Below are 72,089 nucleotides of genomic sequence, written 5' to 3' on the forward strand. Positions count from 1 at the left end.
CTTACCTTATGGTGGCCATTATGGTGGGCAAAGGACGGCGGCAAAAGTTCTCCAATCTGGGTTCTATTGGCCGACGTTATTCAAATATGCTTACTTGCATGCACAAAGTTGTGACAATTGTCAAAGAAGTGGTGGAGTGAACAAGAGGAATGAAATGCCATTGACAAATATGTTAGAAGTGGAAATGTTCGATTGTTGGGGCATAGACTTCGTAGGACCATTCCCTTCATCATTTGGTTGTGAGTATATTTTGGTTGCAGTTGATTATGTTTCTAAATGGGTGGAAGCAATGGCATGTCCAAAGGCGGATGGAAAAACCGTAATCAAGTTCTTGAAGAATAACATTTTCACAAGGTTTGGTACACCAAGGATCCTTATTAGTGATGGTGGCTCACATTTTTGCAACACTCAACTTGAGAAAGTATTGGAACAATATGGTGTGAATCACAAAGTAACAACAGCCTACCATCCACAAGCTAATGGTTAAGCCGAAGTGTCCAACCGAGAAATCAAAAGAATCTTGGAAAAAACTGTTTCTTCTTCATGGAAAGATTGGTCACAAAAGTTGGATGAGGCGTTATGGGCTTACCGTACGGCATTCAAGGCACCAATTGGTTTTACTCCGTTCCAAATGGTCTATGGGAAAAATTGTCACTTACCCGTGGAATTGGAGCATAAGGCATTTTGGGCGTTGAAATTACTTAACTTTGATCCTAAGGCAAGTGGTGAAAAGAGGAAGTTACAATTGCTTGAGATGGAAGAATTGCGTTTACAAGCTTATGAATCCAACAAGATCTACAAGGAAAAAGTGAAAGGATATCATGACAAAAATATTGTTGAGAAGGAATTCAAGGAGGGTCAAATGGTGCTTTTGTTCAATTCAAGATTGAAGTTGTTTCCGGGCAAGTTAAAATCAAAGTGGTCGGGTCTGTTCCGAATCAAGGAAGTAAAAGAATATGGAGCGGTTGTGCTTGAAAATCCGACAACAAATGAAAGTTGGATAGTGAATGGCCAAAGACTCAAATCGTACCTTGGTGGTGAAGTCGATCGAAGTTCGGAAGCCGTTCCGTTTTTTTATCCGTAAAGCCGCCTCGGACCATCGAGCTAACCGACGTTAAACAAAGCGCTAGTTGGGAGGCACCCCAACATTGTAAGTATCCTCTGTTCACTGTGTTTTTGATGGTTGGAAAGTCGATGGAGAAAAGTCGGAAGTGGCTGAACTGAAAAAAACCAGAAATTCTGTTGTTTTCTGTCATCCGCTTAGCGGACCCCCCCTCCGCTAAGCGGACCTGCGTAAAACCAAAAAAAAAATCATAAGGGCCCAATGTACCAAACCGGTCCAAAGGCCCAACTGAACCTTAAGTCTGTGGCTGAGCGGGGTAAAACCCTAATTCACCACAATTGCTAAGTCTTTGCCTCTCACTTTCTTCTCCACCATTTTCAATCACTCTCAAGCTCAAGAATTTGTTTCTTTTTGAATCTCTGCATTTCTATTCCTTCCATTTTCAAGAAAGGTATGCAGTTTGGTTTGTTACAATTTTGTGTTATTAGTATACTAGGGTATTCATATGTGTGTTTCTTTGTAGGATTTGAAGGTATGATTTAGTAGTAGATAGTGTTTAGGTACTGTTTTAGCAAGAACAATTGTATAGATTTTAGGGTTAGGTTAGATTAGGTTTTTGATTTTAGGGTTTTACTAAGTGTAGCCTTTATCTCCTTGCTTTGTGTCTGTTTTGGGTTGGTATGGAATGGGGTTTGAAACCCCATTGTGGCTCTGGTTGTGACCTGCGTTGTTGCAATTTTTCAATTTTTGCGCAGGTTCGCTGAGCGGACCTCCTCCGCTAAGCGGACCCTGCTGTGTGCTGTAACACCCCTCTAATAACCCGCGGCAAATAGACAATTATTAAATCAGAGTAACATGTAGAGAGGCATCATAATTTCATAAATAATAAAACACGCGTCAGTATAAGTCATGCATTCACTGAAAACACCTGAGATCATAACTCATTAATCAATTCATGTTTTACACAGCGGAAATACTTCATAAAGTCAACATTCATCAACAATGTATCAGACTTCAAACATCATAAATAAATAGAGTTATAAACAAAACTCTAAAACAAAACAAAGCGTTCCCAGTGTTACATCTACCAGAGCATGACACCGACACAATACTAAAACCGACTTATGAGCTAATCCTCACCAAGTCACGCCGCTATCCTCAATCTGAAAATGACAACAAGTAAGGGTGAGTCTCATCACAGTTAACCAATGTTATTGCATCATAAATAATAACATATCATAGTTATATCATTCACCCAATTGTTTCATACTCAGACAATTTAATCATTCATACATCCACAGATAAACAAACAGTCAACATGTAACATCTATCATCATGCTATAAACAAATCATGCACATGTATGAAACTGACACTATGCATGTGGTACCAATCATCACCAGTGGAAATCATCCACCGACCGATCTATCATCATCCAGATACGGCCCTGCCAGCACAAATTCCACACAATGGGAATTCTGCCCCTCGCTGAATCCTCTCATCATATAGGATTCAGCCCATGTTTATGAATGCATGCAACATATATATAACATACTTTCATCATCACCATTCTATGAGTAGCATCATCTATACTCATTTCATCATCATCATCATCATCAATACTAAGCATGTTCATATATACATTACATCATTCAATACAATCAATCATCAGTAAACCACAGAATCACATCACAAGGTTTACACACTCTAAAACAGCATACAAACAGGCCTACAAATCGAAAGTTACACATCATCGAACTTTCCAGAAAAATCACAAAACAGAAATTTCACATACAGGAAGCCATACGCGTATCATAGGGTCCATACGCGTCCATACGCGTATCCCCTTGCCTCATACGCATATCATACGCATCTAAACAGAACCAAATTTTGCCTACAATCAACCTCATACGCGTATCAGTATAGCCATACGCGTATCACCAGAATAATTTTCCTCTTTCCAAATTCCCATACGCGTATGAGCATCCTCATACGCTCTCATACGCAAAACACCAGTACATGGTGTTTGGGACAGGTCAACTGCGTATCATACGCGTATAGCCCATTGGGAGTGTCCCCCATACGCGTATGACCCCATCCCATACGCGTATGGCACTGTTTCATACGCGAAACACCAGAAAATGCCCAGAACCTGCAGAATTCATAACAGTCCAAAACCCATTCGTTTTTACTCATACCAGTCCACGATTTTGAGTCCAAAAACCAAAGAAAAACACATCTAAACAGCATACGAATTCATCCATAACCATAGTATATGATTCCCTACCAATTCTATTCATCATACCCTAAATCTATCAGTTATTAGGGATTAACAGTTCAATTTTAATGATGAACACAGATGAATATTCAGAATATAGAATCAATGGATCAAATCATACTCCTAATCCATACTATCACCTATAATACGATAAAAGAGATTAAACGGAGAGTCTCCCCTTACCTCAGATAGAATCTTGGTTCTTGGTCTCTCCCTCTACGGTTCTCCTTCACGTTCCTTGTTCCAACTTCTGTTCTCTCACGTTCTTTCTTTCCCAATTCTCCAATTCTAATTATTTTATGAAAAATAATATTAAATTAGTAAGGGCTTTACTGCACCACACCCCCCTCTTCTTACTAATCTCACACATGGCCCAAATGCCATTAACTATCATTTTCCCATTATTTTAATAAAATCCATAATAATAATAATTATTAATCTAATATTCAAATTAAATTAAAAAATTAAAATTATACGGGTGTTACATGTGCAGAATTTTGTTTTTGTTATCAATGGTGCAGTGCCGTGGTCGGTCGCCTTTTATGATGTTGCAAAGAGATATGATTATATACTTAAAGTGTGTAATGACGATGTTTGTTCTCTTTGGTGTTGATTTGTTTTTTTTCCAGATGTCGTCAAGAGCCGATCGTGGAAAGAGGGTCAGACACATTACCGGATCAAGCTCTGGTACTGCTCCACAACCACCACCCTTTGATTCCCACAAGTTTTTAGGCCCAATGCAGCAGGATAGATTTGTGAAGCTATGTGATAGGAAGATTTGGCCGGAGAAAGTTTTTGATATTCCACAAGCCGGTAACTTTCATGAATTTGTGGAGAACATTGAATCAAGGAATTGGGAAGCTCTACTTTCTCCGGAAACTCAGATCAATGTAGACATTGTGCGAGAGTTTCATGCCAATGCTCTACCAGTGGAAGGAATTAAGTACACGTACAGCTCTTATGTGCGAGGTAGGGCCGTTTCTTTTTCTAGGGATGCAATTAACGAATTTCTGGGTAGACCTTCACACCTTGCAGCAGGTGAGAAGTGTGCTTATGCGAGGAAGGTTGCTGCAAAGACTTGGAATATGCAGGAGGTTTCTGATTTTCTTTCTTTTGAGCACCGAGGGTTCACTCTTAACCAATCCGGCTACATTCAAAAGATGGATCGTTGCAACATAAATCAAATGTCACAGTTGTACTTGGTTTTCCTTCTGAACAACATTAAGCCAAGAAGCCACAACTCTGACCTAACCATTGATATGTCTTGCTTATTGTTTTGGATCATGACAGGTGGAGAAGTGGATGTTGCACAGATCATTTCTTAGGAGCTTAGGAGTGTGGCCTCAAGTGGTCACAAGTTAGGGACGAAGTCGGCTGCTCAACTTGGTTTTCCTGGTTTGATAATGGGACTTTGCAAGAAAGCTGGTGTGGAGCTTCCTGATGTGGTGAGTATGAATCTCATTAGTGTTGTGAACACTGGCTACGTCCACAGGCACTACTCTCCTAAGCTAGGTGTGCGACAACACCCTCAGCCACAGAACATGGCTCCTCCTGCTGGTGGAAGGTACAATGAAGAGTTGGCTTGCAGGTACAATTGGGCTTATTTTGATGCTAACAGGAGATCGCAGGCTATGATTCATGATTCTCTCTGCAAGTTGTACCGCCACCAAGTGAATTTGGCGGATGTCCCCTCTTTTCCTACTAATGAGGATTATGAGGCTCATTGTGCATGACCTACGGAGAGGCCATTTTTCAGAAAGGGGGATGGTGGGGATGAAGAAGCAAATGACATGGAGCAGGATGATGAGGATTGAGGATATGTTGTGATAATTTGTGTTGTTGTTTAGTTTCTATTTAGTTTTAGTAGCACTTTTATTTTATTTTATGTTGAAGACTTAGTAATTTAATTTTCTATGTTGTTGAATACTTTTGTTCCATCCGTATGTGGATGAGGTTTTGTGTACTTTGGTGGCCGTGGGTGCCACCCAAACATATTTTGTAGGCAATATATGCCTTTGTTGATTAAGTATTGTTTTTAGGTAATTTGCTCTTGTGTGGGCAATGCATGCCCTTGTTGCTATAATATCGTGTTTTAGTAGTATAATCTTGTACATATATATTATATATGTTGAATTGTACATAAATTTTTTGTGTTTGTCTTGGAATAGAAGTGATGCTCTAAAGAAGAAAAGTGTACCAAGGTGTGTCAACATCAAATTTGGATGGTGATGATAATATTCTTGATGACGTTCATACCAAGGTAAGCATTTTGTTGCTTTGTAGATTATAATGTGACTATGAATTAAGGGCTTTACACAAATTTTGAATCACAGTGCATTTTGAAAATCTTGTTTGTGTTTGAATCAAATTTAGGACAAAACTAGATAAGTGAGTGGACTTCCACTTTGTACAAAAATAAGAGTGTTCTAGCAATTGATGTTAACTCAAATGATTCATGTTTAATCTTACTTTGTTATGAGACATTAGAACTTAGAAGGGACCGAGGCAATTTTTTTGAGTAGTATGAGAAAAACCACCATAAACAAGGCTACCCGTAAGCGTGAGATCTTTTGTAACCAATTTTGAGCCTGAAAAAAAATTGTTTTTTTCAAGTGAATCGAAGAAAAATGCAATGAATTTTGAAAAAGAAAAGAAAAGTCTTGATTCACTTGAAAACTTTCTTTGGTAAACACTTAACCCAATAACACTTGAACCTTGAATGGAAAGCATTGATGTCTTTATAGATAGAAATGTTTAAAGTTGGGGAGAGATGTTCCTTAAAGATGAGAAAAAGAAAGAAAATGGTGGTGCAATGCATTCTTTGAAAAAGAAAAGAAATAATAAAAAAAGAGAGAGAGAAAGAATAAATGGTAAAGAAAGAAGAAAAATCTCAATGATATAAAGAAAAGAAAGGAATGCATTGTGTGATGAAGAACAAAAGAGAAACATATGAGTATTTGTGTACATAAATAATGCTTTCCATGATCATTCACCCGTTTTGTTTCAATGGCCGTGTACATATAATATCACTTGTTTGGAACCCAGGCCAAGTTACAACCGAATAAACTCCTCAGTGATCTTTGTCTCTATTGTCTCGTGTGCCTAGTGTAGATGAATATATGAATTGTTTTGGATGTGCATCATTGCTAGTGAGTGTGATAAGTCCCTTATGCTATCATTGCAATTGTCCTTCATTTGTTTTGTGAAGAGAAACTTAGGAGATTCATTCATGAACATTATCTTCTTAATGCAATTGTGTTGAAATGTTTGTGTTTAGAATTTGGTTCATAGTCATGCTAGAATCTTGTACAAGCAAGGAAGACTTATCTTGTAGGTATGTAACTCAAGTTTGAACCATTCAATTAATGTTACTAACCTTGTGTGATTTGTTGGTGTGTGCTTTTGAGCTAGCTTTGTTCGAGGACAAACAAAGGTCAGAGTTGGGGAGAGTTAGAATCCCATTTGTGTATATTTTGTATATGAATTTTGTGGTATTTCTTAAACTCTTGTGCCAAGTTTGATTCCCTTTTTATATAATAGTATGTAAATAAACAACTTTTTATTTATTTTGTGTATAAGCTAATTTAGTAACCTTTGTTAATGTATTTTTTAGGTATTAGCAATTTTTGGCAAGTTGGAATGAAGAGAAATCATAAGAACAAGCTTGCAAGGAGGCTGGAAGACCAAGAGAAGAAGATTTGCACAAGAATGTCCGCTCAACGGAGCTTAAGCGGAGGCAGGCAGAAACTTTTGGTCACCAAGCCCGCTCAGCGGACCTCTAGGGAGCTGGACAGAGGCGAGCAACAAATTTGGTTTCGCTTAGCGGACCCCCTCCGCTCAGTGGACCTTGAAGACAAAGCAGATATTTTGGCTAGTCTGCTTAGCGGACCTGTCCCGCTCAGCGGACCTACTTTTTCATCTTTTGTTCTAAGCCACTTAAACTTGATAATTTTGGGGGATTAACATAACTTTACCATAATACAACTTTAGAGAAAAAGCTAGGGCAAGAGAAGAGGAGAGAAAAACCATATCATAAGTGTAAAATCAAGATTTCCAAGCATCTTTCTTCATTCTTCTTGAGTTTGATGTCACTAAATCTTGGTTTGTTGCTTGTTGTTGAAGCTTCCATGGTTATGGAGAGCTAAGTTTCATCTTGTGTCAAGATTAGAGGTAGTTAGTTTGTAAATATGTATTTTCTTTGATCTTTTATGTATGAACTTGGTTGATGATTAATATATGGTGAATATCTTGTTATTTATGTTTCATTTGTTGTTTTGGATCACTATTGAGAGTTATGTTTCAAAGCTAGACCTAAAAGATATTCATCTATCAATAAACAAACTCTAGAGATAGATTTGTGAGTTGATAATCACTTGTATCAATTTTTTAAGATTATCACGTTTATTGTCGGCATGAGAGATCGTCTGACGGTTAATATGATAATAATCACGATATTGCTTTAGAGATAAACGGTATCGAGAGGATACATGGTTGTATTAATCATTAATAGGTTCATATATATGATCAGTAGAGTACATATGAAGCAAACTAACGAATACTAATCTTGACACAGTTTTCTCAAATCGTTTTCAAACCCTATTTTATCGTCTTTACTTACTTTGCATGCTATTTACATTTCATGTCACCAAACTTTCACCCAAACTTAACTCATAATACACTAAGTTGTAGAACGACTGTAATATCGCATCAATCCCTGAGGAGATGATAAAAGAAATACTTATCCTATGCTTTCTAACAATGATGCAACTTTGAAGTCTTGTTGTAGTAACTTTTGAACGGGTATTGAAACATAATGAGCGATCTGATATTGATGGGAATGAATTTTTTGAGGAGTTGAAGTTACCAAGAGGAAAATTGCCTGAAGAAATCATAAAACCTACTGATATATTATTATTTTCAAAAGGCTTGGATTGTTTTCCTAATACAGTTATTGCATATAGAATTTTGTTGACTATTCCTGTGACTGTTGCTTCTGCAAAAAGAAGTTTTTCAAAATTAAAGTTGTTAAAGACTTATCTGCGGTCTACCATGTCACAAGAAAGACTTAATGGATTGACGTTGATAGCAGTTGAAAATGATATTTTGGAGATGATAAAATATGAAGACTTGATTGATGAATTTGCTTCAAAAAGTGTTCGGAGGAATGCTATTTTTAAGTAGTTAGAAACTTTATAGTTTGGACAATATTTTGAGTTTTTTAGCGCTTCCTTTAATTTATATATTATTTTATTTTTGGTGCATTTTTTTAATTATTATTTTTTAAAATTTAGGTCCATTTATTAAATTTAAACTGGACCTCTTAATTTATTGGGCCGGCCCTGATACCACTTTACAAATATCATGCATAATTTTTTATTTATTTTAAATTTCAACTCCTTATATTTACGAGGATAATAAAGATGCACTCACAATTTCAATGTCCTTCGTTAAAAATATATCAATTTAATAATTTTAAATTTTACTTCCACATACCAAAATACATGGTTGTTATAGATGTAGTATATATATATATATTTTTTTTTTTTGTGTTTTTAAATTTTCTTTTAATAAAATAAAATAAAATTTGTGTATTATAAAAAAAAATTGATTTTCAAATGAAGCAATTAATGAACATAATTGCCGACAAAAAAATAATTTAAAATTTAAATTTGAAAAACTCACAGCAAAGCAAACGTTTCATTTATTCTCTCTGTCAAATCAAATTCATCCATTTTATGTGAACCAAACAAATCATCAAAATAAAAAAAAAAACTTTTTATTTTTATTTTTTCACATTCTTCATCTTCAACCTTTCGCCAATTCAGCAACCCCTCAAAAACCCTAGATCAATCAAATCCACCGCCGTCTCGTAAGTCTCGGCGGCTGAAATTCCGTTCTCCGTTTCCCAAATTTTTGAATATTTAGGAGTTTTTTCCGTTGGGAATAGGTTCGATTTCAATTTCAGTTTCTAGGGTTTTTTTGGGGTTTGAAATGGGAAGCAGAAAGCAAGAAGAGAAGATTGAGAAGATTATTAGGGGGCTTATGAAGCTTCCGCCGAATCGAAGATGTATCAACTGTAACAGTTTGGTAAATTCAACTCTTTGGTTTTAGCTGTTATAGTTTTGGACTATTGTGTTCTTTATGGTTTCTGTTTTGGGATTCATGTGCTGTTTGATTGATTAATTTGAAGCTTAAGTAGGGTTTAGTGGTGAGAACTGTGAAAGCTTGTAAATTGTAATGTTGCTGGATTTTATGATCTAATGGTTTGGTTAATTGAAATGGAAAATTTTGTACAGGGACCTCAGTATGCATGTACAACTTTTTGGACCTTCGTTTGCATAACTTGCAGTGGAATACAGTGAGTTCCTTTTCATTTTCATGAAGCTTGCTTTGTGATTCTTTTTTATTATTCTTTGTTTTGTTTTCAGTAGCACCGACATCTTTGAAGAAAAGTGTGTCCTTGTCAGTGTCAGTGTCCGAAACTGACACTTGTGATTACATTTAATTTTCATTTTTTCAAATTATTACCGATCTTGAGGTGTCGGTTTCGTGTTTCCGGTGTCTGTGCTTCATCGGTTTTGTCGTGTACTGATGTTTAAATTTGTTTAGTTACTTGTTTGTGGGGAGTTTTGAGCTTTTCAGATTTTTTGTTATGCAGGACAAACTTGTTTTAGTTTTAATTTAATTATATCATGTCTGCTTGTGGTTTTCAAAATTGATTTTGCGAAAAACTTCTGTTTGAGTAGAAAGAAGTGAGAAATGTAGTTTTTGCTCTGTGTGATGGTGCTGATACTTGCTACTACTTACCAAGTGTTACAACACCCTCTTAAAAAAAGATAGCATCACTATTTGACACGCAATCTAGGATGCATAGTTATGAGCACGATACTGGGTATGTATGATATCCTATAGTTTAAAAAAATAAGATACGTGTAAATCAATTAAAAGTATGAGTCTTGAATAAAATAGGACAGGAGAGGGCTAAATTGTTCAATGCACAACGAAATAAATATTATAAATATTATTAATGTATGAGAAAGTCTCATATTTCTCTCGGAATAAAATAATGATACTCCCTCCGTCTCACAATGAGTGACCCATTTAGAATAAAATGGTGTCCTAAAATGAATGACCCATTTCAATTTCCAATGCATTTTTTCCAATTCTACCCTCTAATTAATAAAGATTTCACCATTTCCAATACATAATAAAGGTACTATAGTAAAAACAATAGTCTTTCTCTTACTTTTATGCACTTTTCTTAAACTGTGTGAAATGGTGTGCTGGGTCACTCATTATGGGACGGAGGGAGTAAAAAATTGAGTAACTGACAAGTACCGTACGCGTACTGGGTATGTAGCTGGTATGGCTACATCACTGTTTTACATATACCCATGCTCCATAGCATGCTATATTTTTGCATGACAATGTATCGAATTCCATATTTGTTTCTTGCAATTTTGTGGTATTGTATGTTTCGTGCAATATTTTATATTTGTGCCTTTGAAATATACACTATTCAGCATTTCTCTAAAAAACAATACCAATGAAATATGAAGACATGCAAACAGAACAGAAATAGGTATAAACATATTAATTAGGATTATTAGGAATTCAAATTCATAGCACACATTGGGTGTGACTACCAGCTTCAGCTAATTGTTATATTTAAATATTACTTATGAAGTCATGACACATTTGCAATGTTAATGATGATATTGTTAGATGTTCTTTTCGTTGAAAATAATCACGAACATGCAATATTTTAATAATTTTACTTATGTACTCAATTTTCTTTAAACATTGTGATACTGATTAAAAAATTTCTATATCAGGAATTTGATTATTATTATTCTTTTTATGGATTTCTGCTTTACTTGTGAACAACTTTAGGTGTGAGATGTTCTTAGAAAAAAGGAATCCTCCTTGATAATTATTGTTTTCTAAAGGAAATATTTGATTTTATATTTATTAAAGAAACTCCACACGCATATAAAAAATTAACGATTTCGATTCTTAATATTTAAAAAACCAAAAAAACAATGCTGACCTGGTTTCAACTTATAGTCATAGTTATGTGCCTTGTTTTGTGTTTCATAAACATCATGTTCTGTGTCTTCTACTATTCGTTTTTGTTGATTTTTTATATACTCATTGCACTATCTATTTTAATGTCACACAGTCGTGAGTTTACTCATCGTGTGAAGTCTGTGTCAATGTCAAAGTTCACTTTGCAAGAAGTTGATGCTCTTCAAAATGGCGGTAACCAGGTATAAGAGCAAAATTTCTTTATTTGTGGCTATTCTTTCTTGAAATGAGATTTATCTGCGATTCTTTTGATTAAGCGTGCAAGGGAAATATATTTGAAAAATTGGGACTTCCAAAAACAACGGTTTCCAGATAGCAGGTACACATAATTATGCGGCTTGCTGTTACATCTATTAAACTAACATGGTGTTTACATATCTAAATATGCTTAATTCATTGTGACATTATCATGTATGTTTTTGCAGCAACGTTGATAAAGTAAGAGAGTTCATAAGGAATGTATATGTGGATAAACGATATGCTGGAACAAAGTCATCTGAAAGGCCTCCAAGAGATGCACAGGTAATATTTTCTTAGACATTGATTGTGTTTTTTTGAACATGTACATATATGGCTAAGCCTTGATTTGCCATTTCTTTTTCATCTAAATAAAACCTCTATTCTAATTATTATAATTCAATTGCATTCAATTCAATTAAGTTAAAAAAATGAAACAAATGAAATTAAAATATGTTATATATGAATATGGTGATCACGCTGATCTTATTTCCAATCCTGTGCATATTATTAACTAAAAACGTTGACTAGTAAAGATGAATGACACAATAGAAACTATGAAAATATCAGCTAGATATAATTAAATGCTCTAGTGTCTTTATAATCCAAATTATTTTTAACCTTTAGTTAATTGCTTAACAATTTTAACTGCAATTGTCTGTAGAGCCCCACAATTCATGATGACGAGATTAGACGTGCCAGTTCTTATCATTCATATTCACAAAGTCCTCCATATGATAATCAATATGAGGATAGGCGCTATGGAAAGCTAGCAGGGGCTCTGACGAGAAAGCCTGGTTCAGATAAAGTCCGTTATGAAGGGAAGATGTCTAGTATTATCTATAGTCCAGGTCGTTTCAGTGATCACTCATATGATGAAAGATTTGCAAATGAGGGATCCGGTCCAAGAAATTCCGACTTTTCTGTGTCTAGTGGTCATGAGCAATTCAAATCCGATGTTCAGTCTCCTCAGTTTCATAAGGACATTGAGTTTAACAGCCCATCTCATAAGCATCCTGGTTCTAGTTCAAGCGAAGATGTGTGGTTTCAAGCAAAAAATGCAGCTCTCGAATCTAATGCCGCTGCCAAGAGAGATGCAGATGGAGTTCGTCATCCGCAGGTTTGTCTTTCTCTTCTGATGAATTTCTATATATGCTTGGATAAAGTAGTTTTTTTCTTCACTATTAATGTCATACTAAAAGCCACCGGATAAAAGTAATGCTATTTCAATATTGTCGGAGTTCTTGAGATGCCTAATGAGATCTATTCACGTTTTCATTCTTCTGATAGACTTACCATGTAAACTAAAATGAAATACCATGTATACTTTTTAATTGACCTTATTGATTTGGAGAATTGGAATATTTTTTATAGAAGGACCACATTTAATAATTAGGATTTAAATTATATATCAAGTAGCCATTAGGTTAAGAATTTTTTTAATTAAAATTCACGTTTATCCTGTGGTTGGCAGCGTAAGGGACTGTTCGAATCTCCACATCGGAATGTATGGGCTTGTCCCTCCCCCCCCTAAATAAATAATATTTTCCCTCATTATTTTTTAAATATGTAACATAATGCTATGAAAATAATTGTTAGAGCAAGAGAAGATAGGAATGGTAAAAATCTCGAATGGAAACAAGGAAAAATATAATCATTTGTAGTTTACTTTACTCAGTAAGATGGCCTTATGGAAAAGAGAAAATCTAGTCCTATTCATTAACAATGGTTTATGGTTTACTATGTTGATTGTTGCTTACTACACCTCACTGTTGTCACTGTCAATCCTACTATTAAAATTTTAATTGCGGACTTCTTACGATGTCCAATCATTCAAGTTGTGCATGTTTGAACTGGCTTATTAGTTTGAGATATTTATTATCATTAAAACTTTGGTTATACCTTTCAATTTATTTATTTATTTATTACATTACATTCACCGTGCTTTTGGTCATATTTTTGAAGCAAGTGGATCTTGTATTTCTCTGACATATTTTACATGAAACTGATTTGTTTTATTTCCTCAGAGAACTACATCATTGCAACCAACAGACAACAACTTTTCAACCTTAAGATCTTACAATTCTGGCAGTTCAATTGATTTTTTCTCGGAAGCTGTCCAATCTTCAGGGTCCCTTCAAGATAAAGCATCAGGAATTTCACTGCCATCTGGTCATGCAAGATCTGTTAGCTTGGATCTTTCCAAGGCACCAGTGGCATCAGCTTCAACTGTTGTTCTTTCTCAAACAGCTGCACCATCTCAAGCTCCATTGGGAGATCTGTTTCAGTTATCTGATATGGATGTAGCCACATCTTTCAAGGGAAATCAACCTACACAAACAGCACAATTCGCATCTAATGATTTCTTTTTGGAGGCTACTGCAACCTCTGATGCAAAATCAGCAGAGATATCCATCCCTAAAAATGAAGGGTGGGCAACATTTGATACACCTCAGTTCACATCATCTACTGCACAAGTGGAAACTCATGCGGCAGTACCTTTAAGTGCTGAATCTTTGCAGGATAGATTTGATCCATTTTCAACCTCGAATGGTAATATGCAATGGCCATCTTTTGAAATTTCTAGTGTTGGTGTACCTTCTGTTACATCTGATGTATGGCATGGCGGTGTATGGAATGAAGAAAAAGAAGTTCCTGTTGTGGCTACAGACACTCAAGTAAGTTCAGAAGTTTGGTCCATTGCTGGTTTTGCATTCTTGTACTCGGTTAGACATAAAACTATTAACAAACATAAGAAATGGACGGTGTTCTTTACTTTTGTTCCGCATTAAACTTAAACAAAACATTACAGAATAAAATGAAACTTAAGTCAAGTTTTGTATTTTGCTACTGAACAGTCATGGAATGCATTTGAAGATTCTGGTACACAATTTCCTGTGAATGGCAGTAGTCAAGGAATAAATTTGCACTATTTTCCATCAGAGATTTCGGGTTTAAGCGTTTCTGAGGTTGGTGTATGCTTGTTGTATTACCATGATAATCTATATGATCAAATTTTGGGTTTAAGTTCTTCTATTATAAAACCAGGGACCCAATAAAGATGCAATCCAAGGCGTTGCTCCTATTGGAAGTTTTGATAATCATGTCATCCCATCACACGTAAGTGACTCATCATATCTTTCACGATACTTTCTCTCCTGGTTTGTGCTTTAAGGTTGATTGTGATTTTCTTTTATTTGATGTGTTTTTGATATTTGTATGTTTGGTTATTAATTTTGCATTCTTTCATTCAGGGAGATACTCAACCTAACGGAATCAGTCATAAATCAACTAATCCATTTGATTTTCCCTTTGATTCTGATGTAGAGCAGAGCAATATGGTATGTCTTAGTCTCTTATAACGTGTATAGATTCAGATCTATTGATTAGTATCTTATTTTGCCTATAACTTAAAACTTATAAGTATTGCTAGTCTGTTCTTTTTTAAATTGTAATGTTCCGATTGACATTATTAGTTTTTCAAATGCGACCATACATCTTCAGAAGTCTTTCAAAATTGATTTCAGTTAATTCTTGAAGCATGAATTTTGGCCTTTTGAAAAAATACAAATTTTACAATTGTTGGTCATGTGGTATTGGAGACTGAGATGCTAACATGATTTTCAGTTTCCCATCATTTTTAATATGTTTGGTTTTCAATTGCAGTTCCTTGATATGGGCTCTTTGCAAGCTGCTCTTCCAGATGCCCTCTTACCAGCCGCATTTGGTGGTATCCCTGAACCCTGGCTCCCTCAAAATACAGTAACACCATACATTTCCTCTGCAGGTGAAGGTAATCCTAAAAACTTAAACCATCTCAGTAGTTAATTCAAATTGATATAGTGTGTGATTTTCCTACTAGAATTCTGCTCTTATTTTTATTCAATTATGTAGGTGGTTTATCATTCATGGCTGTGCAAACGCCTAGTTCTCACTTACAGTAAGTTGCATTGCATTCATTGTCTTTTTTGTCTCTGCTGTTTATTGCTATAACATAGCAGAATTTAGACAAATCGTTACTGTTCTTGTAATGTTGTCAAATATCTGCTAAAGCTAGGGGTGACAAAATGGGGGTCTGATGCCCATTTTGCCCGCACTTTAGTGCAGGGCGGGTCAAGAATTTAGACCCGCACACTCTAATGTGGCCGCCCCGCCCCGTCCCTTTTTTTTTGGTCTTTGCGGGTGCGGGTTTTAACATAATTTTTTAACTTTTTAAACTTAAAAGTAGCAGCGTCTGCCCCGTCCGCCCTCACTTTTTTGCAGGGCAGGACAAGGTTTAAGGCCTGCACCCTCAACTAGGTCCGCCCTACCTCGACCCTATATTTTTGTAGGCATTTGTGTGGCGAGCCTTGACGGGCGGACATTCCCGTTTGGCACCCCTCTATAGCACTATTCTATGCATTTGTTTTCACTTGAGTTGCATGTTGGCAGGAACATCCAAGCACAAGAACCAGTTGCTTCGATTGGCGGAAATCCTTTTGCATAGAAACACTTTCTGTACATTGTTTCCTAATAGAAAATTGTGTGTAGCCAGTGTTAGGTACTGAATGAAGTAATGTTGATGTTTTTTAGATCAAAATGTAACTCATTACTTCCATTCATGGAAGCATTGCAATTCACAGTCCCTAATGTAATTCACGATGATTTGTAATACTAATTCAACACATAGCTAGAATTCTTGATATTTTGAGATTGAGACTATTAAGAATATCTCACGTTATTCTATTAATTTTTTTGGGTTTGTTGAAAACTTTAGGTTGAACTCTAAGTATGTAACTAATAGTTTGCGAACTGAACTAAACTAAACTGGATTCAATTTCTAAACCTTTTGGTACGTAGATTCAAAACAAATTAATTTGGTAGTATATTTTATGAATCTGCGTTCCTCTAGTCGGATGTATTAGGAGGTATCAACTGACATGTTTTAATGGGAGAATACATTTTGGTTTTTTATTAAGTTTGATTCAATATTTTTTAAGTGATATAATTTATTAACAGACATATCGGTTTAGATTAGTTTGATTTGATTTTTTTTAAATTAGTTACTCATTTGACTTCTTATCTCATAAATGAGAAGGGAGAGTTAAAGTTCCACGTTAACTGATTTATAAATAAATAGTACTAATGATTTATATAATTCACACATATTTGAACTAATGTGATAATGTGGATTAGAGAGGATTAAAAATGTATTTAATTTTATTAATTATTACTTTTTAAATTTTAAAAAATTATATTTTCTATTCATATTTTTATAAATCTACATTTCAATTAAGATATTAAGTAATTATTTAAAAAATTTCCCATCGGTCCTGTCTTTTTAAAACTTTCTCCTCATTCTTGTTTCAATCAATCTCTTTATTTTTTAATTAATTTAAAAAATAATAAATTATAAAAATAAGAGAATCAATCTCTTTCATTTTTTAATTAATTTAAAAAATAATAAATTATAAAAATAAAAGAAAAATTATGATAATTTCTAATATGTAACGTTATAAATATGAGTTGATTCATTACGACATTATACTCACAACACTCTCATTCAGAAACCCTAACCCTAGTCTCAAACTTTTCCATGGCAACCAAGAAACACCGTCTTTCACCGCTTGAAGAACCACCCTCCGTCTCTTCCTCAGAGGAAGATTCATCGAAAGATTCTTCTGAAGAAGCAGAGGAAGCTCAAGCCAAAAACCCTGCACCTCTTGCTTTCAAAAATCCTCCACCATCTACTTCAAACTCAAATCCTAAACCACCATTCTGAATCCGAAACTGGATCAGATTTTGAATTCGAAATTTTCTGAATCAGAACCGGGACCCACTCCACTTGCGAAACCACTTGCATTAAAGCCACTTGCATCGAAGTTGTTGAAGGTTCTAACCACTCCTTCACCGGCTAAATCTGGAACTAAGCGTGCCATCGAGTTTCAAACACTCGAACCAAGCGTGCGGCGGATAACAACGACACTAACCCCGACTCTTCTAAGCGTTTGAAGAAGAAAGCAAACGAAACTGAAGATCGTGGTTTCGACGACGAAAAGGAAGCAGAAGCGGGGAGAGAATCTAATAAGAAGATGTCAGCTTAAAGACTCTTCAGCGAAAAAGACGAGCTCGCCATTCTGAAAGGTTTAGGATATTTCATTACCCAAATAGGAAGGGATCATATGAAAAACAAACTAGCATTTTACGATTTTGTGAAGAACTCTATCCGATGTGACGTGAACAAGGATAAATTGAGGCGTAAACTTCGTAGGCTGAAGAACAAGTTTGAAAGCAATGACGAAAATTTCACCGAAGAACATGATCAGAAAGCTTTTGAACTTTTTTCAGAAGATAGGGTTCAAAAAACAGATAACACCGAAAAAAGGCTCCGATTCGAGTATTGTTTTTGCTAAAATTCCATATTAATTGATTTATAAATAATACTAATGATTTATATAATTCACACATATTTGAACTAATGAAATAATGTGGATTAGAGAGGACTAAAAATGTATTTAATTTTATTAATTATTATTTTATAAAATTAAAAAGTTTATACTTTCTATTTATATTTTTATAAATCTATATTTCACTTAAGATATTAAGTAATTATTTACAATTTTATCCGTTAATTTCTTGGCTCTATCTTTTCAAAAGTCTCTCCATATTCTTGTTTCAATCAATCTCTTCATTTTTTAATTATTTAAAAAATAATAAATTATAAAAATAAAAGAAAATATATGATAATTTCTAATAGGTAACGTTATAAATATGAATTGATTCATTAGGATATTGCACTCACAACACTCTCATTTAGAAACCCTAACCCTAGTCTTAAACTTTTCCATGGCAATCAAGAAACACCGTCTTTCACTGCTTGAAGAACCACCCTCCACCTCTTTCTTAGAGGAAGATTCATCGAAAGATTCTTTTGAAGAAGCAGAGGAAGCTCAAGCCAAAAACCATCCACCTATTGCTTTTAAAAACCCTCCACCATCTACTTCAAACTCTAATTCTAAACCACCACCATCTTCTGAATCCGAATCTGGATCAGATTCTGAATTCAAAATTGATTATGAATCAGAACCGAGACCCACTCCACTTGCGAAACCCCTTGCATTAAAGCCACTTGCATCGAAGCTGTTGAAGGTTCTAACCACTCCTTGACCGGCTAAATCTGGAACCAAGTGTGCCACTGAGTTTCAAACCACTGGAACCAAGCGTGCGACAGATAACAACGACACTGACTCCGACTCTTCTAAGTGTTTGAAGAAGAAAGTAAACGAAACTGAAGATTGTGGTTTTGACGGCGAAAAGGAAGCAGAAATGGGGAGAGAATCTAACAAGAAGATGTCAGCTCAGAGACTCTTCAAAGAAGAAGACGAGCTCGCCATTCTGAAGGTTTAGCTGATTTCATTACACAAACAGGAAGGGATTCTATGAAACACACACCAGCATTTTACGATTTTGTGAAGAACTCTATTCAAGCTGATGCGAACAAGGATCAATTGAGGTGTAAGTTTCGTAGATTGAAGAACAAGTTTAAAAGAAATGGTGGAAATTTCACCAAAGAACATGATCAGAAGCTTTTGAGCTTTTTCAGAAGATTGGGTTCAAAAAACAGAGAACACCGAAAAAAGGCTCCGGTTCACGTTCTGTTTCTGATAAAGTCCCACATTAACTGATTTATATAATTCACACATCTTTGAACCAATGAGATAATGTGGATTACAAAGGACTAAAAGTGTATTTAATTTTATTAATTATTACTTTTTAAAATTGAAAAATTATATTTTCTATTTATGTTTTTATAAATCTACATTTCAATAAAGATATAAAGTAATTATTTTAAATTTTTTCTGTCAATTTCTTGGCTCTGTCTTTTCAAAAAGTCTCTCCATATTCATGTTTCAATCAATCTCTTCATTTTTTAATTGATTTAAAAAAATAATAAATTATAAAAATAAAAGAAAAATTATGATAATTTCTAATAGCTAACGTTATAAATATGAGTTGATTCATTAGGACATTGCAGTCACTGAGTCACAACACTAATTATGAGTTGATTCATTAGGACATTGCACTCACAACACTCTCATTCACAGTTAGTCTCAAATTTTTCCATGGCAACCAAGAGACACAGTCCAAAAAATAAAGTCAAAGAGAGTTCTAAGAACTTGTTTGATTGTAACACATTGTTCATCATTTTTTTTTACAATGTGAGAGAACTCAACATAAAAGAGAAAAGGATAAAATATCTTTCGTAAGAGAAATAGAGACAAAGACATTTCATAAAGGTATGGAAACTACATCTTAAATTTTTTGCATCTGCATTCAATAAGCAAACTACTTGAGAAACACAATCTTAATGGCATGGTGTAACATGTGTCTAGTTGTTGAAAATGTTTGAATAAAAGATATCCAGAACAAACTTTCATTAAATATCCTAACTACAAAGGTACATAATTGCCTTAAATCCTATATCTACCATGAATCCTACATCTGCCAAACACACTGCAACATCAACATAAATTTCATGTCAGAATACTTTATAACATGAAGCAACTTTAATGTTTTTCCTCTATAATACCAACCTCCTTTGTTACATAATAAAACCTTTGTTTTTTCATATCTAAAAATCTCTCTCAAGTACATAACTCGATATTAACGTACACTCTCTGATCACTATGATAAGCAAAAAAATTACTATATAGATCAGATACATCAATTATTTGTTTGCACCAAATACTGCTTAAATTATCTTTATCACCAAAAGTTTTTAGGTACATGTATTGGTTTCAAATCTTTCTCTATACTTGGAGGGGACTTAGAGTACCTCCTAAACCTATTTAACTTCAACTTTATAGCAGGAACTTTATGAGAAACAGCTTGCCAAATCATTTGTACAGCATCACCTTCTTTAGATGGAAAATTATACTCAAAAATATGTTCAACTTCTTTCAACTTGTTCCACATTTTTGTCCACTCATCTTTACTTATACTCCTGATGAAATTTATGAGATAATTCTCCTTGACAGCGTCGCTAGTTCGAACGAACACGCAGAACTCGGAGTAGTCGAGGACATCCTCGAACGGTAACTCGATTTCGTCGCTTATGATCACAGGCACACAATGACTAGCAATTGCGTCGAACAAACGGTTCGACGAAGGCGTGTCGCCTGCTATGTTGAGGCAGAATTTCGACAATCGCATGCCTTCCGTCGCTTTCTTGATCCCGTCTTTTTGTATGCTTCCGAATGAAAAATGTACATCTGGTTCATTTTTCAATGAGTAATATAGCTCTTGCCTTACATAACCTCCCTAATCATAAGATGAAAAAAAAATTGAAGTCAATAAGCATAAGCATTTATATTCTAAATGCTTATCATATAAGTGCTTATACATAAGCTATTCCTATAACGAGTTAAAATAAATTCAAACTTTTCATGTAAGCAATTTTCATAAAATATCTTGAAGTACTTACGAAAATACGCTGAAAACAACTGATAAACATGTCATAAGCCGTTTTTCAGCAGATGTTAAAGAACAAGAGAGAAATACATACATCTTTTCGATAAATTGCTCCTTGGAAATACAACAATGTCGTGCGGCCATCGAAGGTGGAATCATCATTGGCATAAGAAGTGATTAAGTGCTTATAAGGTGCAATCACATCTTTTTCAACATTAGCTATACTTGAAGGATATCTTCCAAAATCTGAAAGTATGAATGTAGCTGGCCACAATTTCATTCTTGCATCCAACATACTATTAGGATGATGTGCTATAATCAAATGATCTTTTCCCTTTGATCTCTTCCATTCCTCTTGAGATGTCAAATACTTCACTAACTTCTCTTGAAGTATTATGTTCCTAGTTTTCTTCTCATGTGGACTAGGTTTCGAGTTTCGGTTATAGCTCAACGACGAAAAGAAGGGCACGAATATTATGTCGGCTTCGCTAGAGTTTTGAACCCGAATCACTGTCTTCGCCTTTGGAGCATTCGGAATTTCAGAAGCAAGAATGTCTAATGTGAGCCAAAATTCTATACTATGTTGCAAATTCAAACCTCCGGGGTAACCGGGTATCGTTGTTCTAACATTAGGCCAAACACTTTTACCATCTTGTTTCCAATCCAAGAGTCCAAAATGAAATTCGGACGGTAAATCATACATGAAAACTTTTAGAAGAAAAGCATCATTTCTATTACTACATTTTGTATTCTCATTGGACTTGCTAGCTTCACTTTCGTCTTCAACATCTTCGTTATCGACGAGTATTGCTCGGTTCCCGAACGAGGACTCGACATTCACATTCGGGACTTTTGTATGAAACATGGAATCTTCAAGGGTAGAGAAAAGCTTTGAGCTTGGCAACAAGTTATGATCAATGAAATACGGACGACTCGAGGTTCGCAAGACGAAGAACCATGACATGAGGAACATGATTGATGTCATTGAGAAGAAGAAAAACAATGATTTTTTAGAAACAAGTTTGAAAGAATCCAAATGTCTCTCAACCATTGTCATAGTTAGTACTCACCACAACTCAAGAACACTAATTCAACCCTTCTCTCTATTTGATATAATCACAATTCACAACCATGAATGATTCAATTTTTCAATGGTTTCAAAGAAAATGTACAAAGAAAATCATCAATATATCCAATAATCAAGCACAAACATATTTACAAGGTTTATTCAAAGAATAACCTAACCTTAAATTTTTTGAGTGATTGATTGCTTGCTACATAAACAACATTAGGCTATTTTGTTGAAAACCCATTTGAGTTAAGGATAAAGGGTAATCAAAAGTACAAAACTTTATCAATGAATCTATCTAACTTTGACAATATCAATGCACAAACTTAGGATAGAAGGTCAAGAAAGAAACATGAAGAAAGAAACAAAAGTGGTTGTTTTAGTGAGTTGTTGTAGCTATGATTGTTGACCTAATACAAAACAAATTATGTAATTTTGTGTTTGTGTGTTATGGTGAGAATTGGAATGAAATTGAAGAAGAGAGCGTTTGAATAGGATCTTACCATGGAATAGGACTTCTATGCTTTGAATTTCACTATTTTTGAGCCAAATAATGATTTAATGTTGTTGTTACATTTCACCTTAGAGGCGATACATCCTAGATAAATATTGTTATAATATATTTTATAGGAATAAGCTTGAGATTTTTTTTATATAAAATAAACAAAATTTTTGGTGCTTAAATGTGTGATGTTGTAGACTTGTAGTTATAGTTTTTAAATATATTTAAATTACAAAAATATTTAGAATATGTATTTCTTTAATTTGCAAATATCTATTTCATTATATAGTTAAGTTCTCAAATTGTAAAGCTAGAATTTTGAAAAAGTTATGTAATATTTTTTAAAATAATTATTTAATTTATGTACACTATATATAATTTTATTTAATATTAACTTTAACTAAGAATTAATCATCACCATCGACTACCATCCTAACAATCATTTCGACCAATTGTCACCAACATAGATTTTATCACTTTGATCATAATCGGCCAAACATTTATATACATTTATTGACAATTACCACTTATTACCATATATATATATATATATATATATATATATATATATATATATATATATATATATATATATATATATATATATATATATATATATATATATATATAAATTAATTTTGCCTTTTATGTTTTTTAAAATTCAAATAATAAATTAATTTTAATTTTTAAAATTTTCAAAACAGATAATTACTTTGAATGAGCCTAACCCTTTTCATTGCATTTTCAATTTAATCAATCGTTCTTTTATGGGTCTTGCTGGAGGGTACTCTTTAAGCATACTAAATAAAGAAAATATTTTTTATAAAAGTCAAGATTTCAATTTCCAATACATTTTTAAATGCATTGAATACACATATTTTTAAAAATGCTTACTATTTTAACCACTTAAAAAATATCCCAAAAACATTGGAGTAGTTAGCATTTCCCTTCTTTTATATGTATTTTTAATTTTTAAATAAGGAGATTGATTTTTCAATGTCACGTTAGGTTTTTGGTTCTGTGTGCCCTAACCACTGTATTGTCTTAAAATTGGTTGTACATGTCTTTATTTATTTAAAGTGTACGATAGTGAATAATCTTTGACCTAATTCATTTATATTTTATGTTCATATAAAGAAATATTCTTGCAAATTCAAATGTCCCCTAACATTTTTGGATTATCTTACCTACTCACTAATGTAAACTCATCATGGGTATGTGGGCTCTATTGTGAAATGCTACCTGGCCCATTATCCTTATTATGACAGTTTAGATTTTCATCATACTCATAAAGAATGGTGATCTTCACCTCCATCTAATAATCACACACCCTATAAAAATTTCAAAATACTCTTCGTATAGCATGAATTTCGAAATTAAAACACATTTATTATACTTCAAACCACTTCATTAACACCCCATTTATATAAAAAAAAATATGGATTTTAATCTCCAAAGAATTCCTACGCATTGCTTGTGTATGTATCTGTGTTTACTTACAAAGTTACAATGTGTGAGTTCGAATTTTAAAATTTAGATAAATTTCTGGATATTTTTTCACACCTAGACAGTAAAGTTGGGAGAAATTTTACATTTTTCAATGAATCTTACGTTATAAGCCATTAATAAACCAATCCCTATAGAAAACCATACACATTAGTCATTCAAAAATAAGATCAAATTTTAAAGCACATAGGTAGTCATAATATACAACGAACCAAAATATAAAATTTCCAGATGTTAATATCAAAATACAAAGTAAAAGACAACTATTGTGTATATCTGACAACCTATTCCTCTTTTGTCTTCTGTACTGCAATGCATGTCACACCTATGCTAAAATGGTATGTAAAGTGACCCTCTCAAGAGTACCTTCTTGAAACTCACCCCTAGCTATGACCTCTCTCCTAATAGCCATAATATAGTAACATATCAACATATCCACGACATGGTTTGCCCTTGCATGCTTCTCTTCTAATATCTCCCGATGAGTTGGTCTTAGGGAATCTTCTTCTATATTTGGTGTTATGTAAGGATGTGACACTATAAAATCATTGGATATAACCGTATACCGTACTCCATGAACGAAAAGTTGGCACATGACATATATCCTTTGGAACCAAATGCTCATAGTATTATGCAAATATCCCACCAACATCTCTATAGAGGATAGTGGCAAGAGTAACAACTGTGGAGTCTCTGGGTATATCTTGCAAATACTTGAACAACCACAATAATCACTCAAGTAGATGTGGATACATAAATCGAGACCCACAAGCCAATCATATTGAGTGCAGAGGTGTTACATGCAAAGGTCATGTCTCACAGTGCTCAATGTATGGTGTGAAACATATATCATTTGACACAATGCAGTTAAGAGAAACTCGAAATGACTCGATCATCAGATTCCCTCTGAGTGGGATTATGGAGCATGCACGTGGTGATTCCTTAGAGTAGTTTTCAACACATTCTCAGTCGGAGAGATGTGGAAAATGCTGGTGGATCCATGCCTGAACATGGTTCAGGTAAAATATCAATAAGAGTGTAACACAAGTATAATGTAATAAATATCAATAAGGGTGCAAAACATTATCGTAAATAGACAATTGTTTGTTGTAAGATGTCTTGTTTTCCATAATCTAGCTTTAACTAACTTGAAGTAAAGGTAAACCAAATAAGTTTCCCCTCATATGTACTTTTGAATCCTCTCAAAGTCAATGTAGTATTTAGTATAAACAATATCGTCATAGGTTACACTTTTGTCCATAAATATGCACGTGTTGACCAAAATCATGAAGTATGACCTCAATGCACATGCTCTATGATAGGGAACCCGTGCAACATCACTCGTGACATCCACAACTGCAGCCATGTGATCTTCATGCAACTTCACCAAGAATAAAAATATATCATGACATCCTTTGGTTTCATTTATCTCCTGTTGGGCTTTAACTGGTTCAACTCCTTAATATGTCACCATCATGTCCAGTGCAGTAGGTCTACTGATTTTGGAGTAATATAAGAATCTTCACGTGATTGGAAGATGTAGGAGGCATAATACATCATCAAGTGTGATGATTACCTCATTGATTAGAGGATGAAATGACAAATTCTCTGCGTGTCATCGCTCCACAAATGTAGACAATAATATAACCATATTCAGTCTTGCATAAATCCTTCTGCCCAAATAGCTACAAGACATCTTGAAGCCATAGTTCATCGGGTTGCGATACCTTTGCAACCTTCCTACAGTGGTTAATACATTTCAATTTACCACAATACTGCAAAAAATAAATATATCATAATCAAACAATTCAATTAATATAACACAAGTGTTTAAAATAGTAATTAAAGACTTATGCTACTTCTCCATCCAACATGTGCCTATCAGGATGATGTACATAAAGAGGTAGTAGTGAAAGGTTTGAGAGGCCTCCTGGAAAACTATCGCGCTCGACAACATCAGACACAATAAGGGCTTATAGGGAAGCATGGGGTTCATGATGAGCCAATGACACATGAATTCGAGAAGATGATGTTAGAGACAGATGAACCTGGGAAGATGAAGCTTTAACATCAAATGAAGTTTCTCTAACTGCGGACAGTGAGGGTCTAACGTTCTCCTTGCAAACAGAAGCATGTTGAGCCACCCTACCATGTCTCACTCTTTCTTGGTTTTTATCCATTTTCCCTATAATCAAACAAGAAAAAAAATATTAATCAAATAAAGTATTGGAAAACCAAACAAAAAAAAACACGTAAATCCGGGTTTTGTTATATTAACTAAGGGTCCAAATTTTAAAGTCTAGACTAGACGAAACCATAACAAAAGAAGCATAAACAACATTGACTATTGTAGCTCGAAAGCAAGTGTTAATTATCATCTCCACAAGGACTTTTTGTGTTTCAAAGATTGTTCAATAGTTTCTATTACTTTAAGATTGATTTATCAGGTTGTTGATTGTTTTATGAATACTTGAAATGTACGGTGGTAGGAAATAAAATTGAATTTTTCAGTGTTCAATAGTGAGAAAATTTTGTTGGGTTTAGATTTCGTTGACCTATTCTCATGTAGCATCCTTGACCAATAATATGCGATTCTAATCAGTTATTAATATTATCGTCCAAATCTTTCATCGCAACTCATGTTTGACTCAACAACGTGAGATCAATTGTATTACATAATATACACTTTATCAGCCTATTAAGCAATATACCAACATTAAAATTTAATAGTTAAAATTAATATTAAACTTAAATCTATTTTTAGACTTTAGCGTCCAATAGATGAAAGATTTGGATCTAGTAACGACTTCATATTCAACCATGTCGTTCTATTTAATTCTTCTTAAGTTTTATTGATGAATTCTTCATTCTTAATGCTTGGTTAGTGTACATGGATTCCATTTTATATTATAAGGCTCCAAGACACTTCTTATATTTAGGGCCAATTATGAACCATTGTAAGATTACACGATCATCTTGATCCTCGAGCACGATGCCACTTTCTTGAGTTAACAGTAGTCCATATCTCTCTTGTTAATTTTGTCTTGTTTACACACTTCTTGTGTTATTTAGGTTAAAGGTTCTATCACAACACTTTATGAGACTCACTCAATTTCATCTAAAGGAAAAGTTGTATCTTGTACGTATCATATTTCTCCAAATTCTATATCCTAACTAGTATCTCTTTTAGAGATATATTCCCTTTCAAGGAACACTCTCATGTGAGCGAGAAACACTTTATCCTAAATGGTGTAATAGAAATAATACCTTTGGTTTCCTTAAGATAACCCATATTTAGGTCCAAGATTAAATGACAACAACCATTTCACAATCCCATATTTTCATGTGTTGGGAAAATAACAAACATAGAGAAAAAAGAGGAACAAAATAACAACATAATAGATTAACGTGGAAACTCCAAAACTGGAGAAAAAACCACGACCGTTGTCAATAGACAACCAGAGAATAACACTATATGAAAATTGTTACAGCGCATAATATACTCTAAAATACCCCAGGCCCCCAGTACACCCACACCCTCCAAAATAAATATTTAACTACATCTCACAACATTCTATCACAAGAGCATAAGAGAATAAAAAAAGTCAAATACAAGTTTAAAGTGCTTTTGACGGGTGCATCTTGTAAGGAAGAACTTGAATCCTTTATATAGTCTTGGACTCCCTCTTCCTTTAAAAAAATAAGCGATGTGGGACTTCCTCAACATATATATTTTCAACCAAACCCTAACAATCTCCACCTTGATTGAAAATAATACATTAGCTTTCATTGTCTTCGCCGACAATCATACTCAACCGTAAAGAGTATCAACATATATATTTTCAACCAATATCAACAATCTTCACCTTGATTGAAAATAAAACATCAACTTTCATTATCTTCAGCGACAATCATACTCCACCATAAAGAATATAGTCACTTGAAGTTGCACCACTCCAAGAATTTTCACATTGTCTTCACCGATAATCATAGTTTTAAAAACTATCATACTCTCTCATGAAAAATATATTTATTTCACTTGAAGATAAACCACTTCAAGAATTTCACATTGTCATCACTGACAATAATATATTTTATCATGAAGAATAAATTTCACTTGAAGCTAAACCACTCCAAGAATTTTCACATGCCGAAAACCAGGTTGAAAACTTATGGTGTAACTTCCTTGTTGGTAGGAATCTTTTTAACCACTGACATAATCTTGCACTTTGTGTAATCTTGATTGTAGCAATATATCTTTGACTTGAACTTTCCACAAGTCAAAATTATTTTTTCCATCAATTTTCTCTAACCCAAACTACACAGTGGAACTTGTGACTACAACTCAACAAATCTTTCACAACACTATCATTCTTTTCTGATGTGGAAGATCAGACAAATTGCAACCACAAAGCATGCTAAGAACTCATATCCCTGGATCAAACCAAAAGCTCTGATACCAGAAAAATAACAAACATAGAGAAAAAAGAGGAACAAAATAACAACACAAGAGATTAACGTGGAAACTCTAAAATCGGAGAAAAAACCATGGTTGTTGTCAATAGACAACCAGAGAATAACACTATGTGAAAATTGTTACAACACATAATATACCCTCAAATACTCCAGACCCCAATACACCCACACCCTGCAAAACAAATATTTAACTACATCTCATAACACTCTAACACAAGAGCATAAAAGAATAAAAAAAGTCAAATACAAGCTTAAAGTGCTTTTGACAGGTGCATATTGTAACGAAGAACTTGAATCCTTTATATAGCTTTGGACTCCTCATTCCTTTATAAAAACTAGTATCAAACCCGTGCGTTCGCACGGGTTCTGGTACGGGACGCGCATTTGTTTTAGATTATTTTTTAATAGAAAAATATTGGGTATCCGTGAAAAAATAATAATTGAATGTATAGAAAAATGTCTGGTACCCGTGAAAAAATAATAATTGAATGTATAGAAAAATGTCTGGTACCCGTGAAAAAATAATGATTGAATGTATAGAAAAATGTCTGGTACCTGTGAAAAAATAATAATTCAATGTATAGAAAAATGTCTGGTACCCGTGAAAAAATAATAATTGAATGTGTAGAAAAATGTCTGGTACCCGTGAAAAATAATAATTGAATGTATAGAAATATGGCTGGTACCCGTGAAAAAATAATAAGTGAATGTATAGAAAAATGTCTGGTACCCGTGAAAAAATAATAATTGAATATATAAAAAAAAGTTTGGTACGCATAAAAACATTTAGGTCAATAAGAATTTTTAATACAAAATACAATTTTGTTATAAAATATGTGGATAATAGAAGTTTAAAAAATATAATAAAAAAGTTGAAGCTAAAAAATTTATAAATGAAAAGAGTATGAGAAAAATTAAAGAGAAACCTTATGAATATAAAAAAGAAAATAATATTTGAAAATAAAAATAAAAGAGAGAAAAATATATTAATTTATTTTGTTATATTAAAAATATTTCTTAAAATATTTTATGCATTGTGTTACTGATCTAATAATAGTAAAAAAAATGATATATATGAAAGGGTTCAATAGTGCATTAATTATATGAGCAGAATGATGAAAGCAAATATTATAAAATTATTATTATATTAAAGTAGATTTTAGTTATAAGTATGTATAGCATGTGAACCACAAAGCAAAGAAGATTTAGTTACAAAATGAAAGCAGAAGGCATCCACGTGGAAGAGTAATGAAGGACATTTTGGTACTTTCTAAGACATTTACTTTTTTTATATTGTAGATAAGCGATGTGAGACTTTTTAAATATATATATTTTCAACCAAACCCCAACATCATGAACAATACTTGAACCATTATACCCGTCAATTTTTCAAAGACTTTTTTCATTCGCCTTCAATGAAATACAATTAAGTGTAAACACAATTATGATTAAAGTGTGTCATAATAATGAGTGATACAAGTTTTATATACTCAACCCCAGTCGAACCAAATCCAACAAGGTTCGATTTCTCATTTGATACACATCTTTTCATTGAAGAGTTTCAAGAAGGGTGAGTTAGGATATAATGTCGTACTTTATCAAATAGTTAACACACTTTTTACTTAAGTATTCTCCACCAAGTTTAAATCATATGAATTTAGTACTTTTGATTGAGATTTAAGGATTTAATTGGGGCAGATCGAGGTTGAGTCAATATTAAGAAAACATAATTTTTTAAATTATTTTAATATAACATATATCATATAATACTAACATAAATTTTAAAATATTTACATATTTTTAATAAATATAAAATCTTTCTTATCTTTTAGGTTAATAAATTTACCAAATTAATCGTACAGTATTTATAAAAAATAATTTTGTATTTGTCAAAAAAAAAAACTATTAATCTTATATTTGATTGTTTTTAAAAAATTAATAGTGTTTATCCTTGTCCATGAGAATTCCATTTTCTTTATTTGATTTATTATGAAAAAATACTATTGATTTTTTTTAAGTTGGACTATTGGTTAGAAGTCCATGAAGCCCAATACCGTCAAAAAAAAAAAAAAGAAATTGACAATTTCTCTTTACACCAAACAAAATTTTTTCCCAACAAAATATTTTAAAATGTATTTTGTTTTTGGAGATATATGTCTCGATGCATCAAATTCAATTTTTTACAAAAATTTAATTCGGAGATATATTTTTGAATTTTTTTGAGATTAATTCGGAAATGTATCTCCAAAAATACTATTTCTTTCAATTACAATCAATTTTTATAATAATAATGATAAATAATTTTATATTTTTTTCTTGACTAATATAAAAGAGAAAAGGGGTGATGCACTGACAGTGTAAAATATTTTTACACTGTCAACCAATCACCATCCATGTATCTAATTAAACCACTTTTTTATTTAAAAAAAAATTAATGACATGGAACATTTATGATTTTCTATTGGATATTTTACACTGTCAGTGCACTACCTTTTAACTCAATATAAAATTGTATTTATATGTGAATTATATATTAGGAATAACAGAAAATTTCTTAACACATATAGAAATTATATATTTTCTTGGCTAATATAGAAATTTCTATATGTGTAATTTTCTTGATGGTAATTAAAAATTGAAACATATATTAGTCAAGATATTACCATCAATTACCATTTGTAATTTCTATAATACTAATATATTTTCAATTATAATTGGGACATTTGTAATTTTTATATTACTACTATAGATATTTCTATAAATAATTTTTTTTTTAGTATTGATAAAAATTTCTATATTAGTCAAGAATTTTTTTATATATTTTTGGAGATATTGATGGTAATTTCTCTATTAGTAATTAGAGATATTTTGGGACACATAGTGATGGTATCATATTAACACATATAAGTATCGAAAATAATGATGGTAATTGGAACGGTTAAGAAATGTGGTTGGGCCTAACTCAACCCTACAAAACCGGCTTGTAGGGTGAGGATTGCCTCCACTTATAAGGACATGTTTAGGCCATATATTATCCGATGTGGGACTCTTAACACACCCCCTCACGCCCAGGACTAGACAACTGGAGCGTGGAAATGAACGGTGGGTGGCCCGATAGCGGAAACCATAGAAGGTGGCCCACCGGATCTTAAACGAGGCTCTGATACCATGTTGAAATACGAGAGACTAAGAGACATTTGAATAAACCGTGTGTTTTGTAAAGCACTACGGAGACTTTATTATATATAGAGAGATTACAACTAATTATATGATATAGTCGATGTGGGCCTATTCTATATACAAATATTATTAACACTATATATTTACAAATATCAACAGGAACAAATGGTATTTTCTGCGATACATCTCTGAATTAACCTAAAAAAAAATTCAAAAATGTACCTTGGAACTAAATTTTTACAAAAAATGAAATTTGGCGCGTCTCAAGATATACCTCCAAACAAACTCAAGGTTATTTTAGGATTTTCAAAAGTGCGACCCACACTATAAGGGTGGGATGAGAAATTTCCAAACAAATTTGATGCCCATTTAAAGTTACATTACAAAAATAAATAAATACTACATTTCTTAGTGAAAGATGTCGTCCCTAAAAATTGAAGTCTAAAATAGTATTTTTCCTTCATCTATTAACTAACAATCGTTCTTCTTTGATGTGTACACGGTCACCTACTAAGCATCTATTTATCCTTTTACTTTATACATATAAATGCAATGCAAATAAATTTTACTTTGCAGACTGAGAAGAACATAACCACTTCTGTTGTGATTAGCTACTTTAATCTCTTGATTAAATTAGTTAATTACTTGGAGTTGATTGCCATTAGGTGTTAGTTTGTTATTGGTTGTTAGAGTAGAAATAAATAGCTTATGATTGGTTGGTTAGAGATAAGAGTTTCACTCTCTTCCCTCCTTTATATGACTTAAGAGTGTAATGTATAAAACCTGGAACTCTTCTTTGAGTTCATAATGAAGCATTACAAGTTTTTGCATTTTACTTCATTCTTTCTCCTTCTTTCATGTAAAATATGCTTTACCATAATATGGTATTAATCGCAATTTTGATCCTTCTTCCGTTGTTGTACGTTTGAATTCATTATAATAGTATTAGTTCAAAGCCTAAATAGTCCCAGTTTATAACTTATCACCTACTTCTATGTAATTTCTATCTAGGAATCTTCTAGATATGAGAACCCCCTCTCAGTTCCCACAATCACCTCAGTGATTAAAACTTTCTAAGTCCCAACAACTGTATCAAAGAACCAAACAAAAGATTACACTTCCAATAAACAATACTTAATCTTGCTTAAAAGCTCCAACCAAGAACAATACTCTTTTACTTAAAAGTATCAAGAGTTAGAACAATCAGTCTACCTCAATGTATTAGAAGATACATGAGTGATATGCAAACAAAAACACGAAAAACTTAAAAGAGTTCTAAAACCTAAACCTTTATTTTGCATCCACTCTTTCTTGTTGTGAATGCTTGCTATACTAGGTTTCAATCTTCTCGTCTTCAATCGGCTGCAAGATCTTCACACAAAATAGGAACAAATCAAATCAAATACAAGTTTCCTAAAAAATCTCTAAGATCTTTTTTATGAAACTAAATTAAATATGCATTGTTCCTAAAATATCATTGACTGCTTGCGCATGCATGTATAAGTACCAGAATCTCATATTTTTCAATCAAATCTTCAAGGATAAAAAATTAGTCTGTACTATCATGATGTTTTGGTATAGCATGTCACAACATCTGACAGAATACTTGTCAAAATTCATGACAACAGAACTTGTCATGACAGTTGGCCAAGATGTTACAACATCTTGCTTAACATCATATAAGAAATATATTTTGGCAAAATTTATGCCAACAATAAAATCATAGATCTAACACACACACATTAAAATCATAATATTTTCAGAAAGATGTATCTCAAAAATGATTTTAAAGAAAACATGTTTGAAATAGTTTCAAATTTAATTTTTAAAATAATATCCAAAAAACATATATAAGAAAAATGATAAAATATCTAAATCAAAATTGTATGAATAACTATTTAAACAAATTTCTAATTTAATTTTTTTTTTATAAAATTATTTATAATTTTATTTTCAACAAAAATATACCACTATAAAATTATTTAAGAAAAAAAGTAAAACAAACCGGCCCAATATTTCAGGCCTCATTTAAAATAGAGTCCTTCAATATATTTATAGGCCAAACTATATTTATAGAAACAAGTCTAGTCGGAGACATCATATGATAGTATTAAAATCTGCAATTAACATGTAGGAATAGTACCAAGTCAAATCACTACTCTATGATTACTATGATAATTACTACTTATTATATCAAACTACATTTATAGAAACCAAATCAAGTCAGAGACATCGTATGATAGTATTAAAATTTACAGTTAACATGTAAGAATAGTACTAATTTAAATCACTACTATTACCACCATGATAATCACTTATAATACTAAACTACATTTATAAAAATCAAGTCAAGTTAGAGACATCATATGATAATATTGAAATCTATAATTGACATGTATGAATAGTACCAATTCGAATCACTACTCTATGATTATCACCATGATACTCACTTATGATACCAAACTACATTTATAGAAATAAAGTCAAGCTATGATAGTATTGAAATCTACAATTGACATGTAGGAATAGTACCAAGTCGAATCACTACTCTATGATTACCATGATAATCACTTATGATACCGAACTAAAGTCATAGAAACTAAGTCAAGTCGGAGACATCGTATGAAAGTATTAAAATTTACAATTAACATCTAGAAATAATACCAAGTCGATCATTACTCTATGATTCATTACTCAATGATTATTATGATAATTACTTATGACACTTCAACATCATTTATGCATCATTCTCCAATTGAGTCTTTTTTTTTTTGTGTAAAAAAAACCCAATGAAGTAATTGGGCTGGTTACAAGCCTGCTAGGCTGGGTTATAGAGAGCCCATCAAAATGTGGCCTCATAATTCACACCCCTCTCGTCTGAGGGTTGGTTTTGTTGGTAAATAAATTTTATTGTAAATCTAGCTAAATATTTTTCTTATATTTTTATAAAATAAAAAATATTTATTTAAAAATTAAAAATAAATTTTAATAAATTAAAAATATATTTATTTTAAATTATTATTTTAGACTTTTAAAGAGTGTTTTCAATTTTCATAACATTCACAAGACTTTCATTTGTATTAAATATGCAATGTTAAATAATATGCAATGTTAAATTGAAATGAAATTATAATTAATCATGTGGAGAAGCTAGGCACATCTAGATAAAGCTCAAAAGTTGACCAAACATGTGGAATCATTTATACAAATTAATAAGAACCATAAATTATTGCACAAAGAAATTACAATAATATTAAGTCGACATAAAGAACAAATATTACTATATATTATATATTTTTATAAAAAAACAAATATTGCTGTCTTATGAGACTTCTATATAAACATTGCATTCACATAGTTTCTCCTATCACCACTATCTTCCTATTCTCTTATCTTATCCTTCTTTGTTTTCTTCTTCAACATGTTCAACAAATTTCCCCTGCAGTGTCTCTTATTCTTCTTGATTTTCTCATGTCTTCTTCTTACATCTTCTTCAAGTATGTACAAAAAAAAAAATTATTATTTTATCAAAAAAATATGGAATCACCCCATCTCCATATTATTTTTTATTACTTAAACTAATTTTTTATCAATTTTTCTTCTTTTTTTGCAGGAAGAATTTTGTCAAAGGATGAGAGATCCTCTTCAACACAAACTAAACTAGATAAGGTAAAATTCTTGTTTTTTAATATTGCTACTTTCATGGTTTCTCTATAGTTTGCTTTTAATTTATTCAACCTACATAATTAAGAGTTTTATTCATTATATTTATTTCTTTCAATAATAGGAAAGTGCTATTGGATTAAGTAAAGTGGAAGATTTGTTTGAAGCTAGAGAAGAGTTGATGGTAAAGGAAAGAATGAATTTGGAAATGGATGATTATCCAGGGACAGGAGCAAACAATCACCATGACCCAAATACACCAGGAAGAGTTTGATTGGTGCATAAATTTATTAAATTGTATTGGAATATTATTCCATATGCATGTCATGTGGGACATACTTATACATTATTGGTTTTATAATATGTTTTCATCCACATTTTTAAATGGATGATATTTGTTTGTCTGTAAATTATAGAAGATTATTGTAATTAAAGATAAGGGGTTATTTCTATGGTGATTTAATAGATATTTGTTTTTTAAATTAGTTTTGTAACTTGCATATATAATTAAGAGTTCGGGATGAAAATATAGTCCGAACTTATAGTTTGACTTATAGGAAATTTCTTTACCCACCTCCCTACTTTCTTAGTCACCTCCGGTGAAAAACCCAAAATACTCTTAACTTCGGAAATGCATTTCCGAAATTTTTTTTTCTTCAAAATTTGTCTTATTTCGGAAATGCACTTCCGAAAACACGAAAAAAAATGTGTTTTTGGAGATGCATTTCTGAAAACACCCCCTTTTTTGGGTTTTCGGAGATGCATTTCCGAAAACACCCCTTTTTGGGAGAGGAGTGTCTTCGGAGATGCATATCCGAAATATTCCAAGACCAAATTGGTCTTGGAATGTTTCGGATATACACTTCCGAAAGAATTCAATAATTATTAAAAAATTAAAATCAAGGTGAATCAATACAATTAATAGGTATAAAATCAAGATGAATCAATAAAATGAATGTGAATCAATAAAATCAAGGTGAATCAAAATTTCCTAAACAATTTTAAAGTTAAAAATTATTTTACTAACTTATATAAATCAAAAACATTTTAATTTCATAAGTAAATTTTGAGAATTTTTTTTTAAAATAACCATGTATTAAAAAAAAATTACGCAAATAACCACGTTTCGAAAAAAATTACGCAAATAACCAGGTTTTTGAAATCCTTAACACCAAGGCGCCATCTCATATGGTTTATTCCCTTTTTTTAGTCCTAGGCGCCATCTGACATGACACACTCAGTCCCAATAAGCCATGTCAAATGGCGCCTCCCTTCAACTTTTAGGAGGAGGAGCCATCTCATATGGCGGCTCCTTGTATATTTTTGTTCAATTTTCCATTTGAAAATGCACCAAGGCGCCATCTGAGATGGCTTATTGCAGAAAAGTTGTACATAGGAGCCATCCCAAATGGCGCCTCCCTTCATCTGATACAATGGTGGCGCCATCTCACATGGCGCCTTGGTGTCAATGTTTTCTGAAACTTGGTTATTTGCGTAATTTTTTCCGAAATATGGTTATTTGCGTAATTTTTTTCTAATACATGACTATTTAAAAAAAAATCAAATTTTGAATTATATATAATTAAATATAAAATTTATTCATTAAATAAAATTAAGACAATTTTTTTTAATTTTTTTAAACTAAATAAAAAATTATAACTCATTTTTAATTATGAATCAGAATATAAATATATAAATATATAATAATAATTATTAATTTTGTAAGTGAAATATATAAATATATAATAATTATTATATAAATATATAAATATATAATAATTATTATAAATTAAAACACTCATTTTTGTAATTTTCATAATTATTATATAAATATATAAATATATTCATAATTAATATATAATAATTATTATATAAATATATAAATATATAAATAAATAATAATTTTTATAAATATATAATAATAATTATTATTATATAAATATATAAATATATAAATTAAAACACTCATTTTTTAAATTTTTTTTGTAAATATATAAATATATAATAATTATTATAAATATATAAATAAAAAATTATAACTCATTTTGTAGATGAAATTATTTTAATTTTTTTAATTAAAATTATTTTAAATTTTAAAATATGAATCAGATTAGAAATATATAATAATTATTATTCATAACTCATAAATTATATCAAAATATATAATTAATATTATTCATTACTCATAAATTATATCAAATTTATGATATGTGAATTAATTAATATCCCAAAATTTTTAATTTTTGGGATTTTTAATTTTTTTTTTGTTTTTTCGGAGATGCATCTCCGAATTAATCAAAATCTCAATTTTTGGGATTTTTTCGGAAGTGCACTTCCGAAATCTGGAAAAATTTAGAAAAAAAAAATTTCGGAAATGCATTTTTGAAGTAGGGTAAAGTGGGGTTTTCGCTGGGGTGACCCCCATAGGGAGGTGGGTAAAGAAAAAACCTATTTAAATTTTGTCTGTTTAATAAAAGATTAAATTGAAGCTATTAAAAGAATTTATCAATGTTGATATGCCGACTTATATATATATATATATATATATATATATATATATATATATATATATATATATATATATATATATATTAGAAAATAAGTTAAATAGTATATAAAACATAATGTTGTTTATTTAAAAATAAGTAGAATTGAATATTTGAAATCATTAATGTGAAATAAATTTTAGGGCTGATTCTCTTTTTAAAAAGAGTGAAGGTCCATTTTAGTCCGTCACAAAAATAGCAGAAGTCAGATTAGTGAGGAAAAAAATCCCTATTAAATCTCTTATAAAATTTAACCAAATCATGTTAGCTCCTCTACCAATATTTTTTTTAAACCGATTTTTTATTACTTTTGAACCGTGACTGAACTGCCGGTGAAGACCTATTTTAGTCCCTCACAAAAAAGAGAGAGTCCAAATTAGTCATTGAGAAAAAAAATCTATATTTAATCCCTTACAAAATTTAATCAAGCCATGTTAATCCCTCTTTTAATTTTTTTAAATCGATTTTTTCTTATTTTTAAACTGTGACTAGACTCCTATTTTATGACTGTTGATTTGAAATTATTTATGAAGGGATTGTAGATAAATCATTGTGATACCACAAAGTTTTTTCTTTGTTGAATTTATTATCAGACTTATGGGAGGGTGACTATGATTTTTCTTGTTATGTATTCTTGTGTATTAGGTGTTGTTATTGTTTCGGTTGTTAATGATCTTTTAGGAAGGTTTAGTTCTACTACTTGAGTGATTTAGGATAATTGCTTACTTTTGTAAATAATACTTGTGGCCAAAATATTACACATGGTATGTTGGAAGAAAATTGGTTTATACAATTTCCCTTAGGTTGTGATGATAACAAAGTATTTAATGAACAATTAGGTATACTAACATATGTTCAAGTGTGCAAGATCATTAATTAGTCAAAGAATTTACCGGGCTCTGACTCTGATAGGAACATATGAAGAGAAGCTTGAGTCTCAGATTATGAAATATCAGAATCTGACGACTCAAATTCTGAATGACAAGATTATGATGTTTCACAACTAGGTAACCCAGCTTCTGGTGGAAACTCAGACTCTGAAGACCATGTGCAAAGGAACTCAACCTTTGAATGATACTCAATTTTTGAAAGCACGTCTATCTTGTCAAGTCCAGACACAGTTTAAAAATAGAAAAAAACCGTTTGAAAAAATATTAAAAGAGGGACTAACATGACTCAGTTAAATTTTGTAAGGGATTAAATAAGTATTTTTTTCTCAGGGGCTAATTTGGACTCTTTTTTTTGTGAGGGACTAAAATGGGTCTTCACTGACAGTCCAGTCACGGTTCAAAAGTAAGAAAAAACTTGTTTGAAAAAAATATTAGTAGAGGGACTAACATGTCTCGGTTAAATTTTGTAAAGGATTTGACAAAGATTTTTTTCCTCAAGAACTAATCTGACCTCTGTGATTTTTGTGGGGGACTAAAATGGATCTTCACTCTTTTAAAAATGTTATTTCAAACAATTTTCTTTATAATAGATCGTATGTCAGACACATGCCTTTTAAGGTCTATCTTGATTTGACCTATTCTTATCCCTATATTTTTGTTAAGACTATACTTTAAAATACTAACAAATTACACTCTTGTTTAGAGGCTAAAAATAATAATCTTATATATATCTTTGACCCATCAACTTTCCAATTATTAAAGGTCAAATTTTTTTCTTTGTATTTTCAAAGTATTTTTTATGAGAAAACAATTTTAGAATAGTGAAAGTTTTTTTAACTATTTTTTTAAATTAAAAAATAAAATTTGACATCCAATATTAATAACATAAATAAACATTATTGAATATTAACACATAACAAACATCACATAATTTTTCAAAAAGATATATCTCAAAAATAGTTTTTACTATTCAAAATAGCCTCACACTTAAATGATTTTTTGAAATTTTAATATAAATTTATTTATAATAAAAGTGTGAAATATCTAAAATAATATTTTACGAAAACTATTTAAACCAATTTTTCATCTGTAATTTTTTTAAAAACAAATATTTATAACACTATAATAGACACTTAAAAAAAATTAAAACAAACAACCCTGAATGACATAAATTTCATTTGGATAATAAATGGGGAGATTATGTGGCAAGCACGTGAGTAAGCTTACCCCACCCCTTCAGTATTGTGTCTCGTAGGAGAACGAGTCAAGTCACATGTTAAGATAGATCAATGAGATTTTCTTAGTCAATAACTGAAGTCAAGTCACGTCATGTGTTGATGCAGGGAGAATTTAAGATGTCTCTTATGGGAGAGCTGACTTATTTCTTGGAATTGTGAATCAAGCAAGCCGAAGAAGATAATTTCATAAGTCAAATGGATTATAGTTTAGAACTTCTCAAGAAGTTTGATATGAAAGACTCGAGAAGTATTTCCACCCCTATGCCTTCAATAAAGTTAATTGACAAAGACGAGAATGAAGTGGAATTTGACATAATTAGGTATATAGGTATAATCAGATCCTAACTCTATTTAACAATAAGTAGGCTAGATATCATGTTTAGTGTGTGGATGTGTGTCATATATTAGGTGTCACCTAAGGAATCACACTTTAAGATCGTAAAACATATTTTGAGATATCTTAACGGAACCTTCCAACACGAACTTTGGTATCCTAAAGGTAGCGCGTGTAGCTTAGTAGTTTTTCTGATTCAGATTTCACGAGATACATGTCAAATAGGAAAATCACTAGTGGTACCTTTCACTTATTCTGGAGCTGTTTGGTTTCTTGGTACAATATTAAGCAACACAACATTTCTTTTTCTACCTCTGAGGCTGAATACGTAGACACTGAGCGTTGTTGTGCACAAGTCTTATGGCTTAAGAAACAACTACTTAAGCACCCATTAAGACATAGGCCTCACACCTTGCACTAGGAACCAGACATAAGAATTCTATCTAGCCTACTAGCAACTCTACCATTTGGATGGAACCAAGAAAAGTTTCTACCTAATAGGGGAAGATCAAGATGATCCATGTGAGAGATGAAATTAGAAAACTCAATATAATCATCTCACCTGTGAGGCTATATGTGGCCACCAATGCCAATTCTCCCAGAGGTAGAATAGACAAAATTAAAATCACCGAGAACATATAACAAATCGCCCCCAGATGCCTTTTTAACAAAAGAATATCTCCCCACATCTATCCTTTCTCACGAAGAGATCACTCCCAAGTACAAATTTACCATAGAGCAATGAGTCATAGAATCCCCCCACTCAAGACAAACACCTAGAAAACCTAACCCAAAAAATAAGAACTTACCGAACCATTTTGAGATACACAAAATAGAAAGAATACCACCATTGTTACCAATGGAAGGAGAAATGGTCTATTCATAAAAAGTATACCTCATAAAAAAACACTAACGAGATTGACACCTCACTAAACTTAGTCTCTTGGATGGCAACAAAATTTAGGGAATTAGAAGATATAAACTCCTTAACCCTAGAATTTTTAATCTTGCTTCCAAGAATACATACATTTATAAGATCCTATCAACATCAAGAAAGGATAATAGTTATTCACACGACCTTTTGCTTGCGATTTCTTTTCTCTAGCATGACTATGCTAATTACTTCTTCCTCCTCGCTCAACTTTAAAAAACCAAGTAATTTATCTAAATTAAAAAGTTTCAAAGTCACTTACTTATCAATGATCTTAGGGCACATAGAAAACCCATTAAGAATAAAAAAAGGATGCTCTAAATGAGTAGCATCAAAAAGAGGAGTATCTATAAAACTAGAAGACAAGATAAGTCTCAGGGTATCCTGCAAACATAATCCAATAGAAATGCAAGGCATAAGAAAAACATATAAAGCAAAAGGCCTAAAAATAATTTAGATTGGTTGAGGGGTGGCGTGCAAAGGAGGTAACTGCTTTGAAATAGATTCAACTTATAAGTATAGCATATGAGAAGCTAAAGCTAATAGTAAGGAACCTAAGAGATTGATGACTCTCTCGCTAGAGAAGAAGGAACCGTCTGAGTGTCATCTCCAAAATCCGAGATAGGATAAAGGGTGTCATGAAATGAAGATAATCACTCCAGAATAATCTCCACACATATGTCTGGAACCTGAGAAGGTAAAGAACCCATATCCAATGGTTATGGGTTGAGTGTTGAAGAAATATGTAAATGATCAATTTCTAGAGACTCTTCCCGAAATATCCGTGATGGAGCAAAATTATGGTGAAGCGAGGGTGTGTCATCCAAACACAAGGCAAGGTATAAATATGAGGACGACATTTAGAAATGAGTATAGTTAAAACCCACCAAACAATCTTAAGACTTGGGAGTGATTTCAAAAATACTCTTAGGGTTGCACTTTCCAATTTGGTTGGATACCCATTATTTTAGAGGAATGTGTAGTTATTGGGCCCTAAAAATACCCACATGATAAGCCACATGAGCTGGCAATAGTGTCTTAAAAAGAAGAATTTGACTTACTTGATAATACACTCCATTTGTTTGATCGTGACAAGTGGAGGAAAAAGAGTTATCAGGACGGTTTAAAATAGTTGTCAGGCCCACTTCCAAAGACAACAAATGAGAATTGGCCACAAGTTTCATATTGGAGCAAGGAATTATTTTCCAATTTTTCCAACAACCTAGGAGAATGGCCAATCCTTGACTTTATATTCTGACACTCCGAATCATGGTCAAAAGAGATCTGATGCCCATGATCCTCATGAATCACGTCACTAGGATCAAAACTCTATTTCCCAACAACTGGGTAGGAAAAGGTAGGATGACAAGGAACAACTAGAGAGTAACACACAACCGTATTTGTTTCCAATAAGTTTTATTTTATTAAAACTTCTTTTCTCTCATGAGTAACCTAATAATTACATGCAGCCAGATTGGATTCCAACAAACTTTCTCTCACAAAAACTTCTTCTCTCTCTCATGACTTTCATCATCTTCTTCTTTGAACACGTTCTTAGAAGAACCTCCATTGAATCTAGAAAAAACTTCATAATCAAATCCAACCACACTTTAGACTTTGTTTCCCTTATCAAGCCTACTTTTAAGAAATGGAATATGATCTAAATAGAAGCAACCATGTGGATCCTCCAACACTAATACCAAACACAACTTCAAATAATATATTTTATGAAAAATCTTTCACCTCAACAATGAATAACCGGGGTGTAAACCATAAGCGCTCCACCTTTAATTTTTTTTCAAAATATACTACATATTCCCTCGGTTGAGCTGATAACTGAGCGGGAAAGTATTCTAGGGACACTGTTGGTGCGGTAAAGCGGCAAGCAACAAAAGTTTTGGAAATATTTATCCGGGAATTTATCGTGTCCACAGAGATTGATGAGAAGAACTGCCGTTCGACTATCTCGCGTTCTAAGTTTCATGATTTGGGTGCGGAAAGGTAAATGCGGGAAAAGCAAATAAAAGCAGATAAACAATCTCAATAGTCTAAGAGAAAGAGTTATGGAGTTGTATTTCGTTCTACCCGTCGAATACTTAAATCTGAAGATCTTATCGCTCAACACTCACAATACGCATCAAAATCACCGGGCATCATTCGAGATGCCACATCGGTGTCCGTGTCTGCAACACCGACGAAAGCTCAACCGTACTATTCACATCAGCGATTTCTCCACCGACACAAACAACACGGAGGCATTAGACTCGATACCCATTACGATTGTTAGTCCTAAATCCATGTCTGCGACCCAGAAACTAACAGTTATCATTCCTAATCAAGATCTATGGTGTCCATGTCTGCAACAACACAAATCCAGAGCATTTAAGCAAAAAGATCAAGAACAACAACAATGATGATTTGTAAAGCAAATATATAAACGATCCCAAGATCCACAAATATACATACAATAAGAGTAGAAATATACATACAACACCCACCATTGGAATGAAACAAAGGGAAGAGAGAAGATGAACCGGAAAGATCTCACCGATACAATAAAATCGAGACAGATCCATGATCAATCCACATGACGTCGCACCCAATGGTGTTTCCTAAACCTCTAAACCACCAAGAAAGGATCAGAGCTCAACTTGTCAAGAAGAGGTGATAAAAAACTCAGAAAAATCAGTTTAAAACTATTTATACAAACTAATTTACGCACAGCGCGCGAAGCGCCCTAGGAGTGCGCGACGCGCGCTCTCACTTATGTACCAAACCGCCCTAACGCGCGAAGCGCCCTAAAAACCACGCGACACGCCCAATCTTCTGCTAGCTTTTGTTCTTCAACCTCAAAGCGCGCGACGCGCCCTCCAGCGCACGTAGCGCCCTGCACCAGAACATCATAATTATTTCCTCTTTGCTCTCGCAGCCGTGTCTTCGACACTTTATTCCTCAAGGCTCCGAAAACGCAAGAATACCTACAAAAATACAACAAAACTATCAAACGGTATAAGAGTGTATGAAAATACAAGTATTCGTAAAGTAAACGTATTTATACACAAAACGGGGTATTATTCAAACGGTATTAACAAAAAGCGTCGATAAGTGCCACTATTTACATACACAAAATAACTACAATTTGGCACTTAACAACTCTCCCCAACTAGAATTTGTTTGTCCTCAAACAAGGCCAAACACTCAAATCGCAAAGGTAAAAATCCAAAGAATCTAGAATCAACAAGATTTGGAAAAACGAAACAATTGTACGGTTCAAACAAAAATGTACAAACAAAGTAAATATTTACCACAATCTTACAACAAAAACATGAAAACGAAACGAATCCTAAGTACAAAAATCATACAAAACATTCTAAACAACAACAAGCTTAATCACGAATCACGCTAGCAAAAATTCATCGGTAGATGAAAAACACCGAAAGGTGAGGACTTTGAACACTCATCCAACAATCTTGCAAACAAAAGACAAAATTATGCATTCATCCAAAAATAGTATCGAAAATGCAACGGCACGAATCACAAGGGCTTTTAAGGTTGTAATGTGGCTCGGTTAACAAACAAGTGATAAGTCCTAAAGCTAATCGAAACAAAAACTTGTCTAAACTTAAGGGAGTAATTACTTCCACAAAGTTTCAAACAATACAATTCCAATCCAACTTTCTTCTTCATCACAAGTTTCACACCAAACACAAAACTTATTAGCACACTCTTATTCATACTCTTTTTGTTATTTTCTTTTTCAAACTTTTTCTCTTTTTTTTTCTTGGTTTTTCTTATCTTTCTTTTTCACATTTTTTCTTTTCTTTTCACAACCTCATAATCAATCAACCAAAAAGTAAGTAAACATTCTCTCCCCAACTTGAATTCAAACATGGTATCAAAGTGTGAATACTCCCTACTTTCTAAGGCAAGGTAAAAATTCAAACCAAAAATCATGGTTGAGGTTTCAAGAAAACAAAGAATCAACATCCATACAAAAATGAGAACCAAACACTCATAGACTAGCATTTAACAAAAGCAACATGGACATTGACAAAAAGGCTCAAAAGGGGTTATTAATGGTCACACACTCACAAGGTAAAATGACATTTGGCTTATGGTAGTTGTGCTCAAAATCAAACAAGTGCCTTGATCACTTTCGTGCGTTCACAAAATCAATACAAATGAAAGATTAAACATATTAATATCCAGTTAAAACAAGAATTGTCGGTCTCTCGCATATATATACAATGGAAAGCCACCTCACATTTATGGTAAAAAGGGAAAACTAATTGTGATTCAAGTCATGAGCAAGTTATGCAAAAAGAATGAGTAATATGAAATTTGTACAAATGAAAAGTCTCATAAACATGTTATGCTATAGAAAGCGATAAACGAGTACCTTGCTACTGAAGGATAGAAAAACACTTAGAAAGGGGGGGTTTGAATAAGTGTAGCTTTAAAAACTTGACAGATAAAAATAAATTGCACAGTTATTTTTATCCTGGTTCGTTGTTAACTAAACTACTCCAGTCCACCCCCGCAGAGATGATTTACCTCAACTGAGGATTTAATCCACTAATCGCACGGATTACAATGGTTTTCCACTTAGTCCGCAACTAAGTCTTCTAGAGTATCCTGATCACAACCTGATCACTCCAGGAACAACTGCTTAGACACAAGCTAAGACTTTCTTAGAGTATCCTGACCACCACGTGATCACTCTAATTACAACTGCTTAGACACAAGCTAAGACTTCCTAGAGTATTCTGATCAACACGATCACTCTAGTTACTTACAACTTAATGTAATCTTTCTAAGAGTATTACAATGCTTCTTAAAAGCTATAATCACAAACTGTGATATTTCTCTTAACGTTTAAGCTTAATCTCACTAATATATTACAACAGCAATGTAGTGAGCTTTGATGAAGATGAAGATTCTGAGCTTTGATTTGAACAGAGTTTCAGCAAGTTGATATGAGTTGTTTTGCTTTTTAATCGTTAACCTTGCTTCTCATCAGAACTTCATATATATAGGCGTTTGAGAAGATGACCTTTGAGTGCATTTAATGCTTTGCGTGTTCCGTACAGCATCGCATTTAATGTTATACGCTTTTGTCAACTACCTCGAGCCTTGTTCACGCTGTGTCTACTGACGTAGCCTTTAGTAGCTTTTAACGTTCCTTTTGTCAGTCAGCGTAGCCTGCCACTTGTACTTTCTTCTGATCTGATGTTTGTGAATACAACGTTTGAATATCATCAGAGTCAAACAGCTTGGTGCAAAGCATCTTCTGATCTTCTGACCTTGAAGTGCTTCTGAGCGTGATACCATCAGAACTTCAGTGCTTCTGTTCTCTTGTTCTTCTGATGCTTCCATAGATCCATGTTCTGATTCATCTTCGACCATCTTCTGATGTCTTGCCAGACCATGTTCTGATGTTGCATGCTGAACCATTTGAGACAAAGCTTCTGAGCGCTGAATTATGCATACTCTTTATATATTTCCTGAAAAGGAAATTGCATTGGATTAGAGTACCATATTATCTTAAGCAAAATTCATATTATTGTTATCATCAAAACTAAGATAATTGATCAGAACAAATCTTGTTCTAACAATCTCCCCCTTTTTGATGATGACAAAAACATATATAAATGATATGAATTTGCGATCAGAAAGAACAGACGGCAAAAGACAAATTACACAGCTATAGCATAAGCATGTGAATATGTCTCCCCCTGAGATTAACAATCTCCCCCTGAGATAAATAATCTCCCCCTGAAATAAATACTCGAAGAACTTTAATAAAAGACTTCCCTGATTATTTCGGTAGAGACGATCACATAAGCTTCTGTCTTCAGAGAATTCATAGCTTCTGACTTCTGCTTCCATTGGACAGCTTCAGAACTTGAATTTCTTTAGATCCCTAGAACACTCACAGCTTCTGATTCCTGCTTCCATTCAGGACAGCTTCAGAACTTGAATTTCTTTGATCTTCAGAACATTCCCAGCTTCTAATTCCTGCTTCCATCTAGGACAGCTTCAGAACTTGAATTTCTTTGATCTTCAGAACATTCACAGCTTCTGATTTCTGCTTCCATTTAGGACAGCTTCAGAACTTGAGTTTTCTGGATCTTTAGAACATTCACAGCTTCTGATTTCTGCTTCCCTCGGATAGCTTCAGAGCTTTGAATTTCTTCCAACATCACTTCATGCTAGATTTGTATCAGAACATTGTTGAATGTACCAGAGCATCATCAGAGCATCTCTACATCCTGAAATGTTACAGAACAAAAAACTAAACGACAAAAGTCAGCATGAACGAGTCAGAACATAAAATGTATCAGAGCAAATAGAATTTTGTCAAAGCAAATAGACAAATTTTAGATCAAATTCTATTCTCAGTGCTTCTGATTCTGAAGCTTGACAGCACTCAGCTTGCTTCAGTTTCCATAAGCTTATTCTTTTTACAGAATAACGCTTCTTATGGTTTTGCTTCTTGTGTTTGCTTTGAAGATTTTCTTCACTTCTTTATACCTGCAACACACTTAAACCATATAGAACTTGCAGTTCTTGTTAGTAAATGTGTGGGAGTCTTCACTTCTGAGCGCCGAATTATGCATACTCTTTATATATTTCCTGAAAAGGAAATTGCATTGGATTAGAGTACCATATTATCTTAAGCAAAATTCATATTATTGTTATCATCAAAACTAAGATAATTGATCAGAACAAATCTTGTTCTAACAGCTACGTGCAAATTTGAACAATCATTACCGCACAACCGGCATGTTGAATCTATCACAATCGGAGAATTACCAAATGCGACTCCAAGTAATCGGGCCAAAATTTGAGTCTAAACAACAACAAAAGAATTAAAAAATAAAACTATAAAACACTATACTATAAAACCTTGGTGTAAGTGGGAAAAAAGCGAGCCGAGTGAACCATGAAAAAGAGTTCACTGGCCAAAAGTTACAAGGCGCGCGACGCGCCCTCAAGACCGCGCGACGCGCGCAAAGTTCTGCCAAACCAAGCTCTTTAGCTCCCAGTCCGCGCGATGCACCCTCTTTGCGCGCGACGCGCGCGACACCTGTTAAGTGTCAAAATGTAGTTATTTTGTGTTTGTAAATAGTGGCACTTATCGATACTTTTTGTTAATACCGTTCGAATAATACCCCGTTTTGTGTTTAAATACGTATACTTTGTGAATAGATGTATCTTCATATACTTTTATACTTTTTGATAGTTTTCTATTCATTTTGTAGGTATTGAGGCGTATTTGGAGCATGAGCAATAACGTGGCGAAGACACGGCTTCAAACGTGCGATTTTGAGCGGCGGAATCAATTCATTCGGCGAATAAAGCTCAAAACCAAATAATAATAAATCACCAATTTGGTTGATATGTTGTCATTGTTAGATAGATCATGAAATAAGCTTTCCAACGCTTCGAACCGGGCGCAAATCGGAGTTACGGTTCTCAAGATATGGCCAAAACAAGATTTCAATTTTCTGTTGAGCGGGCTAAGCGGGCTTGACCGCGCTAAGCGCGGTCTGGGCGGTTTGGAAAGTCATTAAATAGGGAAAAATCACATTTTTTAGGGTTATGCTTTAGGGTATTTGTTCCCAAAGTCATCATAACCATTTTTGAGTAGGGAGAGCTTAGAAAACAACATTTGTGGCTTGTAATCGGAAGATTCTTGGTCGGGAGCTCGATTGATCGTGATTGACACCGCGAAAGATTTGGTTTTCTTCTCCTCCTCTTCTCTTTGTAACCACTTTTGTTGGGTTTGTTTGTAAGTTTACTCTAAACACATGGATGTTTGTTACTCTTTGTACTAGTTATATAATATATTTGCTTTACAAATCTTAATCGGTGTTTCCTTGATCTTTTTGCTTAAATGCTCTGGATTTGTGTTGTTGTAGACATAGACATCACAAATCTTGATTAGGGGGGTCTCTGTTAGCTTTTGATTCTAGACATAGGATTGGGGTTAACATCCACATAATATCTGAGTTTAATGTCTCTGTGTTGTTCGATCGGTTGAGACATCGTCGAAAGAGCAATATAGTTGAATTTCCGTCGATGTTGCAGAAATGGACATTGATGTGAGGGATATGTGGTGATTCTGACGAGTATTGTAGATTGAGTACGGCGGAGTGATAAATCTAAGTTTGTGAGGAGTAGTTTAGATTCAAACCAGATAAGCTATTCTCTATCAAGAATGAATTTATTTTATGTTCATATGTTATATTTTCCTTGTTTACTTTCAACCCATTTAACCCGAACTCAAGAACTAAGAATCCGTCGAACGGCGGTTCGGTATCACCAATCTCTGTGGACACGATAATTCCCGGATAAATATTTCCAAATCTTTTGTTGCTTGCCGCTATATCGCTTCAACAAAATGGCGCCGTTGCCGGGGATTGGTTTTGAGATTAATCGCATTGCGATGGTTTCACGTTTTAAGTTTCGTAAATATGTTCATATGGTATATTTTGTGCATATTCTCATACTTGTGTGTTTTTGTATAGTTATACTTGTTTCGTTTTGTTTGGTGAACTTACTAAACAAGTTGAACTTGGATTAGCTCTTAAATTACATATCTTCAATTTTCAACTTGTTTAGTCAATTTCACCATTCCGTTGTAAATTTGTGTTTTTACACATCCTTGTATATACTTTTGCTTTTGATTCGTTTGTTAAGTGTTTGGGCAGGACGTTTTCTTTAGGTGGCGTTTGAGGCGAAAGCATTGGCGTACTGCGGGGAAGTTTCCCCGGCAACGGCGCCATTTTGTTGAAGCGGTAAAGCGGCAAGCAAAAAGTAATAGGTATTATTTATTACCGGGTGATATAGGTTATATCGTATCGTAGTCCACAGAGATTGGTTGAGAAAAACTGCCGTTCGACTATCTCGCGTTCTAAGTTTCATGATTGGGTGCGGAAAGGTAAATGCGGGTAGAGTAAATAAAAGCAGATAAACAATCTCAATAGTCTAAGAGAAATAGTTATGGAATTGTATTTCGTTCTACCCGTCTAATACTTAAATCCGAAGATCTATCGCTCGACACTCACAATACGCATCAACATCACCTGACATCACTCGAGATGCCACATCGGTGTCCATGTCTGCAACACCGACGAAAGCTCAACCGTACTATTCACATCAGCGATTTCTCCACCGACACAAACAACACGGAGGCATTAGACTCGATACCCACTACGATTGTTAGTCCTAAATCCATGTCTGCAACCCAGAAACTAACAGTTATCATTCCTAATCAAGATCTATGGTGTCCATGTCTGCAACAACACAAATCCAGAGCATTTAAGCAAAAAGATCAAGAACAACAACAATGATGATTTGTAAAGCGAATATATAAACGATCCCAAGATCCACAAATATACATACAATAAGAGTAGAAACATACATACAACACCCACCATTGGAATGAAACAAAGGGAAGAGAGAAGATGAACCGGAAAGATCTCACCGGTACAATGAAATCGAGACAGATCCATGATCAATCCACATGACGTCGCACCCAATGGTGTTTCCTAAGCCTCTAAACTATCAAAATTGGACCAGAGCCACTCCATGGGGGAAATGGATGATAAAAAACCCTAAAAATGTGATTTTACAACATATATACCAAAACTGAAGTCGCAGACCGCGCTAAGCGCGCCCAGCGCGCTAAGCGGGCTGCTTTTTATTTTTCTTAGACCGCCAGACCGCGCTTAGCGCCAAAAACCCGCGCTAAGCGCCCAACTTTCTGCCAAATGGGTCAAAAATGCTCCCAGAGCCCGCTTAGCGCGGTCAAGCCCGCTTAGCGCGCTCAACAGAACAGCAAATCTTGTTTTGGTCATATCTTGAGAACCGTAACTCCGATTTGCGCCCGGTTCGAAGCGTTGGAAAGCTTATTCCATGCTCTATCTAACAATGAACAAATTGCAACCAAATTGATGAATTTGATCATCCTTATTTTGAGCCTTGTCCGCCGATGAATTGGTAAAATCGCGTGTTCGCCGCCGTGTCTTCGACACTTTATTCCTCAAAGCTTCGAACACACATAAATACCTACAAAAAGACAACAAAACTATCAAACGATATATATTTACATAAAAATGTAACAAAACACAAACGATACAAATATACACAAAAACGGGGAATTATTCAAACGGTATTAACAAAAAGTATCGATAAGTGCCACTATTTACAAACACAAAATAACTACATTTTGGCACTTAACAACACCAGAAAAAGAAAAACCAGTGCAGCAAAACACAAACCACGAGCAACCTCCACTTATCACCTGCACTACTCAATTATAGAAAATCAGAAAAATAAAACCATTGGGGTGCCTTCCAACAAGCGCTCGTTTAACGTCATTAGCTCGACGCCTTTATTGTTTCGCGAATGGTAAGAAACTTCCTCAACTTGTCTAAACTTAAGGGAGTAATTACTTCCACAAAGTTTCAAACAATACAATTCCAATCCAACTTTCTTCTTCATCACAAGTTTCACACCAAACACAAAACTTATTAGCACACTCTTATTCATACTCTTTTTGTTATTTTCTTTTTCAAACTTTTTCTCTTTTTTTTTCTTGGTTTTTCTTATCTTTCTTTTTCACATTTTTTCTTTTCTTTTCACAACCTCATAATCAATCAACCAAAAAGTAAGTAAACATTCTCTCCCCAACTTGAATTCAAACATGGTATCAAAGTGTGAATACTCCCTACTTTCTAAGGCAAGGTAAAAATTCAAACCAAAAATCATGGTTGAGGGTTCAAGAAAACAAAGAATCAACATCCATACAAAAATGAGAACCAAACACTCATAGACTAGCATTTAACAAAAGCAACATGGACATTGACAAAAAGGCTCAAAAGGGGTTATTAATGGTCACACACTCACAAGGTAAAATGACATTTGGCTTATGGTAGTTGTGCTCAAAATCAAACAAGTGCCTTGATCACTTTCGTGCGTTCACAAAATCAATACAAATGAAAGATTAAACATATTAATATCCAGTTAAAACAAGAATTGTCGGTCTCTCGCATATATATACAATGGAAAGCCACCTCACATTTATGGTAAAAAGGGAAAACTAATTGTGATTCAAGTCATGAGCAAGTTATGCAAAAAGAATGAGTAATATGAAATTTGTACAAATGAAAAGTCTCATAAACATGTTATGCTATAGAAAGCGATAAACGAGTACCTTGCTACTGAAGGATAGAAAAACACTTAGAAAGGGGGGGTTTGAATAAGTGTAGCTTTAAAAACTTGACAGATAAAAATAAATTGCACAGTTATTTTTATCCTGGTTCGTTGTTAACTAAACTACTCCAGTCCACCCCCGCAGAGATGATTTACCTCAACTGAGGATTTAATCCACTAATCGCACGGATTACAATGGTTTTCCACTTAGTCCGCAACTAAGTCTTCTAGAGTATCCTGATCACAACCTGATCACTCCAGGAACAACTCCTTAGACACAAGCTAAGACTTTCTTAGAGTATCCTGACCACCACGTGATCACTCTAATTACAACTGCTTAGACACAAGCTAAGACTTCCTAGAGTATTCTGATCAACACGATCACTCTAGTTACTTACAACTTAATGTAATCTTTCTAAGAGTATTACAATGCTTCTTAAAAGCTATAATCACAAACTGTGATATTTCTCTTAACGTTTAAGCTTAATCTCACTAATATATTACAACAGCAATGTAGTGAGCTTTGATGAAGATGAAGATTCTGAGCTTTGATTTGAACAGAGTTTCAGCAAGTTGATATGAGTTGTTTTGCTTTTTAATCGTTAACCTTGCTTCTCATCAGAACTTCATATATATAGGCGTTTGAGAAGATGACCGTTGAGTGCATTTAATGCTTTGCGTGTTCCGTACAGCATCGCATTTAATGTTATACGCTTTTGTCAACTACCTCGAGCCTTGTTCACGCTGTGTCTACTGACGTAGCCTTTAGTAGCTTTTAACGTTCCTTTTGTCAGTCAGCGTAGCCTGCCACTTGTACTTTCTTCTGATCTGATGTTTGTGAATACAACGTTTGAATATCATCAGAGTCAAACAGCTTGGTGCAAAGCATCTTCTGATCTTCTGACCTTGAAGTGCTTCTGAGCGTGATACCATCAGAACTTCAGTGCTTCTGTTCTCTTGTTCTTCTGATGCTTCCATAGATCCATGTTCTGATTCATCTTCGACCATCTTCTGATGTCTTGCCAGACCATGTTCTGATGTTGCATGCTGAACCATTTGAGACAAAGCTTCTGAGCGCTGAATTATGCATACTCTTTATATATTTCCTGAAAAGGAAATTGCATTGGATTAGAGTACCATATTATCTTAAGCAAAATTCATATTATTGTTATCATCAAAACTAAGATAATTGATCAGAACAAATCTTGTTCTAACAATCTCCCCCTTTTTGATGATGACAAAAACATATATAAATGATATGAATTTGCGATCAGAAAGAACAGACGGCAAAAGACAAATTACACAGCTATAGCATAAGCATGTGAATATGTCTCCCCCTGAGATTAACAATCTCCCCCTGAGATAAATAATCTCCCCCTGAAATAAATACTCGAAGAACTTTAATAAAAGACTTCCCTGATTATTTCGGTAGAGACGATCACATAAGCTTCTGTCTTCAGAGAATTCATAGCTTCTGACTTCTGCTTCCATTGGACAGCTTCAGAACTTGAATTTCTTTAGATCCCTAGAACACTCACAGCTTCTGATTCCTGCTTCCATTCAGGACAGCTTCAGAACTTGAATTTCTTTGATCTTCAGAACATTCCCAGCTTCTAATTCCTGCTTCCATCTAGGACAGCTTCAGAACTTGAATTTCTTTGATCTTCAGAACATTCACAGCTTCTGATTTCTGCTTCCATTTAGGACAGCTTCAGAACTTGAGTTTTCTGGATCTTTAGAACATTCACAGCTTCTGATTTCTGCTTCCCTCGGATAGCTTCAGAGCTTTGAATTTCTTCCAACATCACTTCATGCTAGATTTGTATCAGAACATTGTTGAATGTACCAGAGCATCATCAGAGCATCTCTACATCCTGAAATGTTACAGAACAAAAAACTAAACGACAAAAGTCAGCATGAACGAGTCAGAACATAAAATGTATCAGAGCAAATAGAATTTTGTCAAAGCAAATAGACAAATTTTAGATCAAATTCTATTCTCAGTGCTTCTGATTCTGAAGCTTGACAGCACTCAGCTTGCTTCAGTTTCCATAAGCTTATTCTTTTTACAGAATAACGCTTCTTATGGTTTTGCTTCTTGTGTTTGCTTTGAAGATTTTCTTCACTTCTTTATACCTGCAACACACTTAAACCATATAGAACTTGCAGTTCTTGTTAGTAAATGTGTGGGAGTTTTACCCAGCAACTGATAGATTAATCAAATCATTTATCATTTATCTTCTCCCCCTTTTTGTCATAACATCAAAAAGAATATTCTAAAAGATTCAGATGTATAAAACGACAAATAAAACACTGGAATGAAAAACAAGGAAAGTTTTCATTGATAATTAAAAAGGATTACATGAGAAGATGTTTAACAAGGAAAGAAAACTACTAAGACCAAAACCTAAGACCCTAGCTAAGACAAAGGCTGTGCCAGCATGCCATGAAGGAGCGAAACGCCTTATTGACTGCATCTTGGGCTTCCAGGCGAGGGGTCAGGGAGACTTGGTTCTGATACAGATCTTCCACAATCTTTATCAGAGACAACATTCTCAGCAGGTGAAGATGAGGAATGCAAAGGAACGGAGGATTTAAATAGACAAAAAAAATGAAAAAGTACAGTAGAGAAAATGTAAGAGGGAAGGAGAAACGTTTGAAGAGTATTTAAAAGAAAATAAAATGAAACGAATGATGAATAGCATTTAATGTTACGTGACATGAGGAGAGATAATAAAGACAAATGAGGTGACTTGCACAGTTACCTATGGTCGGCGTCCCTTCAACTGCACGCGCGTTTATCCATGACAGTAAAGACAGGTTTACCATCCCGAGATAAAACGTTACAGCTGTTTTGCTTTAAAAGAGGTTCTGAATCAACTTAGACAATGAAACGTTAGTAATAACTGAATCATAATTTCTAATTGATTTCAATCAGAACTTCTGATAAAAAAAATAATCCACTTTCATTTCAGAAGATACTCATACATAAGAACTTCTCATATTCTCATTCTGGGCATAAATCCATACTGATGTTCTTCAGAATGAACTTAAACCTATCTTCAGCCAGGGGTTTTGTAAAAATATCAGCCCATTGATGGTCTGTATCAACAAAGTTTAAAGAAATAACGCCCTTCTGAACATAGTCCCTTATGAAATGATGTTAAATCTCGATATGTTTAGCTTTTGAATGAAGAATAGGATTCTTAGATAAACATATGGCAGAAGTATTATCACAGAATATAGGAATGTTACTCTCAAATATCTGATAATCTTCCAGCTGACTCTTCATCCAGAGCATCTGTGTACTGCAACCAGCAGCAGCGACATATTCTGCGTCTGTCGTTGATAGAGCAATAGTTGCTTGCTTCTTGCTATACCAGGAGATCAAATGACTTCCAAGAAATTGGCAACTTCCTGAAGTACTTTTTCTTTCAATTCTGTCTCCAGCATAGTCAGCATCGCAGAATCCTACTAAGTTGTATTCTTTAGATTTTCTGTAAACTAAGCCAACATTAGTAGTACCTTTCAGATACCTTAGAATTCTCTTAACAGCAGTTAAATGAGATTCTCTAGGATCTGATTGGAATCTAGCACACAAACAAACACTGAACAGAATGTCAGGTCTAGAAGCAGTCAGATATAGAAGAGATCTAATCATACCTCTGTATAACTTCTGATCTACCTTCTTACTTACCTCATCCTTACCTAGGATGCATGTTGGATGCATAGGAGTTTTGGCTTCTTTGCAGTCTAGAAGATTAAACTTCTTCAGAAGTTCCTTCACATACTTGGTTTGGTGAACATACGTTCCTTCTGATGTTTGATTTATTTGTATTCCAAGGAAATACTTGAGTTCTCCCATCATGCTCATTTCAAACTCAGCCTGCATAGACTCAGCAAACTCCTTTCCAAGTGTAGCATTAGATGTTCCAAAAATAATATCATCTACATATATTTGACAAATTAAAATATCCCTTTTAAAGGTTTTACAAAAGAGAGTAGTGTCCACTTTTCCTCTAGTGAAACCATTATCCAGAAGGAAAGAACTTAAACGTTCATACCAAGCTCTGGGAGCCTGTTTCAATCCATACAATGATTTCTTAAGTTTAAAAACATGATTAGGAGACATAGAGTCTTCAAAACCAGGAGGTTGATGGACATAAACTTCTTCATCTATATAACCATTTAAGAAGGCACTCTTAACATCCATCTGATAGAGAGTGATGTTATGTTGAGTGGCAAATGAAATTAATAGACGAATAGATTCTAACCTGGCCACTGGTGCAAAGGTTTATGTATAGTCAATCCCTTCTTGCTGACTATAACCCTGAGCCACCAGTCTGGCTTTGTTCCTTACCACTTCACCTTTCTCACTGAGCTTGTTTCTGAAGACCCACTTTGTACCAATTATATTGAATCCATCTGGTCTAGGAACAAGATCCCAAACATCATTCCTTGTAAACTGATTCAGTTCTTCTTGCATAGCAATTATCCAGTCTGGATCTTCTAGAGCATGATCAACAGAAGTTGGCTCGATCAAAGATACAAGACCTAATTGACAATCTGCATTGTTCTTAAGGAATGCTCTTGTTCTGATTGAATCATCCTTCTTTCCAAGAATGACATCTTCTGAATGACCAGAGATGAGTCTGGATGATCTTCTGACAGACGGTTCTTCAGAAATGCTTAGATCCTCCAGAGAAGCTGATACTTGATCTTCAGATTCTTTGCTTCTGAGAAGCTCTGCTTCTGATGCATTGCTTCTTGGCTCAGCAACTTCTGATATATCAATATCACTATCTGCAAAATTATCAAACTGCTTTGGTTTTTCAGAACCAAGCTTATCATCAAACCTGATATTGATTGATTCTTCTACAATCAATGTTTCAGTATTGTATACTCTGTAGCCTTTTGAGCGTTCAGAATATCCAAGAAGGAAACATTTTTGTGCTTTGGAATCAAACTTACCAAGATGATCTTTAGTGTTCAGAATAAAGCATACACATCCAAAAGGATGGAAATATGAAATGTTGGGCTTTCTATTCTTCCACAATTCATAAGGAGTCTTATTTAGAATAGGTCTGATAGAGATTCTATTCTGAATATAGCATGCAGTGTTTATTGCTTCTGCCCAGAAATGCTTAGCCATATTGGTTTCATTGATCATGGTTCTGGCCATTTCTTGCAGAGTCCTATTCTTTCGTTCTACAACTCCATTTTGCTGAGGAGTTCTAGGACAAGAGAAATCATGGGCAATACCATTTTCTTTGAAGAATTCTTCAAAGGATCTATTCTCAAATTCACCACCATGATCACTTCTAACCTTTATGATTTTACACTCTTTTTCAGATTGAATCTGAATGCAGAAATCAAAGAACACTGAATGAGTCTCATCCTTGTGTTTCAAGAATTTTACCCAAGTCCAGCGGCTATAATCATCTACGATAACTAATCCATATTTCTTCCCTCTGACAGATGCTGTTTTGACAGGGCCAAACAGATCAATGTGCAAGAGTTCTAATGGCCTTGAGGTAGAAACAACATTCTTGGACTTGAATGCAGGTTTGGAGAACTTGCCCTTCTGACATGCTTCACAAAGAGCATCTGATTTGAATTTCAGATTAGGGAGTCCTCTGACCAGATCCAGTTTGTTAATCTGAGAAATCTTTCTCAAACTAGCATGACCTAATCTTCTGTGCCAGACCCACTGCTCTTCAGAAACAGACATAAGACAAGTCACCTTCTGACTCATAAGATCTTGCAGATCTGTCTTATAAATGTTGTTCTTCCTCTTGCCAGTAAATAGGATTGAGCCATCCTTCTGATTTACAGCCTTGCAAGACTTTTGATTAAAGATAATATCATAACCATTGTCACTCAATTGACTGATAGATAAGAGGTCATGTGTTAATCCTTCTACAAGAAGTACATTTGAAATGGAAGGAGAGTTACCAGACTTTATAGTTCCAGAGCCAATTATCTTGCCCTTCTGATCTCCTCCAAACTTGACTTCTCCTCCAGATTTAAGCACCAGGTCTTGGAACATAGACCTTCTTCCTGTCATGTGTCGTGAGCATCCAGAGTCCAGGTACCATGACATGTTGTGCTTTGTCCTTTTTGCAGCCAAGGATATCTGCAATAGGAATGATCTTATCCTTAGGTACCCACATTTTCTTGGGTCCTTTTTTGTTAGATTTTCTCAAGTTCTGATTGAACTTGGGTTTAACATTGTAAGCAATAGGAGAAATAGCATGATAATTCTTAATGTGAGTTTCATGATATTTCCTAGGTTGTGTCACATGCTTCTTAGTGTGTGTGACAGTGTTAAACTTCTGTGCATGTGATGTGTGCCTAATATCATGTGAGTGGCCATACTTGAACTCATCATACAATGGCTTGTATGTGATTTTCATCTTATCAACAGGTTCAAGTTTGTATGGGGTTTCACCCTCAAAACCAATGCCTACTCTTTTGTTTCCAGACACAGCATATATCATAGAAGCAAGTTGACTTCTGCCTATGCTTCTTGATAAAAAATTTCTGAAGCTCAAGTCATATTCTTTCAGAATATGATTCATGCTAGGAATGGCCTTTTCTGTTTCAGAAGGAGATCCACTGTTTTTGGATAAATTTAAAACTTTTTCCTTCAGTTCAGAATTTTCCAATTCCAGCTTCTTAGTTTCAAATTCAAATTGCTTCTTCAACTTTTTGTATTTGATACTAAGATGAGCTTTGAGTTCCAGAAGTTCTGTTAGACTGGAAACTAACTCTTTTCTAGATAGTTCAGAAAATACCTCTTCAGAATCTGATTCTGATGTAGATTCTGATCCGTCATCTTCTGTCGCCATCAGCGCACAGTTAGCCTGCTCATCTTCAGAGTCTGAATCATCTTCTGATTCATCCCAGGTTGCCATAAGACCTTTCTTCTTATGAAACTTCATTTTGGGATTTTCCTTCTGAAGATTTGGACATTCACTCTTGAAGTGTCCAGGCTCATTGCATTCATAGCACATGACCTTCTTCTTGTTAAATCTTCTGTCATCAGAAGATTCTCCATGTTCAAATTTCTTTGAACTTCTGAAGCCTCTGAACTTCCTTTGCTTGGTCTTCCAGAGTTGATTTAGCCTTCTGGAGATCAAGGACAGTTCATCTTCTTCTTCAGATTCTGATTCTTCAGGATCTTCTTCTCTAGCCTGAAAAGCGTTAGTGCATTTTTTGATATTTGATTTTAATGCAATAGACTTACCTTTCTTCTGAGGCTCATTTGCGTCCAGCTCAATTTCATGGCTTCTCAAGGCACTGATAAGCTCTTCCAAAGAGACTTCATTCAGATTCTTTGCAATCTTGAATGCAGTCACCATTGGGCCCCATCTTCTGGGCAAACTTCTGATGATCTTCTTTACATGATCAGCCTTGGTGTAGCCTTTGTCAAGAACTCTCAATCCAGCAGTCAAAGTTTGAAATCTTGAAAACATCTTTTCAATGTCTTCATCATCCTCCATCTTGAAGGCTTCATACTTCTGGATTAAAGCTAGAGCTTTAGTCTCCTTGACTTGAGCATTTCCTTCATGAGTCATTTTCAAGGACTCATATATGTCATATGCCGTTTCCCTGTTAGATATCTTCTCATACTCAGCATGAGAGATAGCATTCAGCAAAACAGTTCTGCATTTATGATGATTCCTGAAAAGCTTTTTCTGATCATCATTCATTTCTTGCCTTGTCAGCTTTACGCCTCTGGCATTTACTGGATGTTTGTAACCATCCATCAGAAGATCCCATAGATCACCATCTAGACCAAGAAAGTAACTTTCCAGTTTATCTTTCCAGTATTCAAAGTTTTCACCATCAAATACTGGTGGTCTAGTATAACCATTGTTACCGTTGTATTGCTCAGCAGAGCCAGATGTAGATGGAGTTGGATTTGCTTGAGATTCACCAGCCATCTTTTAACTGAAGCGTTTTTCTCTTCCTGAATCTTTTCTAAAACACGGTTAAGTGCTTGCACCTTAGAACCGGCGCTCTGATGCCAATTGAAGGATAGAAAAACACTTAGAAAGGGGGGGTTTGAATAAGTGTAGCTTTAAAAACTTGACAGATAAAAATAAATTGCACAGTTATTTTTATCCTGGTTCGTTGTTAACTAAACTACTCCAGTCCACCCCCGCAGAGATGATTTACCTCAACTGAGGATTTAATCCACTAATCGCACGGATTACAATGGTTTTCCACTTAGTCCGCAACTAAGTCTTCTAGAGTATCCTGATCACAACCTGATCACTCCAGGAACAACTGCTTAGACACAAGCTAAGACTTTCTTAGAGTATCCTGACCACCACGTGATCACTCTAATTACAACTGCTTAGACACAAGCTAAGACTTCCTAGAGTATTCTGATCAACACGATCACTCTAATTACTTACAACTTAATGTAATCTTTCTAAGAGTATTACAATGCTTCTTAAAAGCTATAATCACAAACTGTGATATTTCTCTTAACGTTTAAGCTTAATCTCACTAATATATTACAACAGCAATGTAGTGAGCTTTGATGAAGATGAAGATTCTGAGCTTTGATTTGAACAGAGTTTCAGCAAGTTGATATGAGTTGTTTTGCTTTTTAATCGTTAACCTTGCTTCTCATCAGAACTTCATATATATAGGCGTTTGAGAAGATGACCGTTGAGTGCATTTAATGCTTTGCGTGTTCCGTATAGCATCGCATTTAATGTTATACGCTTTTGTCAACTACCTCGAGCCTTGTTCACGCTGTGTCTACTGACGTAGCCTTTAGTAGCTTTTAACGTTCCTTTTGTCAGTCAGCGTAGCCTGCCACTTGTACTTTCTTCTGATCTGATGTTTGTGAATACAACGTTTGAATATCATCAGAGTCAAACAGCTTGGTGCAAAGCATCTTCTGATCTTCTGACCTTGAAGTGCTTCTGAGCGTGATACCATCAGAACTTCAGTGCTTCTGTTCTCTTGTTCTTCTGATGCTTCCATAGATCCATGTTCTGATTCTGCTTCGACCATCTTCTGATGTCTTGCCAGACCATGTTCTGATGTTGCATGCTGATCCATTTGAGACAAAGCTTCTGAGCGCTGAATTATGCATACTCTTTATATATTTCCTGAAAAGGAAATTGCATTGGATTAGAGTACCATATTATCTTAAGCAAAATTCATATTATTGTTATCATCAAAACTAAGATAATTGATCAGAACAAATCTTGTTCTAACAGCTACGTGCAAATTTGAACAATCATTACCGCACAACCGGCATGTTGAATCTATCACAATCGGAGAATTACCAAATGCGACTCCAAGTAATCGGGCCAAAATTTGAGTCTAAACAACAACAAAAGAATTAAAAAATAAAACTATAAAACACTATACTATAAAACCTTGGTGTAAGTGGGAAAAAAGCGAGCCGAGTGAACCATGAAAAAGAGTTCACTGGCCAAAAGTTACAAGGCGCGCGACGCGCCCTCAAGACCGCGCGACGCGCGCAAAGTTCTGCCAAACCAAGCTCTTTAGCTCCCAGTCCGCGCGATGCACCCTCTTTGCGCGCGACGCGCGCGACACCTGTTAAGTGTCAAAATGTAGTTATTTTGTGTTTGTAAATAGTGGCACTTATCGATACTTTTTGTTAATACCGTTCGAATAATACCCTGTTTTGTGTTTAAATACGTATACTTTGTGAATAGATGTATCTTCATATACTTTTATACTTTTTGATAGTTTTCTATTCATTTTGTAGGTATTGAGGCGTATTTGGAGCATGAGCAATAACGTGGCGAAGACACGGCTTCAAACGCGCGATTTTGAGCGGCGGAATCAATTCATTCGGCGAATAAAGCTCAAAACCAAATAATAATAAATCACCAATTTGGTTGATATGTTGTCATTGTTAGATAGATCATGAAATAAGCTTTCCAACGCTTCGAACCGGGCGCAAATCGGAGTTACGGTTCTCAAGATATGGCCAAAACAAGATTTCAATTTTCTGTTGAGCGGGCTAAGCGGGCTTGACCGCGCTAAGCGCGGTCTGGGCGGTTTGGAAAGTCATTAAATAGGGAAAAATCACATTTTTTAGGGTTATGCTTTAGGGTATTTGTTCCCAAAGTCATCATAACCATTTTTGAGTAGGGAGAGCTTAGAAAACAACATTTGTGGCTTGTAATCGGACGATTCTTGGTCGGGAGCTCGATTGATCGTGATTGACACCGCGAAAGATTTGGTTTTCTTCTCCTCCTCTTCTCTTTGTAACCACTTTTGTTGGGTTTGTTTGTAAGTTTACTCTAAACACATGGATGTTTGTTACTCTTTGTACTAGTTATATAATATATTTGCTTTACAAATCTTAATCGGTGTTTCCTTGATCTTTTTGCTTAAATGCTCTGGATTTGTGTTGTTGTAGACATAGACATCACAAATCTTGATTAGGGGGGTCTCTGTTAGCTTTTGATTCTAGACATAGGATTGGGGTTAACATCCACATAATATCTGAGTTTAATGTCTCTGTGTTGTTCGATCGGTTGAGACATCGTCGAAAGAGCAATATAGTTGAATTTCCGTCGATGTTGCAGAAATGGACATTGATGTGAGGGATATGTGGTGATTCTGACGAGTATTGTAGATTGAGTACGGCGGAGTGATAAATCTAAGTTTGTGAGGAGTAGTTTAGATTCAAACCAGATAAGCTATTCTCTATCAAGAATGAATTTATTTTATGTTCATATGTTATATTTTCCTTGTTTACTTTCAACCCATTTAACCCGAACTCAAGAACTAAGAATCCGTCGAACGGCGGTTCGGTATCACCAATCTCTGTGGACACGATAATTCCCGGATAAATATTTCCAAATCTTTTGTTGCTTGCCGCTATATCGCTTCAACAAAATGGCGCCGTTGCCGGGGATTGGTTTTGAGATTAATCGCATTGCGATGGTTTCACGTTTTAAGTTTCGTAAATATGTTCATATGGTATATTTTGTGCATATTCTCATACTTGTGTGTTTTTGTATAGTTATACTTGTTTCGTTTTGTTTGGTGAACTTACTAAACAAGTTGAACTTGGATTAGCTCTTAAATTACATATCTTCAATTTTCAACTTGTTTAGTCAATTTCACCATTCCGTTGTAAATTTGTGTTTTTACACATCCTTGTATATACTTTTGCTTTTGATTCGTTTGTTAAGTGTTTGGGCAGGACGTTTTCTTTAGGTGGCGTTTGAGGCGAAAGCATTGGCGTACCGCGGGGAAGTTTCCCCGGCAACGGCGCCATTTTGTTGAAGCGGTAAAGCGGCAAGCAAAAAGTAATAGGTATTATTTATTACCGGGTGATATAGGTTATATCGTATCGTAGTCCACAGAGATTGGTTGAGAAAAACTGCCGTTCGACTATCTCGCGTTCTAAGTTTCATGATTGGGTGCGGAAAGGTAAATGCGGGAAGAGTAAATAAAAGCAGATAAACAATCTCAATAGTCTAAGAGAAATAGTTATGGAATTGTATTTCGTTCTACCCGTCTAATACTTAAATCCGAAGATCTATCGCTCGACACTCACAATACGCATTAACATCACCTGGCATCACTCGAGATGCCACATCGGTGTCCATGTCTGCAACACCGACGAAAGCTCAACCGTACTATTCACATCAGCGATTTCTCCACCGACACAAACAACACGGAGGCATTAGACTCGATACCCACTACGATTGTTAGTCCTAAATCCATGTCTGCAACCCAGAAACTAACAGTTATCATTCCTAATCAAGATCTATGGTGTCCATGTCTGCAACAACACAAATCCAGAGCATTTAAGCAAAAAGATCAAGAACAACAACAATGATGATTTGTAAAGCGAATATATAAACGATCCCAAGATCCACAAATATACATACAATAAGAGTAGAAACATACATACAACACCCACCATTGGAATGAAACAAAGGGAAGAGAGAAGATGAACCGGAAAGATCTCACCGGTACAATGAAATCGAGACAGATCCATGATCAATCCACATGACGTCGCACCCAATGGTGTTTCCTAAGCCTCTAAACTATCAAAATTGGACCAGAGCCACTCCATGGGGGAAATGGATGATAAAAAACCCTAAAAATGTGATTTTACAACATATATACCAAAACTGAAGTCGCAGACCGCGCTAAGCGCGCCCAGCGCGCTAAGCGGGCTGCTTTTTATTTTTCTTAGACCGCCAGACCGCGCTTAGCGCCAAAAACCCGCGCTAAGCGCCCAACTTTCTGCCAAATGGGTCAAAAATGCTCCCAGAGCCCGCTTAGCGCGGTCAATCCCGCTTAGCGCGCTCAACAGAACAGCAAATCTTGTTTTGGTTATATCTTGAGAACCGTAACTCCGATTTGCGCCCGGTTCGAAGCGTTGGAAAGCTTATTCCATGCTCTATCTAACAATGAACAAATTGCAACCAAATTGATGAATTTGATCATCCTTATTTTGAGCCTTGTCCGCCGATGAATTGGTAAAATCGCGTGTTCGCCGCCGTGTCTTCGACACTTTATTCCTCAAAGCTTCGAACACACATAAATACCTACAAAAAGACAACAAAACTATCAAACGATATATATTTACATAAAAATGTAACAAAACACAAACGATACAAATATACACAAAAACGGGGAATTATTCAAACGGTATTAACAAAAAGTATCGATAAGTGCCACTATTTACAAACACAAAATAACTACATTTTGGCACTTAACAACACCAGAAAAAGAAAAACCAGTGCAGCAAAACACAAACCACGAGCAACCTCCACTTATCACCTGCACTACTCAATTATAGAAAATCAGAAAAATAAAACCATTGGGGTGCCTTCCAACAAGCGCTCGTTTAACGTCATTAGCTCGACGCCTTTATTGTTTCGCGAATGGTAAGAAACTTCCTCGCGGTACGCCAATGCTTTCGCCTCACACGCCACCTAAAGAAAACGTCCTGCCCAAACACTTAACAAACGAATCAAAAGCAAAAGTATATATAAGTATGTGTTAAAACACCAAATTACAACTGAATGGTGAAATTGACTAAACAAGTTGAAAAGTGAAGATATGTAATTTCAGAGCTAATTCGAGTTCAACTTGTTTAGTCAGTTTACCAAACAAAACGAAACAAGTATAACTATACAAGAAAATACAAATATGAGTCTATACACAAAATATACGTTATGGACATATATACGAAACTTAAAACATAAAACCATCGCAATGCGATTAATCTCAACCAATCCCCGGCAACGGCGCCATTTTGTTGGAGCGGTAAAGCGGCAAGCAACAAAAGTTTTGGAAATATTTATCCGGGAATTTATCGTGTCCATAGAGATTGGTGAGAAGAACTGCCGTTCGACTAACTCGCGTTCTAAGTTTCATGATTTGGGTGCGGAAAGGTAAATGCGGGAATAGTAAATAAAAGCAGATAAACAATCTCAATAGTCTAAGAGAAAGAGTTATGGAGTTGTATTTCGTTCTACCCGTCGAATACTTAAATCTGAAGATCTTATCGCTCAACACTCACAATACGCATCAAAATCACCGGGCATCATTCGAGATGCCACATCGGTGTCCATGTCTGCAACACCGACGAAAGCTCAACCGTACTATTCACATCAGCGATTTCTCCACCGACACAAACAACACGGAGGCATTAGACTCGATACCCATTACGATTGTTAGTCCTAAATCCATGTCTGCGACCCAGAAACTAACAGTTATCATTCCTAATCAAGATCTATGGTGTCCATGTCTGCAACAACACAAATCCAGAGCATTTAAGCAAAAAGATCAAGAACAACAACAATGATGATTTGTAAAGCAAATATATAAACGATCCCAAGATCCACAAATATACATACAATAAGAGTAGAAATATACATACAACACCCACCATTGGAATGAAACAAAGGGAAGAGAGAAGATGAACCGAAAAGATCTCACCGATACAATAAAATCGAGACAGATCCATGATCAATCCACATGACGTCGCACCCAATGGTGTTTCCTAAACCTCTAAACCACCAAGAAAGGATCAGAGCTCAACTTGTCAAGAAGAGGTGATAAAAAACTCAGAAAAATCAGTTTAAAACTATTTATACAAACTGATTTACGCACAGCGCGCGAAGCGCCCTAGGAGTGCGCGACGCGCGCTCTCACTTATGTACCAAACCGCCCTAACGCGCGAAGCGCCCTAAAAACCACGCGACACGCCCAATCTTCTGCTAGCTTTTGTTCTTCAACCTCAAAGCGCGCGACGCGCCCTCCAGCGCACGTAGCGCCCTGCACCAGAACATCATAATTATTTCCTCTTTGCTCTCGCAGCCGTGTCTTCGACACTTTATTCCTCAAGGCTCCGAAAACGCAAGAATACCTACAAAAATACAACAAAACTATCATACGGTATAAGAGTGTATGAAAATACAAGTATTCGTAAAGTAAACGTATTTATACACAAAACGGGGTATTATTCAAACGGCATTAACAAAAAGCGTCGATAAGTGCCACTATTTACATACACAAAATAACTACAATTTGGCACTTAACAACTCTCCCCAACTAGAATTTGTTTGTCCTCAAACAAGGCCAAACACTCAAATCGCAAAGGTAAAAATCCAAAGAATCTAGAATCAACAAGATTTGGAAAAACGAAACAATTGTACGGTTCAAACAAAAATGTACAAACAAAGTAAATATTTACCACAATCTTACAACAAAAACATGAAAACGAAACGAATCCTAAGTACAAAAATCATACAAAACATTCTAAACAACAACAAGCTCAATCACGAATCACGCTAGCAAAAATTCATCGGTAGATGAAAAACACCGAAAGGTGAGGACTTTGAACACTCATCCAACAATCTTGCAAACAAAAGACAAAATTATGCATTCATCCAAAAATAGTATCGAAAATGCAACGGCACGAATCACAAGGGCTTTTAAGGTTGTAATGTGGCTCGGTTAACAAACAAGTGATAAGTCCTAAAGCTAATCGAAACAAAAACTTGTCTAAACTTAAGGGAGTAATTACTTCCACAAAGTTTCAAACAATACAATTCCAATCCAACTTTCTTCTTCATCACAAGTTACACATACTTGTATATACTTTTGCTTTTGATTCGTTTGTTAAGTGTTTGGGCAGGACGTTTTCTTTAGGTGGCGTTTGAGGCGAAAGCATTGGCGTACCGCGGGGAAGTTTCCCCGGCAACGGCGCCATTTTGTTGAAGCGGTAAAGCGGCAAGCAAAAAGTAATAGGTATTATTTATTACCGGGTGATATAGGTTATATCGTATCGTAGTCCACAGAGATTGGTTGAGAAAAACTGCCGTTCGACTATCTCGCGTTCTAAGTTTCATGATTGGGTGCGGAAAGGTAAATGCGGGAAGAGTAAATAAAAGCAGATAAACAATCTCAATAGTCTAAGAGAAATAGTTATGGAATTGTATTTCGTTCTACCCGTCTAATACTTAAATCCGAAGATCTATCGCTCGACACTCACAATACGCATCAACATCACCTGGCATCACTCGAGATGCCACATCGGTGTCCATGTCTGCAACACCGACGAAAGCTCAACCGTACTATTCACATCAGCGATTTCTCCACCGACACAAACAACACGGAGGCATTAGACTCGATACCCACTACGATTGTTAGTCCTAAATCCATGTCTGCAACCCAGAAACTAACAGTTATCATTCCTAATCAAGATCTATGGTGTCCATGTCTGCAACAACACAAATCCAGAGCATTTAAGCAAAAAGATCAAGAACAACAACAATGATGATTTGTAAAGCGAATATATAAACGATCCCAAGATCCACAAATATACATACAATAAGAGTAGAAACATACATACAACACCCACCATTGGAATGAAACAAAGGGAAGAGAGAAGATGAACCAGAAAGATCTCACCGGTACAATGAAATCGAGACAGATCCATGATCAATCCACATGACGTCGCACCAAATGGTGTTTCCTAAACCTCTAAACCACCAAGAAAGGATCAGAGCTCAACTTGTCAAGAAGAGGTGATAAAAAACTCAGAAAAATCAGTTTAAAACTATTTATACAAACTGATTTACGCACAGCGCGCGAATCGCCCTAGGAGTGCGCGACGCGCGCTCTCACTTATGTACCAAACCGCCCTAACGTGCGAAGCGCCCTAAAAACCGCGCGACGCGCCCAATCTTCTGCTAGCTTTTGTTCTTCAACCTCAAAGCGCGCGACGCGCCCTCCAGCGCGCGTAGCGCCCTGCACCAGAACAACATAATTATTTCCTCTTTGCTCTCGCAGCCGTGTCTTCGACACTTTATTCCTCAAGGCTCCAAAAACGCAAGAATACCTACAAAAATACAACAAAACTATCAAACGGTATAAGAGTGTATGAAAATACAAGTATTCGTAAAGTAAACGTATTTATACATAAAACGGGGTATTATTCAAACGGTATTAACAAAAAGCGTCGATAAGTGGCACTATTTACATACACAAAATAACTACAATTTGGCACTTAACAGACACGTCTTTGAATCCTAACATTTGCATTTTAGCAACTTTTATTTTTTTCTATTTTTGTTTATGACCTATTACCTTGGTTGAGTTGGAAATCGATAGGAAAAGTATTTAGGGGACATACCTTCGAATCTCAACATCTACATTTTAGCATATTTTATTTTATTTTTCTTTATGACCTATTACCTTAGTTGAGCTAGCAACCGAGGGAAAAAATATTCAGGGGACAAGCCTTCGAATCCTAGCAACTGCCTTTTAGCACTTTTTATTTATTTATTTACTTAATTTTTGTTTATTTAGGGTACAAGTCTTCGAATCCAAATTGACTATATCATTCCCCTTAAACATCATCTAGCATGTACACAAATCTTTCAAAAAATTTACATTCTTCGAAATCCGCTTAATCACATCAAGAAGCGGAATGTTTACCGCAACCTTTCGGAATATATCCAAAATCTCTCTCTCTCTCTCTCTATCTCTCTCCCTCTCTCTCTCTCTCTCTCTCTCTCTCTCTCTCTCTCTCTCTCTCTCTCTCTCTCTCTCTCTCTCCTTCATCAATCCTTTTATTTTTCCGTACTCTTATGTGGGAGATGGACTGGTGGTACATACTCCCTTTCTTTATCTTTTTCAGTTTCTACCATAATAGGAGAAGAAGATTCAAGTGAAGAAGGTTCAGGTGTTACCTCAAGAGTTTTATTATTTTTTCTGGGACTGGTTCTGTAACTTTTCTGTATCTCAAGTTAATTTCACTCACATTAGGGCCATTTGGATTCACAACTACTTGGGCAGGAAGTTGGTTTGATCCTTGGGTTTTCTGCATGGCATTCATTGAAGTGGCAAACTGTCCAATCTGTGCCTACAAGGTTTGAATGGTAGAATCAGTTCTTAGTTGGATCTGAAGATTGTTGACATCCATTTGCTTGACAAGATCCTCTAATGAAGGTCTAGAAGTACCTGGAGGGGTGTTTTGTAGATGATGTAACGATACCTTCAACTGTTGTTGGGTGGGCTGTTGATTCCCATATCAAAGGTTTGGATGGTTCCTCCAATTGGGATGGTATTTGTTAGTGGACAGATCAGGAGTGTTGTACCTGTTCTGATTGTTGCCTTGATTGTAAAGGTTTACAGCATAATCTTGAGGAAACTCAGTGATAGAATCATCTTGTAAAATAGGACATGTATCGGTCGGGTGTTCAGGGGAAGTACAAATACCACACAAGTTTGCTGCTTGATTCTTACCTACTGCCAACTGTTTCACTAATGAAGTAAGTTCGTCAATTCTGGTTTCTAAAGCTTTATTGGAAGAAGAAACTTGAATCTCATGCACATCTTTGGTTTGGACATAATTGTTTCAAGTGGTGAACTTTTGGGAATTTAGAGACACGTTTTCAATCAGGGATTTGGCAGCAGCTGGAGTTTTATCAACAAGTGCTCCACCACTAGCAACATCAAGAATATTTATATCCATCAGTTTTAATCCCTCATAAAAGTACGAGTTTAGTAATTGCGCAATGATCTAGTACCGAGGGAAATTGGACACTAACTGCTTGAATCTCTCCCAATGCCCAATTAATGACCCATTGTCTTGTCTAATGCCACATATCTCTTTTCTGATTGATGCAGCTCTGGAGGCTGGAAAATATCTCTCTAAAAACACTTTTTTCAGAGCATTCCAGCTTGTGATAGAATTCAGTTCAAGGTAATTTATCCAATCTTTTGTTGCATCTGGCAATGAGAATGGAAAGGCTTTGAGTTTGATATGACCTTCAGTGATTCCTTCATGCTTCAATGGTGTAGAACACACAACCTGGATTTCTTTCAAATGCTTATGCAGATCCTCACCTCCAAGACCATTAAACTTTGACAACAAGTATATTAAACCAGATTTCAATTCAAAAGGTGCATCAACTTCAGGATACTCAATGCATAAACCATTATAGTTCACATCAGGGGTAACCAACTGCCTTAAAGTTCTTTTGTCAGACATGTTGTCAAAAGCAATTTCAAAATCCGAATCAAATAAGTTATGCAAATAATCAGAATCAGAATTGGAATCAATTATGGGCGGTGAACTAGTGCTAGCTTGAATTGCTCTACAACGTGTGTGCAAAGTTCTCTCTACCTCAGGATCAAATTCAAAATGATCAGAACAACCAGACCTAGTAGGCAGGACTAATGCATCAATGCATCAACAAATGTGAAAATGTCAACAATGTCCCTAATAGACAAAAACAAAGAGAATGAAGGAAAACAATTAAAATAGATTCAAAAAAAATAAAAAACACAAGATTTAATCTAATAAAGAGAAATAAGAATTTTCGAAACTTTTTTGGAATTTTTCGAGACTATGAAAATAGTAAAAAGTTCATTAAAAATAGAAAGAGGAATTTGGGAAAATGAGGATGGAATCCCATAACTCTTTCCAAGAATGCGGGACTAATGATTGCACCATTTTTCTACTCAAAATGCTCGAAACAAATTTCGATTCGGACATAATTTTCTCAAAAACTGGATTTATGACTCTAGGTCGCGAATTGGCCAAAAACCGTGAGAAAAATTGGGCCTAAACGCGAGAACACTAAACTTATGACTCTACAATCTGTTAGTAACTACAAGAATCCCTAAAAACGGTGCCAATTTGATCCGCTGTCGCGCACGAATAAAAAACGAGTAATTTTGAAAGTATAGTTACGGTAACAACAACTCGAGTATCATATCACAAGGATTCTTGAATATATTAACCAACAGAAACGATTATGGGGTTTTATGGTTTCAACATCGATTTAGAGCAAATAAGCGATTAAATTAAGTAATTATAAAAATGATCTACTATTTTTGATTTCCTACTAATCACTGGTTTTTACCT

General features: G+C 34.6%; 5 protein-coding genes across 5 annotated transcripts; 4 read left to right on the forward strand and 1 right to left on the reverse strand.

The window, feature by feature from the left end:
• Nucleotides 1-631: 631 nt before the first annotated feature.
• LOC131596780 (uncharacterized) lies at nt 632-1,084 on the forward strand. Its single transcript, XM_058869521.1, has one exon. The coding sequence runs from the start codon at nt 632-634 to the stop codon at nt 1,082-1,084; it is 453 nt and encodes a 150-aa protein (XP_058725504.1).
• A 7,976-nt stretch (nt 1,085-9,060) lies between these two features.
• On the forward strand, nt 9,061-16,393 carry LOC131594494 (probable ADP-ribosylation factor GTPase-activating protein AGD14). The gene is made up of 13 exons (XM_058866644.1): nt 9,061-9,426; nt 9,636-9,697; nt 11,522-11,609; nt 11,685-11,746; nt 11,853-11,949; nt 12,329-12,784; nt 13,692-14,342; nt 14,523-14,633; nt 14,713-14,784; nt 14,919-15,005; nt 15,331-15,457; nt 15,559-15,604; nt 16,096-16,393. The coding sequence occupies exons 1-13, from the start codon at nt 9,331-9,333 to the stop codon at nt 16,148-16,150; spliced, it is 2,010 nt and encodes a 669-aa protein (XP_058722627.1). The 5' UTR covers nt 9,061-9,330; the 3' UTR covers nt 16,151-16,393.
• A 2,096-nt stretch (nt 16,394-18,489) lies between these two features.
• On the forward strand, nt 18,490-19,050 carry LOC131596781 (GLABROUS1 enhancer-binding protein-like). Its single transcript, XM_058869522.1, has 2 exons — nt 18,490-18,792; nt 18,907-19,050. The coding sequence occupies exons 1-2, from the start codon at nt 18,490-18,492 to the stop codon at nt 19,048-19,050; spliced, it is 447 nt and encodes a 148-aa protein (XP_058725505.1).
• A 1,054-nt stretch (nt 19,051-20,104) lies between these two features.
• On the reverse strand, nt 20,105-22,679 carry LOC131598819 (probable arabinosyltransferase ARAD1). The gene is made up of 2 exons (XM_058871381.1): nt 21,209-22,679; nt 20,105-20,964 (listed from the first exon to the last, which is right to left on the reverse strand). The coding sequence occupies exons 1-2, from the start codon at nt 22,169-22,171 to the stop codon at nt 20,410-20,412; spliced, it is 1,518 nt and encodes a 505-aa protein (XP_058727364.1). The 5' UTR covers nt 22,172-22,679; the 3' UTR covers nt 20,105-20,409.
• A 12,509-nt stretch (nt 22,680-35,188) lies between these two features.
• Nucleotides 35,189-35,992, forward strand: LOC131598820 (uncharacterized). Its single transcript, XM_058871382.1, has 3 exons — nt 35,189-35,344; nt 35,461-35,516; nt 35,635-35,992. The coding sequence occupies exons 1-3, from the start codon at nt 35,269-35,271 to the stop codon at nt 35,782-35,784; spliced, it is 282 nt and encodes a 93-aa protein (XP_058727365.1). The 5' UTR covers nt 35,189-35,268; the 3' UTR covers nt 35,785-35,992.
• Nucleotides 35,993-72,089: the final 36,097 nt, after the last annotated feature.

The sequence above is a fragment of the Vicia villosa genome, linkage group LG4, assembly GCF_029867415.1.
Source record: "Vicia villosa cultivar HV-30 ecotype Madison, WI linkage group LG4, Vvil1.0, whole genome shotgun sequence".
In the NCBI taxonomy this organism is placed as follows: Eukaryota; Viridiplantae; Streptophyta; class Magnoliopsida; order Fabales; family Fabaceae; genus Vicia; species Vicia villosa.

Bases quoted from the DNA above. Each gene is read 5' to 3' on its own strand.
- LOC131596780 (XM_058869521.1), top strand. From the start codon at position 632: ATGGTCTATGGGAAAAATTGTCACTTACCCGTGGAATTGGAGCATAAG.
- LOC131594494 (XM_058866644.1), top strand. From the start codon at position 9,331: ATGGGAAGCAGAAAGCAAGAAGAGAAGATTGAGAAGATTATTAGGGGG. The intron at 14,634-14,712 runs GTTGGTGTATGC...TTATAAAACCAG, and splicing joins CGGGTTTAAGCGTTTCTGAG to GGACCCAATAAAGATGCAAT. The intron at 15,006-15,330 runs GTATGTCTTAGT...TTTCAATTGCAG, and splicing joins ATGTAGAGCAGAGCAATATG to TTCCTTGATATGGGCTCTTT.
- LOC131596781 (XM_058869522.1), top strand. From the start codon at position 18,490: ATGGCAATCAAGAAACACCGTCTTTCACTGCTTGAAGAACCACCCTCC. The intron at 18,793-18,906 runs GTTCTAACCACT...GACTCTTCTAAG, and splicing joins TTGCATCGAAGCTGTTGAAG to TGTTTGAAGAAGAAAGTAAA.
- LOC131598819 (XM_058871381.1), bottom strand. From the start codon at position 22,171: ATGACAATGGTTGAGAGACATTTGGATTCTTTCAAACTTGTTTCTAAA. The intron at 20,965-21,208 runs GTATGTATTTCT...TCTTATGATTAG, and splicing joins GAGCAATTTATCGAAAAGAT to GGAGGTTATGTAAGGCAAGA.
- LOC131598820 (XM_058871382.1), top strand. From the start codon at position 35,269: ATGTTCAACAAATTTCCCCTGCAGTGTCTCTTATTCTTCTTGATTTTC. The intron at 35,345-35,460 runs GTATGTACAAAA...CTTTTTTTGCAG, and splicing joins TCTTCTTACATCTTCTTCAA to GAAGAATTTTGTCAAAGGAT. The intron at 35,517-35,634 runs GTAAAATTCTTG...TTTCAATAATAG, and splicing joins CACAAACTAAACTAGATAAG to GAAAGTGCTATTGGATTAAG.